Below are 70,772 nucleotides of genomic sequence, written 5' to 3' on the forward strand. Positions count from 1 at the left end.
CTACGTCCCGGCGTGACTCGATCCCGTACCTTACCCGACGTCACGCTACAATATATATTTGAAAATTCAGGCGACATTACGACTGGACACCCTGTATTTTTTTGCCCCTTGCCTCAGAGGATTATACTAATTGTAGGTTCAGACGCCAGAAACTCATTAGCCTGCAAGAATGCAGTTACCACGGTGTACTGGCCAGTCACCGTGGCGGAGTGGTTAGCACATTGCGCTACGACGCCAGGGGCCTGAGTTTGAATCCAGGCGTGTGCATGGATGTTTGTGAGTGTCCATTCATCAATTTCATCATATCATCACTCATCCCCATCTTCGCAAATTAGCCAAAAGTGGCACAAGAAGCGAAGTAAAATAAAGCAAGTCAATCAACCGAGGTGTACTCATTGCCTTCCCGATGGCGCAGTGGTAGCGTTGTTACCTTACCTTGTAATCAAGGGGTCCCGGGTTCGATACCCGGAGGAGGCACATAGTCGTTCGGATCCCACTTTAAACTGTAGGTCTAACCCGATTAGCCTTACTGTGCATAAAGTGGACTTAAAAACACCATTTCAACAATGTCCACAGTGTACTGTGTGGAAGAGACGATGACACTTCTCATAAGGTCACTCCTTACACCCTGTGCGTGTATGTGTGCGTGTGTGTGTGTGTGTGTGAGAGAGAGAGAGAGAGAGAGAGATGCTCATACTACTATTACTATAAATTAGTCTGAAAACTTTCATGTAGACTATTTGAAGGGTTAGCCCATCCGGTAAAGACGTCATTGATGTCCATGCCTGACCCAGGATTCGAACCAAGGGCCCCCCTGGCTATCCTTTCCACTCTCTCGCTTTGAATTACAGTGGCTTCATTAGATGACGACTTCCTGAAGTTAGAAAAGCACTGCACTGACCTTTCACCTTCATTATCCAGTCGATATGTATATACCTCTTTTATCTGGAACCTTGCGATACAGCAATGCGATGTGAAACACAAGCATGACTCAGAAGTGTCAGTGGAATGCTAATCATGTTTATGCTTTAACGACAAAACGCACTGCACTGCCTACGCACAAGTGAATCACCTTCACCATTGCACGGACACTGCTGGCAACGACGTATTTGGGTGGAAGGCGGTCTGGACCCCCAGAAAGACTTACTGATTAATAAAATAAAATAATGAAAATAATAATCGATAATCGATTGTACTGTAATCGATGGTCATTTCTTTCCTATGAACTTGGAAGGCTTTTATTTATTATTATTATTTTATTTGGATCATACTGCTTTGAAGGACAGGGCCAAAGAAGATTTATGCACACTACTTAATGATAAATGCATAAACTATTAATCAGGAACTTTAATTTTCATCAACCGGATCTAATATCCTTATTTTATTATTCGATAAATATTCAATTCTTGATCTATTTGACATTAATTTCCTTGTTTTTATACAAATTTTGGCGATCTTAAGTACACGCAAGCTGAATAATAATTATTTGACGTTCCTATCTATATTCTCATACCATTTTTTTGCGTATTCATTAGTGTTGCCCACGAGACGAGACTTTGGCCTGTCTCGTCTCGTGGAGTCTCGTGGAAATGCTGTCTCGTCTCGAAAATATTCGTTTGTCTTATGACACATGGTCAATCTCGTCTTGTCTCGAATTTTTAAAAGCCTGTCCTGTCTCGTCCCGTCGGCAACACTAGTATTCATGTAATAATAAGAATGCAATATTAATAAATTTACATATTTGAATTAATATTTAATTTAATTATAACTTAAACATTCATATTATTATTATTATTATTATTATTATTATTATTATTATTATTATTCAGATACTTGGTTCGGACACCCCCCGAAATATATTTTTAGATACTTGTCTGACAGCTGGGTTGTAAAATCCCATTGCAAGCTAATGGTATCGTTACAATCCAGAAGTTTCCTTGGCTGTATAACGGATAAGGCACGTTTCAATGTCCGAATCGAAGAAAATGCACAGAAGGAGGGGCAACAACAAGTTGACATGATTTATTCCGGGGGCGGTAGAATTCTCATGATGTTTCATGTACACAGCACCCCTGAAATTCTATAGGACCTAAGTGCCCAAATGAATCATAAATTCCTATAAATGCCCGACAGCGCAGTTTGTACCTGAAAAACGCCTTTCAAACCTTCGCGTAAGTTTAAATATAACTTCTTTTTTAAAAAAGGAACCACCCTTAATTTTCACCACATAGGTTTGAGACCCTTGAACCTTGAACAAATTCTTAGTGGCAAAAGAAGTAATGCAACAGCAAGGAGTATCAGCGTTTGTACAAATTTTCGCCATCTTCCAGCCTGCATCACGAAATTGGAAAAATGTGGAGTGACACTGACTGCATGAGGCCTTCTTTGTTGTTAAACTCTGACCTTCCCAGAGACAGTACTTAAAGGGACACAGGGCCGGCGCTAGTCATTTTGCCGCCCTGGGCGGTGACGGCAGATGCCGCTCCCTTTGGACCCCTCCCCCGTCATTACTCAGCAACGGGAAATTGAAAATCAATATATTCCTAAGTAAAACATCAAACTATAAAAAAAATTAGGCTTGTTACGCTATTTCATTACTAGTAAACACAAAAGGATATCTCGCTCGACCACAGTTAAGCTTTAAAAAATGTGACACTAATTTTATATTATTGTTTTATGAAAACTATCTATGGGTGATCTAAGGTCTGAATTCCTTCCTGAGTTGTCTCTGCATAAAGTGGCTATGGGGGTTCACCCAGCATCAACTTAATGGGTACCTGGGGGCAATCCTGGGAGGTAACGGCGGCCGGAGAGTGGTGCTGATCACATCACCTCCAAAGTGGCCGAGATCGAGAATGTGTGTAGCCCTATCCCTCACATCCCCTAAATGTGCTATATGCACAGGGAACTTTACCTTTGCATGTAATATTCTATTTCGTATAATGTTACCTTACATAAAATGGAAACAAGCGTGTTTCAGACATGATTGACGGAAGATAGTATTTTTATTAACCTTAATTAAAAAAAAACAACAACTTTGTTCGCCACTTGGCACGGTTGCCGACAAAGTAAATAAATTCGAAGTTCTACACTCACATTAGGGGCAAAATCATGACCCTTTATCAGTTTAAGGTCTCCTTAGGTGTAATTGTTTTATTATAGCCGAAAGCAATTTTAGTTCATCTTTTAATTCAGTTGCCTTCATGTGTTAACATTCCGGCAAGTTTTCTACACTTTTCAGACAAAATATCAGATGGCATGTCTTTATGCTTACTAATATCATAAAATAAGTCGAAAAATTCACTATGATGTATAAGCTGCTGAAATCTTTCTCTTAGAGCTAAAATAATCGTCTAGGACCTGGTAATAAAAATCAACTTTGTACCGTTTTAGTGGATCTTCAACAGTTTCATCATACTGATTTTCGATTTCGACCCTGTACAGTGTTTCCTATCTTTGAATCATCTATATCTAAATTCGAATCAACCGGGACTCACACGGCGCCGCCCCCCCGACGCCTCCACGAGTGGCCAAGAGGCGTCTAAAAAACTGAAATTGTTCATCACACCTGCTTTTCAAAGCACTGATATGTTTGCAGGAAATTATCTGACCGCATCTAATACATCGTAGATTCATGTTTTGAAGACATTTGCTCATTACATTACGTGGAGTAACAAGTCATACCAGATAACTAGTGAGCAAAGGAATGTAAAGCCACACAACTGGTTTGCAATGCAACGAGCCTCATGTGCGACCATTTGGACAGTTTATTGTCGCCACTTATTTGAAGGAGCGCATCATAGACCTCTCCCACTTGATATCTCGCTTTCCCACCTTATGGCACTCAGAGGTTTCAAAGTGAGACTACTGATATGTTTCGAAACGGTGGGTTGGCATATATTAACTTCCAAGTTATATAATATAATATTATAAGTTTCAAGTTTTCAATAGGCTTATTTTTTTCCTTCTCTTTAAATTTTGCCGCCCAGAAAATTTGCCGCTCTTGACGGTCGCGCGGTTCCCCCCCCCCCTTCCGCCGGCACTGAAGGGACAGTAGGTGGGTGTAGCATACCAAAGCTGCAGGCTGTTTTGTGACGGAATCTTGGCTAAAAAAAATATTCACGGTGTTAAAGCATGTAAGGGGATGGGCCGATATCAAGAAAATGCTCGATTGATTGGCTGTTTCGAGCACCTGCTGTCATATGTAGGGAAGGCAACCCCGCAAGTGACCAACCACCTCGCCTATTTCCCCGATTGACACAACAGTCTAGGACTCTAGGTCTAGGCGATCAGGGGGAGGGAGGACGTGCAAGTACCACTTTTGGTTGTCAAATATCTGTGATACTACGTGATGAATGGAAAAATGGTTTCTACAACCAAATGGCATTCTCTTTACCCCTCAAGTCAATTAACAAGTAAAATAAGAACAGAAGTCCGACAAGTTGAAATTTCCCGGTAATTTTAATATGCATGAAACAAGTGGGTTTACCTGCGGTGTACCAGGTAACATAAGAGGTGATCAATAAACAATGTGTATAATGGATATTGTGCAAACACAACTATTATCTAATAAATCTTATGCCTACCGGCCATCCTGTTTGATTTGATATATTTTACTTCGCGTTTCTGTCACTTTTGGCTAATTGCGAAGATGAGTATGATTGGTGATAAGATGAATGAGATGAAGGACAAATCACAAACATACATGGACATTGGACAGCACAGAAGTCCCATAGAGGATTATACTGGCCATGGGTTCAGACGCCAGAGCCTCGTTGCTCAATGGTGTACTACGTGGAAGTGAGGTTGACATTTGGCCGGCCGGCCTTTCTGTATCGTAATGCTTTTATACGGCAAAGGTCCTATATTTGAATATCGTGTGTAAGGCACGACTATATCAGTGTGTATCAGGTCCATACCCAGGATTATTTGGGGGGGGGTCCGGTAATATAGAACAAAGAGAAGATCCGAAATGCTATGGGTTTGATTGAATTAGATCATTTTACGTTGTTTTTTCTGCCAAGTTTGTCTAATCGCGACGATGAGGACGAGTCATTATATGATGAAAGTGATGAAGAAGCACACAAAGAACACCCATGCCCAGTCCGGGATTCGAATCAAGGACCAGGCATTGTAACCTGCCCTCTCTCAATCTCTAATCGCCGCCACTGCTACCCAATATTGCGGACTGCAGAGTTCTGCTATATCCACAACAAGCATATAAGGCCAAAGTTGAAAAACCGTCAATATTATTTTAGTATCTTTTTATAGGTTCACATTTAAATATTTCATAGTTCGAGGCGTGGGAGGGGGGTCACGGCCCCATCCCTGGGCACGGGCCTGGTGTGTATGCCATATCGTAAAATTAACTGATTCATCCTCGTCGTTGCGATTAACGCTAGGTACAAACGCAACGAAAAATATTCCAAATAGAGTAATTGTGATGGATCGGTTACATCTGGATATTTTTCTTACGTTGACTTCTTATTTCCCATCGAGAAGTTCAATATACTGAAATAGGATAAAATATAGTTTCGGTCAATCGAAGCTGACCGGGTCATGGATTTTAAAGTATTATCATTGGTCAAACGTTAAGCTAAACAGGGTTGCGATATAGCCGCGAGTTATTCGAACGTAATGCAATACAAGCAGTCCAGCAAAGCGACAGTTTAGGTGGATACCAATTATTAACCCACAAACACAATAATTGTTTCTTGTAGTTAGAAACGTAGAAAAATTCTAGTTTAAGTTAATTTTTAAATTCCATTTTAGATTAGACTGAGAGACTTTGCTTTTGCAGCCAGACAGTAATAAAGGGTGTGTCGCTACTAACTAGTCAAATTGACTCCCAACGTTGGCATGATATCAGTAAATTACTGTTCTATTTCTACAAATAAATATATAAATAACAAATAGTTTACGTTATTACAACTTTAACGTTATAAAATGGTTGGCTAGATTCGTCCTACTTATTCAAATCGCTTATATTCAACTGTACACCGTATGGTTTATGACTAACGTAGTATGTGACGTCATGGCTTGGGTTGAAGTTTGTCCCAGACGTAGGTTCGTGCAGTTCGTAAGTTTTTAGTGAGGTGAAAAGTACGAATTTATAGCTTTCCAGTTCAAATTAATACAGTCCGAGTGCACAATGGCGAGCGAGGAAACCAAAGTGACGCCAGGAGAAGAGGCAAAAGAGGATCAACAAAACGCTAAGCAACAAGAAGATGGGAAGCCAGAACAAGCACCAAGCGGGGGTGAAACCAGGCCGACAACCCAGCCAGCCCGACCTGCTGTGCATAAAACAAACTTTGAGAAGGACGTTGTGTATCTCTATCAATTCACCCGAACGCCCCTATTACCATCTCTTTCCCCATATTGTCTCAAAGTTGAAACGTGGTTGCGGCTTGCCGGTTTGAAGTATGAGGTAAGTAAAACTCATTTTTTTTTCTACATTCCATTTCTTGTTCTCCCCCACCCCTAGTCATCGCCATCATGTATGAATGGGGTGTTGGTCAGGTTTCATCCTCACGCCTGTAGCAGGAAGGCCGTGGGGAATGTGAAAGATTTAAACTCTGTGTACTTTCTGTACTTTAATGTGTGTGCAGATGTATTTCCTGCAGTCTTAATACCAGACCAGGTCTTGGGAAAATATTTTTTTCACTATGGTTGTCAGTGCTGTTTGGCGAAATAAAGATAATACGGGGAATAACAAATTTATTATATTGAACATTCCCATTTTATGCGTAGTACTTTTTCTTTATTAGATATTGCTAGATCACCTGAAGACAATTGCGGCTCGCATAGTTTCAGAGGCGAACACACGAGTTTGACAGGTATTGCTCGACTAACGTACCACGCGATTAAAGGTCTTTTTAGAGACAGGTATGTTTTCTCATACCTTTCAAAGTAGTAAGAAGTTCGGTCATATTAACAGAAATGTTAAGGTAATCTTTATTAACCTGGGTAATAAGTATACGCGCAACATACATTGCCCTTAATTGTGTACAACGTAGAAAATATTCTGTGTTGAAGTGTACATCGCCGATGACTCAAGTTTTGATATATCGTTGGGCGTAGTTTTTGAAGTTAGTGGCTTGTCCAATGAAGGGATTAGTGGGGTCATAGCCCCCCCCCCCTTTGCCTGAATATTACTAAAAATAGAACTCCACACGCAGGAAAAGATGGAAAAATGAGGGCTGATTACTAAAAGAAAGGGTACCTACACTTCCCCCCCTTATTGAAAATCCTGGCACAACACACGAGTAACAAACATATACTGCACTAGTTATTAAGGTATGACAAGATGACTCATATTTGACATACTTACTAATTGAGGCCTGCTAATGACGAATCTGAAGTTAAAAATTTGTCGGAAACTTCTAGAAATTGTAAAATAATTGTGAACCATTGACGCTAGCCCCACGAACCATTGACGTGTGGTTAGGTTAGTTTCGGTTAGGTTAAGGAAACAGTTAAAATTTTGTGTCGTGGTAGTATCAGGATCTAGAAATTGCAAAATAATTATGAACCATTGATGCTAGCCCCACGAACCATTGACGTGTGGTTAGGTTAGGCAAACATAGTTAAAATTTGATGTCGTTATATTTCCTTGTGAAACAAACAAAATCGCAAAAATCGAATGTTTCCATTCCAAAAACTAGCGCCTTATTTTTCGCTTATTTTGCAATTTCTAGACATTTCCGACAACTTTTAACTTCAGATTCATGATTAGGAGGTCTCAATTAGTGAGTATGCCAAATATGAAGAAAATCTGAGAGGGGTCCGGTCGTCTTAAGTCGTTCCGTTATTATTAAAAAAAAAAAAAAAAAAAAAAGCAATGGAAATGTCTGTAAATCTTGAAATATTAATAAAATATTTTTAGAACTAAATTTGAAAATTCAGGCGCAGGGTAAAATATTAAAGGCACAATGGCGACCTGGCACCCTTTTTTTTTAATGTTGAAAGTCATGCAAAGTAGAAAATTTGTGTGTAAAGGTTTGTAAAGAAGAAACATTTTTAAGTTTATATTACATGCATTTTTATTTCTGTCTGATAATGAGCTAAATTTGGTGCCAATTGCAGTTGAATGTAAAGGTTCAATCCAAGCTATTACTATTCTCCAATCCAAAATCTTCCCTGACAAATTCCCAGTATGTATGCATGTTCAATGCAAGCTTTTAACATATGTGGGCAATTCCATAAAGAGTGAAGCCACAATGCAGGGGTAGAGAAATACAGGTCACCCGGTCGCTATGGTGCCTACATTTTCAAATTTAGTTAAAAAAATAATCTTTTTAATATTTCGAGTTTGCCTATAGTAATTTCCATTATCTTTTTATTTTATTTTTAATAATGGATATGGTATGAGTTTTTTAATGTTTGTGCGTTTTCTATATCTTGTGTATCATTAAATGTGATAATAAACTTGCAATTATATACTGTTGTGCTGTTACTATCTGAATAGATTTGGGCTTATGTTAGAATATTTTTAATAGTTATTCATCCTGTTACCAGTTAAGCTGTCTTAATAAAGCCTGTTATCACATTTTGATTCACTGAATTTAGAATAAAGTACTATGTATCTACAGCATGTCGCTGCACGATCCCTCAAAGCATATATAGGTCATTAAGGCAGATATTTCTTCGTAATGTTTTTTCTGCATGAACTTTCGAAATGCATAATTTTTGTCTCAAATATGTAGAACCAGGCAGCACAGGCACAATTGTAACTAATTGATTAATCAGAGGTATGACATGTACACACACACATTAACACCTAAATGTACATGGGATACAGGAATGGGATTTTCGGGGGTTTGCACCCACCCTAGATATCCCCCTCTTATGTATGCACAATGCAGAGTTTGTCATCACTGAGATGGACTTAAGATTTCTTTCACAGACTGAACCTTAATTAAGGCTTTTGCTCAAGAATTAATTACTTTTAATCCAATCTTGTATTAATAAATTAAATGTTTTTAGGTCATACTTCATAGCTTTATCTTAGTGTGATTCATTGTTTTCTTTAAGCCCATACTTGAAAGAAAGTGTTGGCTTCTGAGGAAAAGGGGCTGACACCTACATTATTATTATTTTGTCTACCTCTGCCAAAATGTGAATTCTTAGATATATTTAAGTACTGTTCTGTAGGACTGACTTCATGATTTGATTTCTTTATTGGAAATATTTTGAAATCTGCTTCTTTTTGACTAACCCGGTATATCAAAATCAAAGCTATTGTTAAATCAAATTTTCGGATGAAAGCAGTAAAGAACTCAAAAGTCATAGTGGTAAATGCAAACTCACTTTAAAATAACTCCCGATCACAATTTTTTTCTATCGAACCGCTATTAAAGCGAAGGTTAATAATGGTAATTGCAAAATATTTTATAGTGTAGACCGCAGCTATATCCATTTTGCAGGTCCATCCCCCCCCCCCCCACCCGCTCCCCCGAAAAAAAGTCAGGGTATGCGAATGGATGTTAGCGTGGCAGGTTGAAAAGATACTAATCTAACAAGGTTAGTTTTCTCGCAAATATCACGTGACTTAATAGGTCAGTAGCAGAGATGATTTTTTGTACAGCAGCATTGGCTAATTTCTTCTCAAAATGAGTAAATTGAAAGCACATAGCAGCACTTGTGGACTATTTCTGGCTCGCATACCGAATGAAAAGTTCGATGGCGGAAAGCATACAACTTTCTGTGCTCATGTGGAACAGAATGTTGCGTAGGTTTCAACGAGAAACATTTTTCTTCCCGAAACTCAAAAATAAAACCTCCATAATTGTGTCGCGATGAGCGGTATAACTACGCAGAAACCGGCGTAGATATTCATGGGTCGTCTCGCTGGAATTCATCCTCCAAAGCGACCAAGGTTGCCTTGCGGATGCCGACCGTCCTTGAAAGATTTCCAACCAGGGAATTTGTTGCTTTCAAGTTCATAGGTGCAGCTGCTAAAGAAAGGCGGTCGCGTTGTAGCTGCTTTCGAACCGACGTCCGTGCGAAACCAGGTGGATGGATAATCGTGAAATGCAGAGGATATTCACATTCAGAAGTGTATTCCGGCAAACGGAAGGCTTATCTTTCCGGTGACGTGACGTAGTAACAAAGAGAGTTGTTGTCTAGTCCCTCCACGTTTCGTACGCGTGGAAAGAGCATCAATTAATGTCCAGGCGACTCCCGACCCTTGTCTGGGTGCTGTAAATTCGCAAGTAGCTAAAGCGTGCGTACAACATGCAAAGTTGTGCTTTCATACGGCACGTAAGATGAAATCACTGTTAATCAGCGTTCTGAGTGGAAAAAATGTAGCGTAGCGGTCTAAGAGAGTATGCCATATTCGAATAGTTGCAGCAATTTCTTATATTTTTCAAGTTACCAGCAGTACAATTTTGATTTAGAATTCAAATTTTGCAAATTCTGAACCAATGACAAACTGTTGGAGGACATTTTGTTTCCGTCGTTGTGAATGATTGATTTGGTTTGATTGATTGTGTGTTTAAGTCCACTTTGTGCACAGTAAGGCTAATCGGGACTGGACCTACAGTTTAAAGTGGGATCCGAACCACTATGCCTCCACCAGATATCGAACCCGGAACCCCTGCGTCATCGGGAGGTCCCGTTGTGAATGAAAACTCCCTCTTTCAGTTCTAACAATATTTAATTTTTAAAGGGAAAATCTTATATTTGAACCACGATCTTGTATTAATCACTAGATAAACAAATGGCCCTGTTTTTCCTAATCGACTAAATGCTGGAAGAACTCCGACGACTAGCATATAATGAATGAACGAAGGACATGGCAAACAATACGTTGATCGAGTTTCGAAAAAGGTCACTCGGGTGTTGGAGTAAACATTGAACACGTCTGCCGTACATAGTAGACTACCATGCAAGAAACCCGGGTTCGATCCCCGGCGGGGGAGAATCGGCATTTTTTTTTTCCATCTGTTCAAGCTGCTCCGGCGCTCACCAGCGTCGTATAAAGTGGGTACCTGGAGGAAACTTTGGGGGGTAAATGCGGCCGGGGGCGTGGTGCTGATCACATCACCCCCACCTTCGGCCGTGATCAAGAAAGTGTGGAAGAAAAGTATATTTCTGAGGTTTTCTACGTCAGCTGAACTCAACAGAAACATAAGATACTTTTATAGCAGTATAAGGGTTTCGATTGTTTTATCTTTTGTCAGTTATGTAAAGGCTGCATTACGTGTAAATCCAGCATTAAAACACCGGAGTTTGTGCTGTTCGTCTAGACTAAAATTAGTGATATCATGATTGACGTTTGTCATATGCGTCTATTAGGATTCACTGGTATTGCTCGGCAAATTGTCCATGACTATTTTTATTAATTTTTTTCTCTTACACAGTGTTTTTAAGCGATGAGTTTGTATGTATGTTGGTGCAGAAGAAGTTGTCAACAACTTGTTTTGAGTTTTTAATTCTTTACGCTCTTATTAGGTCAAATAAAGTCGTATTTTATCGCATAATTATTTCTCCGATTATGTGATTTAAAAAAATCTGGCGATATTACCGGTACTTAAAAATAATTTATAACTAGGTAGTCTGTCTTTTGTACAAGATTAGGAATCACGGACTATTCGGTCGTGAGTATACATTATTAATCTTCTGTCAGAGATTCTGAACCGCTATCATTGGTTTCTTTATCTGATGCGAAGATTACACGAGGAAAAGTTATAAAGTTATTTTGGTCTGAATTAACAGGCTGCGACTATTATGCGGTGAAATACGGTATTATCAGACTTAAATGTTGATTCGGGCAGTTGATGTGATTTTTTTAAAATCAAAACTTAAAAGTTATTAATTGGTAGTTAATCCCGAGCGTCTGGGCTCATTTGTCGTAGGTTAGGCTTTTTCATTTCGAAAGTGAATGAATGGACCATGTTGCGGCAAGTTTATGAAGTAATAAAGTCGCCGCAGTAGCCGCGGTGGTCTGGTTGGTAGGGCGTCTTTCATGCGGGAGACCTGGAATCGATTCCCGAAGTGGGTGACCTAAGGTGGGATTTTTTAGGCCTTGTCCTCGCATAAAGCGGCTCTGGTGCTCACCCAACCTCAAACAATGGATACGTGTGGGCTACCCAGGGGGAGTAATGCCGGCCGAAGCGTGGTGCTGATCACATCACGTTCAGAATAGCAGAGATCGAGAATATGGGTGCCCGCCCCTCATTCCATAAATGTGCCTTCATGGCACAGTACCGTATGTACGGGGAACTTTACCTTTTAACTTGTTAAAAGCATTGCGGTCATTGCCCATTACCGTCAAGGCACGTAAGTGTGTTCAGAGTTTAACTATCTTTGTCATTGTGGAGGTGATGTTATCGGCACCACGCTCCCATTTCCTGTACTTCCTTTTCTCCACAGGTACCCATTTTATTTGAGGCTGTGGGAATCCCAGAGCTCACTTATACAGGGTCATGGTCCGAAAATCCCTACCTTACACCACTCACCCTGGGAATCGAACCCGGATTTCCCGAATGGCAGTCGGGCGCCCTACCGACTGTATCATTGCGGCTCCCTGTTCTTTTGCACTCGCATGCTGTTCTAGGCTCTGTACTGTTAGGGATTATAGTCCCCTTTTAGCCCAGCAGTCCTAATAAAAGAACGTCATACGTAGGAAAATACGGCAGAATGCTGACCACTAAAAAGGCATTCATACCCTGGGCACGGCACTGCTTAAATTTGAAGAAACAGTTTGAATTTTGATCATAAACACAAGATTTAACACCTTCGGTTAGATTTTATAAATAAGTAAATGTCGTTGAAATGTTTTACCTTACTCAGCGGAGATCTTTCAGGAGATGCTGCGATTCGATCTATATTAGTGTCCTTTACAGAATAATAGCTATCAGATAAGTTTAAAGCGTAATATTGTTACTTAGAGGTGCGTCCTCTCGTCACAGAAAAGTAGTAACTTTCATAGTGGAAGAATCCAAAACAGGAAAGTATCAGAATCGGGAGTCTCTGTAAGGAGTCTGTGTTGGTTTTATGAAGTAGTGTTTAATGCCATCGCTTCGTACTCAAGGGATTGCCCATTCGGCGCATAATTTCGGATGGTATTTTAATTTGCAGGGTTTGAAGGCGAGAGATCCGGAGTGGGAAATCTCGAGGAATTTTTCCTCCATGTGTACATAAACGAGTCTGGGGCTTATGGCGTTACTGGACGACGAGGACATGTTCGAAAATTCCCGTTCTTTCGATAAATCACTGTTGAATTCGAAATTGTGAATAATCACTGTAGAATTCCTTAAAGGGCGTTCAAGTGAATATTCGTCTGGTTTGATTTTACAGAGATGTCTATGGATAAGTCCCACGGCGCTACGAAATGATCATAGAGATTCGCTAGATGAAAGCAGACGTCAGTGACGGAGTGGTTAGCACAGCGCGATACGGTGCCAGGGGTCTCGGGTTCGAATTCCTTCCTCAACTTCGCGATTAGTCACAAGTAGCAGAAAAACGAAGTGAAATAAACCAAATCAATCACTTGAAGAAAATACGAGCAGATATGCTTGTTCAGAATATGCAATATGATAGCAGTTTTTCGAAAGTAGAGGGATTTTGGAAAATTCTTTTTCCTGGCCGTTTAGTGCGACCTTAACCGACCAATGATAGAGAAGGCTTTTTTTTTTTTAACTTGTCAGGTTTATGGACTTAATTTCTGGAAACAATTTAATACAAATATGGCGAGAACAAACCGTGCTGCTATAAGTTCAAACGTGTCAATTAAGAAGCAACATCGGCAAATTTGCGGAGATGTCAACGCTGTAAAATACGCCTACCCCACTGCGATATTGCAGTTGCACACTTGCTTTCGAGGTTCATTTACCCCGAATGCACTCCACAGGCGTAGACCGCGCTCTCCCACCGGCTGGAACCGGCCTCGGTAACAAGCAAGCCAGCCACCCTCGCCGCGTCTGATGCAGTGGATCAATACGGCTGAACCTCGCTTGCACGTGACACCCGTCTCCCACGTAGTCTGGACACTGTGATGTCATCCCTACCAAAGACGGATAGTTGCCATGGTAACCGAAATCCGACCCAGCCTGCCCTTCGTTCTTTTCTACAATCAATAAAAGTTTTGTTTGGCGCGAAATTACAAGGTTGTGTCGATACTATTTCTCGTAGCAATCGCGTGGAAACACGCGAAGGTTGAAACCTAAGCTTTGACAGTTTTTTCTTCAAAAGGTGCGTTCTTGATTGAACTACTGCAGAGCTGTCGCTAGCTTGAAATTAAATGGATTTATTCCATATTATTTCAATTTCACATATCGTATTTATGGCTGGACTTCGCCCTCTAGACTTATGAGAATGGGGTTCAGTTTAGGAATGGGAAAATTTTCGGCCAATGCCCACATTGTTCGATGGCTCTTTATCTCACGTAACAGTTGCACAAGAGCGATATTTTGATAGATTGGACAAGTTCGCGCTTTCGCCGAAAGAATACAATGATTTGCATCTGCTTCTTGAGATTACATGCTTCGGAGCTCAAACAATGAAACCGTGTACAACACAAAATGTCATATATATTTATTTCTGCTTTCGACCAAACTTTTCTTGCTCTCATGCATAGGTGCCGCGGGGAAGAAGATGCGAAAGGGTTTTGCTGCACCTCTTAATATTCCTCTGCATCTGCCATGTTACGTTATGTATGGCTTACTAAAACTTTGTCGTCACATTGGTTACACCGCTGTCTTTGTAGAGAACAGACATTGATCGTAACCTGAAAGAGAACCGGCATTTGCTTCTCTCTATTGGGGGGGGGGGGGCGAGAGAGTACAATTATTAGTGGCTGTTGTCTTTCTTCCACCATTACTATTTTTTTATTGGTAAAAATTTATTTTTCCTTTTTAAGACACAGTATATGGTCATTGGTCTGCACAAGCAAGCTTTGTTCGTTTCAAATTACAAAACATGCGCTTGTAGTGGCCAAAACAAACAAAACTCAAACAGGTCACTAGTAGTCTTCAGTTTCATTGGCATATTTTCATAAAAGCCTATTAAATGTTCATTGGTATTTGATGTAATGGCTAAAGAATGCACGTTTTCTTTATTTTCAACATCACACCCACAAAATTTCATTCCACGCCCCATCAGCACACGCGCTGCTCTCCTATCATACCTACAAAAAAATATTCAGATTACATCTGATTGTTGCGGAACTTACCTCGTGTACAAACTTTTTGTTAACCTGTACCAATTAGTTTATGGTCAGACATGAAAACATAATGTGCAATCATTTCATAAAAGAAGGCAAATCTGCTACATTACTAAGTGCAGTCTGCTTCTTTCATGCATGGCGCCAGAACATTTTGACCGCTGGGCAGGAGCCAAATACAAGTGATAAATTAGGGTTGACATATATAAAGTTTGAGTTTCACACACAGATATTCCCTCTCCCGAATTCCTTTGTATTTCTTTCACCTTTTCTCATTGCTATTGAACGTCATATTTTTCCCTTCCACCATTTTTCTCTGCTTGTATTACCCCCGTCCCCCTCTCTCTGTGTTTTAAGACACATCTGCGTGCACGGTAATCCGTTCACTAAATCTTCTGATTAAAATTCTCTGTCCATTCGTGTCTAGAAAAAAAAGTAGCGAAAGTAACCAATATAGTCACCTGTTGTAAAGTCTCTTGGCTTATCATTCCTATCTTTCGATCCCACTTTAAACTGTAGGTCCAGTCCAGATTAACTTTACTGTGCATAAAGTGGACTTAAACCACCAACCCAATCAATTCTGTGTGAATCTTGATATGGCCTCCGTACTTCTCTCATTCATGTGTCCCTTCCCTGATGCCCTTCAATTGCTCAGTATGTACTTCGCTTTGTACAGTCATGGACACTTCTGGGTTGTAACGATTCCATTGAAAGTTAATGGATGCCATAGTCTCGTTAGTCGGCTAAATGCAGTCCAGGGCGTACTATGTGGAATACAGTCTGACATTGGGTTGGTAGATTAAGAGTATATTGTTAAATTCATGAGACAATTATTGAAAATATGGATCAAAATCAGTTTTCCATCCAAAATTTGCTTTCCCTCTGTAATCCGTTATCCTTCAAGAACCTGTTTTGCTTCTGTAATTCTTCTCCCTCCGAACTCCGGATAGTATATTTTCCGAATCTGGATTCTGGATTTTTTTGGCCATCCCTAGTTCAGTTGCACATTTACAGGGTGTCCAGTAAAATGTACACACTTTTTGATTGTAATGTCAGTGTTTATTAACACACTGTTCGTTTTGGCAATTTAAAAGAATCCACAGAAATAAAGAATTTTTAAAACCGATGACCTTTCTGGCAATGTGTAGCAGTGGAATTGAAAACTTCAACAATAATTTCGTTCAACATGGGGGTACATTATCGTTCTAGGACTACCTTCAATTAGTAGACTCGTGAAGGGGTTTGTATCGTTAAATGTACCCTCATAAAAAAAGAAGCTTATTCTCTTTCCTTTCCCATTTCCCATTCTTCCTTTCATTTTATTTTCCCTTCTTCGAGCTTCTTTCTTTATTTTTCCCTTCCACGAAAGGGGGAGAGAGAGAGAGAGAGCAGAAATGAGGAATGGAAAAAAGGGGGAAAGAGAAAAGAAATGAAGTCATTTTTTTGGGTAGAGAGAGGGGAAGAGATATGAGTAGACACTTTCCTCTTTCTTTTTCTGCCTCCCAGAAGAATAGAGATATCCTTACTCCCCTCTTTCTTTCACCCTGACACAGGCGCGTATCCAATGTGAAGGGTGCCCAGGGGGCTTGAGCCCCCCCCAAAAGTTTTCGGTTTACGCTAGATAAAATCAGTTTTTTGTTTCTTGTGTGTGTGAAATTAAATAATTTGAGAGAAATAATTATAGAGGCAAGACAGATTGTTCTATAACCCTGTTATTGATAATAGCACATATCCAAGGTGGGGATCAGGGTGGCGGGGTCGAACCCCCTCCCACAGCAGATGTTTCAGTTTATACTAGAATACTTGAATAATATGACTATAATTTAAGGAGAGAAATAATTATCGAGACAAGGCAGAGAATGTTCTATAATCCCTTTCATTAATAATGTTGCACGTAAACCTTTCTTGTGCTTTCGTTGTTGCAGCGAGTAAAGATTGTGTAAAGTGTCATCATTTGGAAGCTACACAACAAAGCTAGTGCCACGAGTAGGACGATTCGTTCTACAAATTATTTATTCTCTGGAAAGGGCTAGAGGGAACGTTCTTAAGTATGAGATGAAGTCGTACTACTGGCAAGATTAACGAAATGTTTTATCTGCAGAACATTCTAGAATATAATGAAGATATAAATACCCAGCTTCAATTTCCTGGTTAATCAGTACAACAGAATCTGTTAGTATTTCAAAGATGAAGAGGACTATTGACACAATTTCCCGTAAAGTATTAGTCTACTTCTAGTTCAGGTCCAAAGCTGAAGAAATTGACGACTGTGGAATTCTCGGAGCTAGTGCTAGTTCGGGACATGAGCCAAAGAGATTGAAGGTCTCTAAAGTGAATATTTCAGTAGTACTGAATTTTGGAACGGTTTATTAAAAATAATAATAAGCTCTGTAGATCAAAGTTTTGAGTGATGATTTATTTGTGCTCGGGTCAAATTTCATGTATCCAGTCAGAGACTTTCATGGGATAAAAAGGACTTTTATTTAAGCCAACTTGGTTCGACACACACTCAAACAATTAACTAAGACAAAGGGATAGCCGAAAATTTTATGAATGTCGAGAAGAGAAAGCAAGATGATGTTGCATATGTAGACATTTGTTTTAGCAGAAATTGTAGGCCCTACCAAGGCCTGAACCAGTGTCTGACATATCGTCCCATTGCTCTACTAGCATACCCAGGATTTCAAAAGGAGGGGGGGGGGTTACGTATACCTTTTTTGGTAGTAAGCCCTCATTTGGCCTTATTTTTCTGCCTTTGACTTTCCTTTCTTTTAGGAATACTGGTCCAAAGGGGGGTTATGGCCCTCACCAACACTCCCTTGGGCACACCACTGGAGATAAATGAGTGAGCATTTTATCATATTGGGAGACGAAACTTTAGATATGTTGTAAACGGAAAGATTTTTAATGTCCATTAATTGTTTTGCGATCCAGCTGTGTTCGAGAAACTTCCTTTATTTCATGCCGATATATGACAAGACTGCTGAAGGTGTGACAGAGACAGTTGAACTTGCGAGTGCTTATTCCGGAATATGAACAATTTGGTGGGTTTCGTCTTCGATAAGAGCTGCAGACATGGGAGGACAAGACACAGGAGTGGTGTTTAGGCTCGAATCAGAGAGAAATATTAGAGAACTGTCTGCATCCACTTTGCAGTCCACAGTTGGAATCTCGCGTTGTCTAGTGGATTGTCCATCCCGTGCTTGTGTAATAGCTAGGGCCCGGACTTTTACGATTTTATAGACATAATTTTAGGCTTTATAAAGAGATTATTTAGCCCTTTTTTCCCTACCCATATTTTTATTGAAATCAATCACAAATCTTTGCATTTACATGAGCATCAATACTGCAAACACATTTTCTTCACATATTACATGTTTACTAAAACCAGTTTTTAGAAAATGCAGAAAATAATAAAAATTTAAAACTTGTCATTAAGCTATTTCTTTTGTAATGCCAACTTTGCTTCCCTTTTCTTTCTCATGCTCTTTCCCTTCTCTCATTTCCATTCCCCCTTCTCTCTGTCTGTGTGTGTGTGTGAGAGAGAGAGAGAGAGGGGGAGAATACGTTTTCATATTGCCGTACATTAACAATGTGTTCACTCTGATGAAACAAAACAAGGTTTCAGCATTTTTTTTTTACATTTATTTAGCTGAAATGTTCAATTTAGCCTTTTTTAGGATCTTAACTCCTTTTAGCCGTTTGTAGGACCTGTAGGATTCATGTATTTCATTAAGAAATACCAAGTAAGGAAGAAATAGTTTAAAACCTGAGAATCCCGACCCTTGTAATAGCTTCGTAAAAACAATCAGACATAGATGTTTTGATGTCCAACACGTTCTGCCAAAAATTGCCACCTTAAAGGGTGGCTACGATTTAGGGGACAGTTACTCCCCATTTTTATGCCTCCACACTGTGTCCTTACAATGCTAAGCCTTGTCTACCAAGAGAAAGTATACTTTCCTTGCCCCCCCCTCTCCTTCCTGCATTTTGACACGAAAAGTCCACCACTGGCCTTAATCATACACTCACGAGGTCTCTCTAGACCCCTTAAAAATATGTTGTTCAGCCCCCCTCCCCCCAAAAGGAATTTCTGGATATGTGCCTGCCCTGGCATTTCCTGCGTGTGTGTGAGAGAGAGAGAGAGAGAGAAATGTTAAGATTAAAGAAAAAAAGGTAAAGAAAAACTAAAGATAGGTGAAGAAAAGGTCATGAAAAATCGAGAAATTTTGTTTTGTTATTTTGGTAAACACCCTGTATAATCTTCTGTTTGCCGAAAGTATTCTACATATACACACCCAGTCGTACTATATAAATATTTCAAAGCTCTGAATGAAATGACAGAAGATACTTGTAAAATATTTTATCCTATGGATATGTGTTACGTGGATATATTGTGTACACAAAGCACAAAATGACCACCTTTGACCTGCACATGGGACCTAAGTTTGTGGCCACTCATCAGTTGCATTACACCTGTATCGAGGGGGGGAAAATCTTCCACTGCCTTCACAAGATAGTGATTCAGACAGTGGCGAAGCGTAGAGTTCCTAGCAGGGTAGGTACAGAAGTGCAATAATTTCCATTAGTTGCTTAAATCTGTAAAAAGAAAGTGTGGGGGAGGGCTATGTCATGGAGAGTGGTTCAGTGTCTCTCCAGACCGCTTCTTTACTTGCCAGTGGCGTGACATTTTCAAAAGTGTTGTTACCGGCCATCAGTACGATAATTATGTCTTAGACGTTCTCCTCCCACCCACCAGATGTCATCCATCTAGATTTTTGTTCATTACTGTTTTTTTTATTTGTTTGTATTTTTTCAACCCCTGATTTATGCACACACCTCCAGAAAGAACTACCAATAATGAGACATCGCGAAAATCCAACGAATAGTGCTTGAGCCCTGTTGTCAATTCTTCATCACTTTTTCTAAATATATTTATTTATTTTGCAATTGAGGTGAAAAGGACTAGAAGAACCCCATAATTTTTGGGTCAGTCTGACGTTTGTGCCGTGAGCAGACTACAGAATTCTGCACTTTCAGCGACTGTCAGTTTGGTATGTTTATTGCTGCCAACTTAGTTTTTTTTTTAGCAAGACTTCCGCGCACCGAGGAAAACACAATTGTTATCTGTTGTCTAACTAAAGGAATGGTTGTAATTAATTCCAGTCTTGGCTTTCTAGATAAATGAATTTCTGACACCTGTATGTGCAAGTAAACATAATTTAAATTTTGAATATTTTCGTCTCATTTGTTCTGATCTAGGCTAATCGTGACGATGAGAATGTATGGAGAATGAATTAAAGATGATCAGGAAACATTGATATAACCACAATTAGGTCACCTGGCTTCGTAACGTGTTAGGATGACGACTACGGGGCTTTCAAGAAAAAACATAAGTAAAGGTGACCTCTCTCATTCAGTGTGTATACTTCGCATCCTAGTTTGTTCTACCCCTTGTGTTAGTAGACACCTTTACGTGATAATAGAACATAGGATCCTTGTTTGGGACCGGGCAACATGATAGGTTACTATGTAACATGTAGTTGCTTGAGAGAATAGAATTCCAATTTTAGGCGCAATTTAGCTCTTTTCTGGCAATCCAATGTGACAACACTGGCCTGTTCTGCCAGACCTGAAACAGACATGGCCCGCGCAATAACCCCATAACCCTCTTTGTCCTAAACCCAAAAAAGTCTTCCCTTGCATTGTACTCTCATTGACCGCCCTCTTCTCTTGTTATCCCTTCAGGCTAAACGAAACTGCCTACCTCTTCGCTTGTGTCGGCTGCATAAAAAAAATGTCTGCTTTGCTTGTAATATTTATTCAACGACAGTGTTAACGCATTAAATAACGTTTCAACAACTTTGAATTTTTTAAAATATTTTGCTCTCACTTGCCACTGCTACTTGCAAAGGAAAATATAGTTGAAAACATTTTAGAAATGATTGTTATAAGAAGGAAACATGAAAGACCAAAAGTGGGTCCAACCTTACTGATGATGACATCTTCACTCAATTAAGAACTCGATTGTTCTTGCATTTCAGTCCAGCACTTCTTGCATAAGTCTCATTGCTGCACACAACACGAATCAAAAACAAAGCTCTACCATCACGAACCTCACGCTCAGAGCCAAGCTCCCTTCTAGCGTCGTGAGCAGGAGGCAAGTTTTCACAGAGGGGAAACGAGCGAGGGAATCCCCGTTCACGATAAAAATAAATTATTCTATTCCCAGTGAAAGTAAAACTACTTTGTAAATATAAGGCGTAACTATCATTTTAATTTACGTAATTTGGTATGAAGACTTACTTTACAAATATAAGTTATTTTGACTTTCTGTTTATGCTACGGTGTTGGGTGAATCGACAAGACCATCAGCACTCTGACCAGAAAACGAAGTCAGAACTACAGTTATGCTACAGTACTCCGTAATTTTCAATTTCACTTACACTTGTCGATGAAAGGAAGGAAATCCTAAGTTTCGTACAAAATATGGAGAATGTACAATGAAAGAGAAGTCTCTCTGCACGAACACAGGCTAATGTTTATAAAAAATGCTGATACACCACAAATTTCCAACCCTGGCGGAAATGCAGTGTTGCTGATATTCTGTTCGTCCTAGTGCGTAACACAGCGAGGCTGGCCTCAGGAGCACGTTATAAGCATACGTACAGTACTCGTAAGATTAGGCTTCCCGCATATACAACCGTAGGATGGAATGTGAAGAGAAGAGACCCCAGCAAATGTGCCTCACTCCGTGGAAAGTTCGTATACTGGACAGGGTTAGAATTTTTTTTGAAATTATCATAAATGAAAATTCCAAACTTTTCTATTGCATTACATATGTTTTGATGAAATAAGTAAATACACCTTTAAAAGAGTAATGGCGTGGGTAGGCCCGGCCTCCTGGCCTCATAGGATGCCTCGCCATTGGATTCAGTGGCATTACTGCATTATATCGTCTTGCAAATCATGCCTTGAAGTACAGACAACAATTTCTAGTCCAGAGAGCTGAGGCCTGCACTGCCAGATGTTCCATTTGAAGGGGAAATAAAGTTGAACACATTTGTCTCAAGCCACTGCTGGGTTGTTTAAGCCATATGAGCTGGTGCACAATCCTGCTGAAAACTCGACTCCTGGCAATGGAATAATATTGCTTAGATCCTTGACTATTGTCTCCAGGACTCTCCTGGTACACTTGGGCTGATGTATTTACCCCTTTCGTGTAGAAAAGAAGCTCAATGATGCTATCATAATGCCCAATTTCCCACCACACCATGATTGAAGCAGAATGTGGTCCCTCTGGACCCTTATTGCTAACTTCTTGTGACATACAACGTGTCTTTCTGCAAGTTGAAAGCTGCCTCCATAATATTTCTTCTGTGCCAATGCTTAATGATCCAGTAGGCACTTTGCCTTTATTGCTGTCTGAGGCTAGATAGTGGTCTGTATGTTGTTTGTAAGCTTTCAGTCCTTGGCCAGTTTGCAACATACGAGACATGGACATCTTGTAACTGGTCAGTTCACAGACAATCACCCGCCTTTCACTTTTCCAGTCTCACTGAAATGCTGGATCAAATCTCCACAAGTATCGTACTATCAAGCATTTCAGTGACATTGCAAAAGTGAAAGACTGGCCCAGTCAGGGACAGCCACTCACTATATGGGCTGTGCAACTGAAAAAATCAGTGTACGGAAGCATCAGTGATGGTCTGTTTAGCAGCCTGTAAGGTGGGGAAGTCAGATGAAATTTTCAAGATTCACTAAAGAGCTTCAAATCTCCACAAGTATCATATCAAGCTCTTAGACAATCTTGAAAATTTCAGCTTACTTCCCCATCTTACAGGCTGCTAAACAGCCACGTGGTTTTCGTAACTTTTCCATTATGAAAGCTAAAGAAAATGTTCTATCACTTCTGTAGGTCAATTAGCAATGACTTTGAACACCATGTAATGAGTCACCTCCCAGTTTGTGACTGTTTGAATTTTTTTTTGTTATTTTGTGTGCTGTAAGAAAGTGTTAAAATTCCCAATAAAACCTTACTCCTTAATTAAGAGCATAAAGATATCATTTTATTCTTTAATTTGTTTTGTTGTTGGCTGATACTGATAAAGTCTACACAGCAAGTGCTCGTTGAATGTTGGATGAATAGTTCATTCACCTCCTTAATTAATTAAGATAACGGGGTGATTGTGGTGGGTTTTGCCTTTGAAAAGGAACTACCTATTTAGAAATTTACTTTGCAAAGCCATGACATTATTTACATGTTCTAATTCATAAAATAACAAGATGGCAGAATATTGCACTAAATTACAGTGTGTTTATAAATGTATCAGATCAGTAATATTACTGATAAAATAGATGCACCATAGGCTACTGTAAAATATATTTAGAATAGTAATGTACTGGGTATTGAGTACTATGGAAAAAATGTGCGGATTCTGGAAAACTGGGGGAAATCTCATGGAAAATACAGTTAAAGTTTGCATGGGAACCCTGGGAACTGTTCATCCTCTACACATCTTACCAAGTGTCGCTCACAAAACTGCTCTCTCCCATCTGGATCATCTTCATGGAGAGCATAGACTCGTCTAGGAACATAAACTCTTCCAATCCATTCCTTCAAAATGCGATGATTTTGAAGTTCCTACATCACGACCTGCTTGCCGCACAATGTTCATGAATTGTCGTTGCATTGTAATCAACTGTTCTTGCTTTGTGGATGCCTGCAGTCTTCCGAACGTTTCTTGTTGATATTCTGAACAGTTCCATCTGCTTCAATTTGAGTAACTGCAAGTCACATAGGTGGGGGACCTGTTTGAAACTCTCTCTCCTGTGTCTGCACTTCAACTGCATTTTCAAACTTCCAGTAGTACTTTAGGATAGGATGAATTTGCTTCAGTAAATAACCGAAGTCCAGTTTTGACATGTACTTACTGCTTTGGTCTAGCTATTACCACATCATGTGGAGTTAAGACAAGAATAGTGAAAGTTTAAAAAGGTGACAAAAGTCAGAGTAAAACAATGAGTACATGCCAAAACTGTACATCAGTTACTTAGTGAAATGATGGCATGTGGTGTAGATGTAAGTTATGCCTTATATAAATTTCCTTCATTCAAAGCTGTTTTACCAGCCCCCCATGGCAGAGTGGTTAGCACATCACTCTGCGACACCAGGGGCCCCAGGTTCAAATCCCAGCCTGGACATGAATGTTTGTGAGTGTCCATTCATCAATTTCATCATATCATCACTCATCCCCATCTTCGTTAATTAGCCAAAAGTGGCACAAAAAGTGAAGTAAAATAAAGCAAATCAATCAATCAATTCAAAGCTGTTTTGACTTCACTCATTATTTCAAACTAGTTCATCAGCTGTTAAAGTGTGTACATTTTTGGGAACACCCTGTATTTTAATTGTCGAAATGTGCTTGAACATTGTATAAATAACTTATGTATTCTAGTGTGTTTCTCATGTGGCAGATGCAAGCAACACATGTTCATTAAGCTAGATGCAGGCTTTTAAAATTAACACCAATAAGAGTTCCAAAGTGCCCATGGAAAATTCTAGCTTCCTCCCTACACTAGGCCACACAGATTGTGTCAGTCCTGTTTTCTTCTTCACTTGAAGACAAATTACCCTCAACTCTTGGGTTAACTTGAGCAGGACACATTGCTGTTACATAAGCTCCAATAATATGTACAATGAAAATAGTTCTGTGCAGTGCATCATAATATGAAAGCCCAAATGGAATTTTAGGCATGTGTACACAGCCATAGTAAATGTGGTGATCAGTACCATGGGCTGCCACCCTTGTACTTCCTTCTTCCAACAGGTGCCCATTAATAGGGTGGGAAATCCCAGGGGAGTTTCCTTGTTATAAAAGTAAACCATTTGCTCCTTAAGCATATCTTAACTCAGGGTGAGGATGCTTTATTAGGATGGACAAGCATGCCGAAAATCAATTACTGAAATAAAATTGTATGAAATTTTTAGATTGTCATTAATATGTGAGGGGTGGACCTCTGTGTCAGAGTGCTTAGCACATCATCCTATGAAACTAGGGGTTCCGGGTTCAAATCCCAGCCTGGTCATGGGTGATCTTTTTGAGTGTGGCTTCATCAATTTCATAATCATCACATGCTCATTGTTGCGATTAGTAAAAGTGGCAGAAAAGCTAAATAACAAAAAATCAAAATCATTTTTGAGGGGGAAAGTTACCCAGGCTAGCAGCATACCTTTTTTTTTTTTTTTTTTAAATTAAGTTCTGCGCACCAGCTCCAGTGCGAGCCTCAGCTACTGGACAGGTCACCAGTGGTGAAACCTCCCTTAGACATGAGGGGGAGCTGCAAATAAGGGGAAACCCAAATAAGCAATACCGGACCGAGGCTATGAGTGGGTGTCCATTGGCATGAACATACTCAGCAAATACCACAGATAGCCATCCACAGCCTTGTGTCATGGTGAATAAACACCACCATAAAAGTGTTTGTCCCCACTGCCTTGTGGGCCTAGAGGGATCCAGAAAGGCTAAGGGAGTTGGAACCCTGACATAAAACAAGATTTACCTGAGAACCCACAGGTGGCAGCCTCACCACTCAGTTGTAGGCTGTGACAGGCCCAATTAGCCGATATTATATAAAAAACACTATTTGTCCCATTTTATAAATTTCCAGAGTTAGCTTGAAAACCATCTATATTTGAGAGACAGTTTAAGCTAGAAATTCTTAAAGAAATGTGTAGCTTTACTGTACAGTAACCCGCCAACTTATGTAATACGCGACTTATATAAATTCGCAATTATGTAATAAATCTCTAAAATTACAACTACTAGTGCATGTGAACGTATTTGTGGTTTTTTCGTCTATGACATCCATTGTAGTGTGCAACGACATAATATTAACTAGATTCTGCATTCACAGCAAATGTAACAAATAGTAACACGCAGTGCCAGGTTACCGGTAAACTCAGATCAGCGGAGGGCAATTTCAGTTTTTTATATTCTTTTATGTAGTTTATATCAGAGTAAATACTGCTGCATGATATTTTATTGATAAAATAATACTGTGTAAATAATATATGCATATATACATACATATAATAATAATAAATATTGCAGTTTCTTACAAAGTTACACATAAGAAATTTACAAATTTGACTTAACATAAAATTAAAGTTGCGTAAAGATTTACGGAACACATTACTTACGTAACTTGGGGTGTTACTGTACTTGGATGCATGGCTTTCTTTGCCTGTAATGTAATAAAAATATGTGCTCCTGAGAGAAAGGAGAGAACAGCTGAATTATGTATTTTAACGACTAAATATTTTTGGACTGTAAATGTATTGTAGGTTTTTGTGATATGAGAGACTTACCCTGTTTCATCTTTTCAGAATGTTGATCACAAAATTAAGTTCCGTTCAAAGAAAGGACAGCTGCCTTTTGTAGAGCTGAATGGGGAGGAGGTAGCAGACAGTGCCATCATCATTAAGGAGCTTGCACAACGATTTGACAAGGACCTCGACGCTGCACTCTCAAATGAGCAGAAGCTGGTTTCACATGCTATGATCTCGATGATTGAGAACCATTTAGTATGGTAAGTAGCCAATATAACATTTCTTGGATGTTGTTTTAAGCATCAGAATAGTTTTGAGATTTTTCGATGTTCAAAGCAAGGTCACCAGTAAAAGTCTTGAGTTAGATTGAGAGAATATTTCCAGAGGTGTTTACATCTAATATGTCATTTAATTTCAAGTGTGTGTATAGTTGTGCTCACTATGCGAATTTAGGATTTTGCTTTGTGGGGGATGCCACTAAATGACGTATTTGTAATTTCACTTCGGAGGGTAAATTTTGGGGGGCATGGAAATTTGTATGTTACCAGCCAGTAAAATAAACTAAGGGGGTTCAAAACATCCCTGGTAGGGATAGAAAATTATTATTTTGCCGGGGATAAAATTCTTTGTGGGGGGATCCCTGACATACCCCCCCCCCCCCCCCCGTTAATTCACACACTGGTTGTGGTGATTTGTAGTGACTGGTATGGCTGAAGTTAATTTAGCCTGATACATAGCATCCTACAATGGAGCTGTCTTATTATTGAATATTAATTAAAATGAAATTTATAAACAAGGGTTTTAAATCGTTGTGTGTGTGTTCATAGTTATTGTCAGGAATTTATTTTCAAAAATCCTCTTCATAAAAAGGAAAGATAAAATTGTTATTTTCCTTTAATAAACAATACATTGTCCAAGTTTTATAAATGTTAGTTAAGTAGGTAGCTATAAACTGTACACAGTTGCCAATTAAGGCTTTTGTTCTACGCAAGTACAGTATATTTATACACATGCACGATAGTTACAGATTCTTTAATGAATTGCAGGCTTTGGTTAAAGTTTGATTTCTTAAGATAATTGGATATTTAAGTGTGAAAATAACAGGAAATTGTATTCAGTTTTCTAACTTGCTTCATCAACATCATTGTTTATGTAATTGTACCAATCTGAATTGTAATTTTAGAAGTTGAATAAATTTTCTTGTCTGTCAGTTTTCTTCTATCTTATTTTTCATTAGATATTTCATTGTTCAGCATGACAGCCTTTTCGTTCTTGTTGGTTTACAGTCTTGTTGTGATATTAGGATATTTAATTTTACACTGCAAATAATATAACCTCTAGCAATTAGTGTTAGCAGATATTGTAATGGATATAAATGCAGGGTTTGCAATTAAGTGTATTATTAAATCAAATTTTATGTACGAGGGTCACTATTTATATTTTGAGCCTTGGCAACACTGATTGAAGTTAGGGGCGATTTGACGTTTGCACGGAATCGTCTGTCATTATTGACCATAACGTACTTCAAATGTTTTGTCAATAGATTCATTTGTGTTGTTTATGTTGCCTTGGAGATTGCGCGACAACAATAAAATGGAATTAACTCGTGAACATTTTCGTGCGATGATTTTTTACGATTTTCGACGTGGATTATCAAGACAAGAGTGCATCGATCAACTTACTTCCACATTTGGCGATGAAGCCCCATCCTTTGCCACTGTGAAACGCTGGTATAACGAATTTAATCGTGGCCGCCATTCGCTCACCGACGAGATTCGCGAAGGTCGTCCAAAATCAGTTGTTGTTCAAGAAAACATTGATGCTGTGCAAAACCTAATACTGCAAGATCGTCATGTGACATACTGTGAGATTGAGGCAACCATAGGCATTAGTTCCACCAGCATATATAAAATATTACATGATCATTTAGCTGTGAGAAAGGTATGTTCTCGTTGGATCCCACACAATTTGACAAAAACTCAAAGACGCTCGCGTCAATTGGTGCAAACAAATGCTCAATAAATACAATTGTGGTGCTTCAAAAGACGTATATAAGATTGTAACAGGTGACGAATCGTGGATATATGCAGTAAACAGCAGTCGACTGTATGGGTGAACCCAATCCAACAAAAGTTGTTCGCGCTCGAAGCACATCGAAACAAATGGTCGCCTGTTTTTTCGGGAAAACTGGTCATGTGGCAACTGTGCCTTTAGAGGAACGTAGAACGGTCAACTGTGAATGGTACACAACAATTTGTTTGCCAGAGGTCTTTGGTCAAATACGGAAAACAAACAAACACCGTCGGATCATTCTTCATCAAGACGATGCCAGCTGTCACACATCTCGTCTAACAACCGACTTTATGAACAGTCAAAAAATCGAATTGATGGGTCATCCGCCGTACAGTCCTGATTTGGCACCCAATGACTTCTTCTTGTTCCCGAATGTCAAGAATAAATTGTGTGGACAACGATTTTCGTCGGCGGAAGACGCCGTTGATGCGTTCAAAAACCATATTATGGAGGTGTCTCAAGAAGATTAGAAAAACTGCTTTGACAAATGGTTCGAACGAATGCAAAAGTGTATTGACCATAAAGGAGAATACTTCGATAAACAATAAAGCAGTTTTCAATGCCAAATTCCTGTTTTTTCATTGTTAGGCTCAAAATATAAATAGTGACCCTCGTAGTACACTGGATATGGAGGGAGTTGGAATATTGCAGTACAATGTTTTTCTTTTAAGCAAGTGAAATAATGGCAAATTCTTTGTTCCTAGGGTTGTAGCATGGTGGAGAACAAAATATCCAGATAATGTTATCAAGGGGTACAAAATGAACCTGCAACATGTTCTAGGATCGAAACTTCCCAACATTTTCCTGAACTTTGCATTCAAGTTTACATATGGGCGCAAGGTAAGTGGAGAAAACTATAGAATTGGTGTTTGGATTATTTTTCATGCATTCTGTTTCTTCTCTTCCCTGTGCTTCACTGTGTGCTTATGATTAGATCACAACCAAGCTGTAATCAGTGATTGAATTAAAGATCGTCAAAAAATTGATAAACTCTCCTATTGTAAGTTTCCCAGAAACTTACTTTCATTTGATAACTGGTTCAAAGCTTTTTCACTTGTTAGTTACATATGCAATGCCATAAATTAATTCCTTATTAATGTTGCTAAAGTCTCCATTAATTTATCCTATGTTGCAACAAAAACAGCAAAATTCAAACTTGCTACTGTTCCATCACACAACTTCTGTTGATTATTAAAACTGAGTGCAGAATTTTAAAATTCATTATTTCAGAATGAAATAAATGTACCTTAGTTTAATAAGTGTGATTAATTTTTTCCAGGGTGCCAAGAAAGTGAAAGCTCAAGGCATAGGTGTCCATAAACCAGAAGAAATAATGGAGTTTGGACAGAATGATTTGAAAGTGCTCTCTGAAATGCTTGCTGACAAACCTTTCTTCTTTGGAGATGATCCTACAAATGTGAGTATCCAAATTGATTAAAAAATAAACTACTGGTTTGTCACTTATTTTGATTTCCCACGCAGGAAATTGACAATTTTAAAGTACCCACAATATTATAAATTATTTTGAAATTTTGGCCAATACCAATAAAGGACAGATATAAAATTTAGTGATACTGATAAGCGATATTCTACAGATCCGATACAAAATTCCAAATGGTCCTTGTTGAAGACCTGAAAGGATTATTGACCTCCTTCATAAATAATTGTTTTGAGGTGACTGCAGTGCAAAAGAAGTTTTATATTTAGACATTTACATTTTTTAAAAGTAGGGTATGGAAATTATCCAGAAAAATTATACGAAAATAACATAATTCTGCACTAAATTATATGATATTTATAGATATATCAGATCGGTAAAATAATCAGTAATTTTACCAATAAACAATACACTGATGTGCCTATATTGGTCATCCCTATAAATTACATGCTTTAAAATGGTCAATTTCCATTTAAAAAATGATATATTTGTGGTTTGAACAAATGTGCAATAGAAATAATACAACAAGAATGTTTCTGCAAATTATTGCCAAAAACCAATTGTAATTAGAATTTGTAAAGTACAATGATGTTTTACATGTGGGCAGGAAGGAATTGCTAATAGCTGTTGCCTTATAAACAATGGGTCTTTGTGAAACTATTAGCCAAAGAATAGAAGAAGTGGTTCAGATATTTTAAACCAGGGGTGCCCAAACCATTTAATATGAAGAGCCAGTGAGAGTCTCACATGTCAGAATGTGAGAAACAACCCCAAAATGTGGTGGGTTTTAAATGTATACTGTAAAGAGTTCTGGAGTCTGATTGGCATATTTCCACCCCTTCTCAGTGGTAAAGTGCAGGGAGTCATGTATGTCCAATTTAGTGGGGTTTTTTTATTAATAAATTTATATTACTCTAATTAGGACTCTTTCAAAGTGTGTAGATGTGTTAAAAAGAAATTCTGACACTGAATCTGCACCTCTGGTTCTTGCATGGCAAATTGGATTTGGGCCATATTATGTTTTCCTTACACTAAATGGAATGCCTCAAAATTACGTAAAGCAGTTTATGCACATTTTGGCAAGCTTGATGTGGCCTGAGCGTCAAGAGTGAAAATCAGTTAAGTCAACACTTGTTATAGTCCAGGTGAAATTCAATTTCAAATCAAAACCTTACTGGACATGTAAATGAAAATGTACAAAGACACATGATAAATGGAATTGATAAATGGAGGTGTCAGAAGTATAAAATGAAAGCAAGCATGTTGTCTTCGCTTAATGACAAAAAATTGACTTGCCTGTTCTTTTCTCCTGACCCTATCAGTTTCTGCAACTGTGATTCTAAAGCCTACGTAATTGAGATTTGTGTGCATGTCCTATTCTGTTTTTGATTTTATGTATTAATATTAAAACAATTTCAACATTTTCAGTTGGATGTGGTTGCCTTTGCCAATTTGGCCCAGATATACTTCATTGACAAAGAAACTCAATATGCTCTTCGTGACTTCATGCAAGAGAACTGTGCCAATTTGGTTGGACATGTAAACAGGATGAAGGAAAGGTGAGCCAACAGCAACAAAAGTCCTGCAACCAAATACCGTATTTACTCATGTATAATGTGCACTGTTTTTACCAAAATTCTGTATTCAAAAGCTGTGGTGCTCATCATGCATGGAATAATTTGGACCGCCAACAAGGAGCCACGCATGTTTTCAATGTGTGTTATCGTGCATATATCAATAGGTGCAAATATAAATTACAAAGTTGGATTTTTTAAGCAATAGTAATTTAAAAAAGCACGTATAAAAGTTTAAAGACTGTTTCCCATGATTTTTAACTTTGTAATTTTGCTATACTTCACATTCTGTCAGAATTCGAGCATGCATCTCCTATCACACTGCATGTCAGTGGTATTTGTTATAGGAGAGATACTAGAAATAGCTAGCTGAGCGCTGCAAATTTATGACTTAATTTACATCTTGCTTTCTTCTACTACAGAATAAACAAGCAGGTGATCTGGGCAAGGAATTTTTCCAGTCATTTCCCTGTTGCCCACCCAGCCTCATATCAATGGGTACCTGGGGCTAAGGGTGACCGGGCATGATGCTGGTCACATCATCCCAACTATGGCAAAGATCAAGAATATGTGGAGCTCTACCTCCACGTCACCCCATAACCCTTCATGGCATGAGTGCACATGCAAGGGGGTACCTTCACCTTACCATAATGAAGTGAAGCCTTGGGATGCTACAGTGGAAGGAGAGGGGGGAGGTGATGTGGGTTGGTGACTCATTTTATACACAGGGGGGGAGGGGTGTGGGTTGGTGACTCATTTTATACACAAGATGCTATTATCCTCTTGGTCCACATAGCAACAGATCACTCATTGAATATCTTTGATGTCATTTTCTCGTAATCTGCATAGCAACAGCTTTACAACCTACAACTAATAAAGCAATTTCTTGAACCTGAATTGTATTGCACATTATATTAGAGATATAATTTTTGCTTTACCCAATCAAAAACCAGGGTGTGCATTATACATGCGTAAATACAGTATCTATTATTGTGTTTCATTATAACTGTTTTCTGTTTTATCTGCTATCTGTAGAGTGTGAAGAGAGAGTAGTTTTGTTTTTAATCTTGCATGAAATTTTGGGTCATAAGTGCATATATTATTTTACATAGTTTGGTGATTTTTTATTTTTACATTGCAAAATTTTTGAAGAAGCAAATAATATTAAGGTGCATAAAATGGTCATGAAAGAGCCAAATACAGAAAAGAAAATTAAAAAGTCTTCATGAATAAAATGGAAATGAAATGCTGGGTGTAACTGAAGGGAATGGGACTATTGTGTTTACCTTCATTATTATCACATGACCAGGGTGCGAAAGTACCAATTGTAATCTCTCATGATGCAAATTTGTCTGCTTGAAACAGTCAAAATTCATGTTTATACTATGCATATAACATTAAAAAATTCAATCATGTCCTTCCAACCCTAAACAAGAAGACAATGCTAAATATGAACTGTCGTTGCAGACTTCATTTCTGCTGGTTTTTACAGAATCTTTTGCATAAAGAAATCAAGAAACTAAAAATCTGAAGGGAAATTCAGAACTATGAAACCAAGGGAACAGTGAAACATGAGCTCTTCACTGACAATTTTCAAATTGTCTTAAATCTTCAGCAGCAAAAATATGGAATGAACTCCCCTACACGAAGTCCCTCCCCAATCCTAACAAATTTAAGAGTGATTGAGAGAATCTGCTGTTAGATGAGCAATATCTCTGTTCAAGCTCCCATAAGTAGCACTACACAATACAGTTTACACAGCATACGAGCCTCTCCAATCCTTGACAAATATTCAACTACAGTGAAAACTTGATTTTACGTTTTTCTGGGGACTAAGCAGAAAAAACTTAAAATGCGGGAAAATGTAAAATTCAGGAATGTAAAATCGGGGTTCCACTGTACTATGTTGTAATATTTACTTATGCATTGTCCTATCTCACCTCACAAAACTAGCATAATTATGTAAATCTATCTCACTATCCTTGCTTGAATCTCCTGCTCAGAAATGTTCAGTATGTGTGTCTTATATTTTGTATCTTCAAAACCCAGAAGTGTCCATGACTGTACCTTTTTTTATTTGGTTTATGTACAGGAGTTACATGTAGGTTAGGTGGGAGAACAGTCAGTCTGAACCTCGTCTGACCAATAAGGAAAATTTGTATTTAATTCCTAATAAGTAGATTTTAACACATGTGTATGTCTAGGGCTGAGCAGATACCGATGCTAATGTATCGGTATTGGCAGATACCAGTGATGTTGGTTGGAATTCATCAACCAATACCAGCAGATACTTTTCTGGCATATTAGTATTGCATGGGGCCCTCAAAAATGCCATGTGACATTTTTGTGTAGTCTAATTATTTTGGAAAGTATACAAAATTCAAATTTCATTTTTATTTTGCACCAATTTTGCACAAAAACTATATTTTGTAATTACATAACATCCATTTTAATATTCTGATGTAATTCTTGAATATTCTAAAGCAAATTTCTTGGTAAATTGATGCATATAATTGGAGAAGAATGTTTACACACCAATATTGGTCAATATTTTGAACAAATTTCAATTATTGCAATTTTCAAGTATCTGTATCAGTAGGAATCTCCGCTGCTGTTCTCCATGTACGTAAATGATATATCTGGAAACTTTCAATCGACAAATTACCATCTGTACGCTGATGACGTCCAATGTTATTTGTCGTTCCCTAAAACAAGCATCAATATGGCCATCAAAGCCCTAAACGATGATATTATGAACATCTGCAAGTGGTCTCAGGCAAACGGTCTGCGAGTAAATGCTGAGAAAACGAAATGTATTTTAATTGGCTCACGTCACCTCATTTCCACAACAGAGAAGTCCTCCATCCCTGACATTCTTGTCGAAGGAAACCCCATTTCGTTGTCGCTTTCGGTCAAAGACCTGGGAGTCGTTGTGGACGAAAACCTCACTTGGAGTGACCATGTGAAGGCTATATGTAAAAAATCCTACGCAGCATTACACTCGCTGTACTGCCTTAAAAATATTTTACCACAAGAAGTAAAAATAACACTCGTGGAGTCCTTAGTTCTGTCTCATATAGACTACTGTGACTTGACATATATTGACCTCAACGGTGAACTAGCAAGACGTCTACAGCGAATACAAAATGCATGTGCGCGCTACATTTATAATATCAAATTTTTTGACCACCTGACCCCGGCTTTCAAGGACCTAGGCTGGTTCGACCTTTCCACTCGCCGCCGCTTTCACGCTCTTACAGCGCTCTACAAAATAGTAAACTCACGAGAGCCGTCCTACCTACTTTCTCGATTTCAACCCCTAAGTTCAGCACACACCTTTGCCACCCGTTCGAGAGACAACTCTCTGCTGGCCATTCCCTCCCACAAGACAACATTTTATGGAAATTCCTTAACGGTCACTGCTACCAAAGCGTGGAACGACCTCCCCAACGACATAAGAAACTCTTCTTCTCTTCTCCAATTCAAATCAAAATTAACAAATCATCTTCTGGAGTCAACTTACCAGAACTGAAAACAGGGAAATAAAATTAAACCTTCGTGTAAACTGGTAGGACCAACACCCACCGACTTTTTTCTGTAATTTGACTATGTTTGTTGCGTGTGTGTTTATGTTTTATGTGCATTTTTTTTACTTAGTGTGTATGTATTTTTGTCTTTATTTTTTATGTTTTTTGCGTCTTTCTCTTTTCTTTTTTCTTGTTTTTCTTTTTTTTGGTATCTCAATGTTCTTAGTTTTTTATAGATTTCATTTCTTGGTATCTTAAATATTTAGTTTTTTATATATTTAACATACAGTTAGCTATAAAAATCAATTTATAAAATGTAATGTAGAGATGGTTAAGTGGAAGAAAAGGCTTGTGCCTTAACTTCGCCATCCAAAACAAGGAATAAATAAATAAATAAATAAGATGATGATCAGAATCGGTATCGGCTCAGCCCTAGAAAATATGCTATGTTTAGTGTAATATGTTTTACATGAATTTTGAATCTTAATTGTGCATTTTTTTAGGTGCTTCCCTGACTGGGAAGAAATGTGCAAGTCGCTGGACCTGAATAGCCACTTGCCTAAACCTGCACCAGAAGAAAAAGAAAAGGAGAAGGAAGGTGAAGGCAAAGAGAAAGATGAGGAGAAGAGGGATGAGAAGGAAGGAGATAAGGAAATCGACAAGGAGATTGAAAAAGAGAAGGTAAATTTCATTAGCTTAAATACATATTCATGTTGAGGGGAATAAACGACGTGGTTGATAATATACGACGTAAGCGAGTTACTAAAGATCTATCCGCGAACGTACTTGTAAATGCCACCATCCACTTGGGAACTCTATGCTTTACTGTTAGGTTGACTTCCAGTTCCTGTTGTTGTTTCCTTGACTACCGCTAGGGGTGCTGGTGTAGCCATATCGTCTGCTTCGTGCAATGGGTTTGAGCTGTTGTAATAGTGGGAGCCAAACATGATGAGCCTGACCTTTGTCAATATTCAGCTCATGCGGAAAGTGCATAATTGCATGCATCTCTTTGATTTTGGTGTCAATTAGGGTGTGATGTGTGCCTAACTGAAACTTTTTAGATCCTGTGTTTATTGAACTTGAGGTGCCTTGCTAGTCCGGTAGTGGGTTGGGATTTCTTTGCATCCGCTAAGTGCTGTTGTATACGTTCGTTGACAGATCTGATGGATCTGTATACACCTGGGTTGTCTAGTGAGGAAAGGAATGATCTCTTGTGTTTGCTTAGGGCACTGGCTATTTTGTTCATTGGTTTGTGTGCGAGTTTTATGTCATATTGTTTCAAGGTCTTGGCTAGGTAGTTGGATGTAGTCTGGTGGTAAGGGAAGGCAATCCATTTATCACTGCTGGCTGGGTGGAGTAGGTTAGGTTGTCGTATTTGCATTTCTGCTATGCTGCATCATGTAGAGAGTTGATGTACTGTGTATCCATAGTTGATACCAGATTTTTGGCTCTTTGTTAGTCAGCCTTCATCGCCCCATTAAAGTGATAATTCTCCTGCTGTTTGTTTTTACATGTCGAGTCTCTTCAAGTGTAATATTGAAAAAAATATATGAATACACTGAATATGTTATCCATGTATGTTTGTACACATATTTGGAAAATTAACAAATTGCTCTATAAATTAGCAAATTCCATGACCCATTAAGAGCATGTAAGAAGGGTTTCCATCTTTAGACACGAAGTTATCTCCTCCACGACAGCTGCAGAGCACTGTTACCGATTTCTCTTTTGGAGCCTGATATGGCTCTTAACTGCACTCGTTTGACTGTGAACTGGGAACCCCTGCCCCACTAAGGTGCAATCACTGGCTCCAACCCACATAGACCAACTTTTGTCATGAAGACACATTTTGCACGTGATATTGTTATATTGGCTGCATTGCCCCACCCACTCTTACCTCTCCAGCTACTATTTTAAAGCACCATGGCTGATCTGAAGATGACATGATATTATTAACCTAGAATCCTTTATTTTCGATTTCATATGACCATCGGTGGATGATCGAGATGGGTGATGCTGCCAGATCTAGATGAAACGTAAGAATAAATTGTCTTGAAGTTATGGTAATAGCACCCCTTCAACACCTAAAATTACCCTAGGAGGCACTTTATGGAGCTTTAGAAAATACAGCTTCTTGAAAGTCAGGTTTAGATCCATTTAAGGTGAAATTTAGCTCTTTTATGTGCGTCAGGTTTGGTAATACTCCAGACAGAGGTGTGCACCAGAATTGCCATAGGAGGCAAGGAGAAATACATAATGCTTGCGGTTCTCTAGGGAATATCAAACATCCAATGGTGTAGAAAAGCACATGATATTTAGTATCTCATGAATGTGTGTTATATATATTTTTTACACAAAGCACTAATTGTTAAAAATTACCAATTTGGTTCATACACAGGCCCTTAGTGTCTGTAGCCACTCATCAATTGCATTACACACTGTATTGAAAGAAATGTCATTGCCTTCAGAAGAGTGCTTCAGACTGGCAATACTGGGGTGTCTTTTCTTGCAAGCCATGTCTTGAAGCACAAACCACAATATTTGCTCCAGAGGGTTGAAAACTGGAGTGCCAAATGACCAATCTGAGAGGGAATTGAAGTTGGGCACATTTGTCTCTAGCCACTTGTGGGTTTTCAAGCCCTATGAGCTGGTGCAGAATCCTGCTGAAAGCTCCACTCTTGACCATGAAAGAGGGTTTTGCCGAGATCCTTGACCTTTCTCACACTTGGCCTCTCAGAAATGGAGCCTAGTGCTGCCATCGTAACACCTCCCAGTCCACCATGATTGAAGCAGGATGGTTGTTTCTTTGGATCCTTCACACTAGCTTCACATGACAGTTGCTATAAAAATGTGGACCTGTATAACTTGTCCCATACACCTCATTAATTTGAAAGTTGAAAAGGTCTCCTCAGCATTAAATATTTTTAGTCCGTGAACAGAATTGTTCTGTCACAATTTTCTGCCTAACACTACGTGCTTTGCTTTTATTGCCTTCTGCTGCTTTAACTCATTTGAGAGAAATTGTACAATGAGACACACTGACAACTCACGAGTCATGGACATTTTCGGGCAATCACTAATAGTTTCTGTACATGACTTAATGCACGTGCGAGCAGCCTCTGTGGCATAGTGGTTAGCACAGTGCGCTACAATATCAGGGGTCCCGGAATTAAATACCAGCCTGGGATTGGATGTTTGAGTGTGTCCCTTCATCAATTTCATCATACCATCACTCATTGTCACCTTTGCGATAAGCCAAAAGTGGCAGAAAAGTTAAGTAAAATAAACTAAATCAATCAATGAATTTATTGTAGGAAGAATTGTAGTCACTTTGGAGTGAAACTCATGATCATGGATGAGATAATTTAGTCATTAAGTTTTAACTGAGTGTGGTTATTAGTGAATTTTGTAGGAGACTCATGTCAAAAAAAAGGGCTGATATTTTTTAAAAAAGAGGAAATTTATTGTGATTGATAAACAAATACATACCTTGGCTATTTTTCGACGTAGTCACCATTAACCTCCAGACATTTCTGATAGCATGGCACAAGCTTCCGTATACCCTCTGCATAAAAATCTGCTGCCTGAGAGTGCAGCCAGTCCAGAACTTATGTCTTGAGCAAGTCACTGTCATTGAAACTCTTCGATGCAAGCCACTTTTTCAGGTGAAGAAAAAGAAAGAAATTGCAGGGGGCAAGGTCGGGGTTGTAAGGGGGATGATTGAATAGTTCCCATCCAAATCTTTGAATTGTCTCAACAGTACAAGCAGCTGTGTGTGGGCAGGTGTTGTCATGGATCAGAAAAATTCGAGCGTAGCATTCCTCTCTGTCTATTGTGGATGGCACGTCACAGATTATTCAGTGTTTCGCAATACACCTCTGCTGTAATTGTTCGTCCTGGTTCCAAGAATTCCACAAAAATCACACCCTTTTGGTCCCAAAAACTGTTGTGAAAACATGATTTTGTGAACTGATGGTGTTTGTTTGAATTTCTTCGCTTTAGGAGAACCAGAGAGTGAATTTCTTCGCTTTAGGAGAACCAGAGTGCCGCCATTGCATTGACTGCTCCTTCAACTCCCCAGTGACGTAAGATATCCACGTTTCATCCCCTGTCACTATGTGCGAAAAGAGGTCATCACCATCCTCCCCCCAGCGGGTCAAAAAATCACGTGCAGCTGTCCTCCTTTGCTCTTTGAGCATCTGTCAGCATTTTGGGTAACCACCTCGCACACAATTTGTGATACCCCAGGTTGTCAGGGTTATGGGTTCTTTTCTTTGGAATGTAAATCGGACAGCAGAGATATATGCCAATGGATATAAGGATGAGAATATATATTGTGAAACCTTCACAATTACAAAGATTATATGCTTAAATTCTCAATATAAAATTTTCTTCTAAAAAAGAGGTTAACTTCTTCTTTCTTCTATGGAGTGGTTAACTTCTTCTTTAGGAAGGTTAACTTCTTTTATTCTGTAGAGCAGTTAACTACTTCTTCTTTTCTTCTATGGAGTGGTTATCTACTTCTTTGGGAAAGGTAACTTCTTCTTTCTTCTGTAGTGTTTAACTTCTTTCTTCTGTAGTGTTTAACTTCTTTCTTCTGTAGTGTTTAACTTCTTTCTTCTGTAGTGTTTAACTTCTTCTTTCTTCTGTAGTGTTTAACTTCTTTCTTCTGTAGTGTTTAACTTCTTTCTTCTGTAGTGTTTAACTTCTTCTTTCTTCTGTAGTGTTTAACTTCTTCTTTCTTCTGTAGTGTTTAACTTCTTCTTTCTTCTGTAGTGTTTAACTTCTTCTTTCTTCTGTAGAAGGATCAACTACTTCTTCTATTCTTCTGTAGAAGGATCAACTACTTCTTCTATTCTTCTGTAGAAGGATCAACTACTTCTTCTATTCTTCTGTAGAAGGATCAACTACTTCTTCTATTCTTCTGTAGAAGGATCAACTACTTCTTCTATTCTTCTGTAGAAGGATCAACTACTACTTCTATTCTTCTGTAGAAGGATCAACTACTTCTTCAATTCTTCTGTAGAAGGATCAACTACTTCTATTTTTTCGTGGAAAGATTAACTTCTTTTCTTTGGCATGAAGCCCAAATACACCTTATCAAGATTCAATGTATTTTGGGGCGACAAATCTTGATATAGCGCCACCAAGATAATGAGCAGGGGACAACCAAGGATTGCTAATATAGCAGTGCTACCTTTGGTCCCGTGCGACCAAAGTCAATAGCGCAACCACAGTGCTTTGAGCAACAATTATTGATATAGCACCACAAAGGGGAACAACCAAATATCTAACGAGACATTTCCTTCTCGCCAGAGAGAAAAGACACTGATTCAAATTGGCATCTTGACTTCCCTTAATTTCCTATATGTACAGTTCATGAGTATTATGTTAATCATTATATTTCCTTTATTACTTTGTTTCTCATTCTGTATTTACAATGATTTAATCTTCACTCATTATCTTTCACTTGTTTTGTCTAATTTCAATCACTTTCTAGCTCCTCTTATTTCATTAGTAAATTTATTTTCTGCCTTTCAGTCGCGCTGCCATCTATTGCTGTTTCCGTCAAGTGTTTTTCCCTATGTTTATCATTGAGTTCGGCCGTTCAGGCACGTAACAGGTGGCAGAGTGGTCTACAATGCCAGGAGTCCCAGGTTTGAATCCTGGCCTGGGCATGGATGTTTGTGAGTGTCCATTCATCAGATCATCACTCATCCTAATCTTCGCAATTAGCCAAAAGTTACACAAGTGAAATAAAATAAAGCAAATCAATCGACTAAGGGTCCAGGGTTTTATTCCACACTAGGGCTTGGCTCTTGCAAATCAATCGACTAAGGGTCCAGGGTTTTATTCCACACTAGGGCTTGGCTCTTGTTTGTGAGTGTCCATTCATCATATCATCACTCATCATTTTTGCAATCAACCTATGGTGGCAGAAAAGTGAAGAAAAATAAATCGATCATTTAATGAATTGCAAACTTTTGATGTGATTTTTTTTGTATTCTAAAGCTACAGTTTAATGTGCAGATGGCACTTCATCATCCCTGTTGTATGAAGCCAACATTATTTTATCCAATGTTTTTAAGATCTGGGCTCTTCCACTGTCTGTGAGGAAGCATTTACTTTATTCTTACTTTTTAACATGTTGTATTAGTCTTGTACAGGTCCATTTATAACCTTGCACTTTTAATTTTTCCCAAGGGGATTTTTAAACCCCTTGTTTTAAATTTACAAGTAAGAATTTTAGATAAGGAGATAATTCCGTGTAAAAATGGAAGGGTGCAAAATGGCCTAATGGTCAGATGCACCCAACACTTTTAATTCAATCTATCAATCATTAAGGTAGAATCCGAACCACAATTATTGCCTCCACTGGGTATCGAAACCTTGATTACAAGACATTACTACTGTTACCAGCTCGAAACTAGACAAAACTAGACACAACCACTGAAGATGCTATAGTTGCTCTTGGTTAATTAACAATGATGAATAAATTAAATTGACAAAGGGTCACTCGTAGAACTATATTACATATGAAAATTTAGCAAAAGGAAGTCTGAATAAGCAAAAATAAAAAAAAAGCTGTAAAAGGCTTTTTAAGTTTATGCAAAATAGGTCTTTATGGACACTATAAACATGAGTTATTTTAACTGTTTTGCATGGTGAAAGGTGTGACTTTCTAAAGAGACAAAAATGTCAACCTCCTTTCCACGTAGAACACCATGGACTTCATTGTGCAGAGTGGTCTCTTTAGTTCAGACTCACAGCCAGTATGTACACTCTGTAGGGTACGTGTTTTCATCCATGTGTGTTTATTCCTTAATTTCATCTTATCATCATTCATCCTCATCTTCGCGAAGCCAAGTAAAATTAATGAAATTAATGAATCAGTTAAGGTGTAGAGTGACAGTTTTGTACCAGGTGTGCATTTACTTTAATATTGTCAGAATAGGCACTGCTACTGAAAATAACATACTACATGAGTGTATGAACTTCTCCCCATGTTGCCAGTGGAAGCACTTTTTCTATAAAGTTTATTATTAAGCTAAATACGATGAATGAGTATTTTCAGAATTCTATGTATTCCTCATGGACAAACAACTTCAACTTCGTCACTTCTAATCAAATGGAGGTTTCGACATTTCCCAACACAAACATAATCTTCAATCTGTCCTCTTTCCATTTGTGTTTTTTCTACATCATTGGAAGTTTAATATTCCCAAGAGAGCAAGAAAAATTGTACTTCCATAAACATAATGCTAGTTTTCTCCCCCTTGTACAACCATACATTGCACAGTGGTTCAGATCTCAGTTTAAACTGTAGGTCCAGTCCTGATTAGCTTATCTGTGCATAAAGTGCACTTAAAACATCAATTCCTTTTCTCCAGTTGGCCACTGGGAAAAGTCAGTGGGGGATTAGTAGTTCCCGGTCCTTGCATCTGTCTGGAGATGGAAACTGTTCCTTGTGCCCTTAAGTCTAGTTAATTTCACTTGTGCATGAATGGTGATTGTTACTGTGAATAGTGATTTTCAAGGGTGGAATTTTAATTGAATGTTATTTTTCATAGGCTGACTGTGAAGAGAAGGAAGGCGAGAAGGACGTTGAGGAGAACAAACAAAAGGAAGAGAAAGAAAAGTGAAGTTACGAAGAAGTGTAGAAACTCAAGACTTTGTCAACCCATCTGCTCCACTCAATGTGACCGTGTGCATGTTTGTGTGAACTGCTGCTTTACTCACCGCATATTCTGGGGTCATCGGATTGCCCAACCATTTTGGTCAACCTGATGCAGTCATTATTATATCTAAGTTCAAAACAAACCTGGCATTTTATAAAAGTTTTAAAAAATAACAAATTATGAAAAGCATTGTGTAGCTTTTACAAGAACCTTTTTTTATATACACTTGTATTATTAAGGAGATTGTATTAGGCAGGTTTTGTCTTTTTAAATATTTTGTTCTCTTTTTTCTAAAAAAGAAAGTGTTATGAAGGTATTCCAACTGTTCATTCCAATATATGCCTTCTTAATGTTTTTTAGGTATATATTTTTTACACTTGTGTAGGTAGCATATTTAGCTGTAGCAAGCAGGATGATGTAGTTGAATAAGATCGATCTGAATGGTTGAAATTCACTGGATTTCATCCGTATTGTGATGTGAATTTGGCTCAAAGATCTGTGACCCTCCCCACCCCCCAAAGAAACACAAAATATTTCACAGTTATCTTGGCCAAACTGGGTGGAGTGTCTGACTCACAGTGAACCTTTCATAAAGGTTAGTGAAAGCAGTAAACAAAACACAAGTATTAATGTATATTTTTTTTTCACTTAACTATATGAATTATAATGTCCTAAAACATGCATTTACCAAAGGAACTTAGAAATAGTGTTTGTTATGGTCTTGAATTTTTCACAATTTTTGCATTTATTGTATTTTTTTAAAGCTTCTTTTGCTATTGCGTACTTTATGTATTCCATGACGTGCATGTTTAGTATTGTGCACTGATTATATAATTATTATAATGAATAGAGCATTGTGTGATGAATTCATTGTAATTGTCTGAGTGTAGAAGTGTTTGTGTGAGAGTTTGTGTGAGTGCATCATGAGAGAGAGAAAAAAACTCGTTGAGATAATGAAATAGGTATTGAAGAGTTGCAAAACGGAAAAATAGGCAAACAGAACATTCACCGAAAGGGACCAGTACAAAGATTATCTGGATCTACTACAAAAAGGATACATTTTTTACTTTTTTTATTATTCAAAAGGTATTTTCATGGCCCTGGCCCTCTCTTGCACACTGCCATTAGCTGAATTGTCCAGTCAAGAAAAAAACTAGAATTATCAGAGATGGTTTAGGCCAGGACCAGTGAAAAAAGTTTGGAAAAAAAAATACGCTAGTTTAAGAAAAGTTTTACTCAACAGCCCCCCAAAAATATTAGTGCTGCATTAGAGACTGCTATGGCGCTATGTTGCAGAAACTCAAATAGCTGTGAGTCAGATCACTCCAAACTTGTTTCTATAGTCACAGTGTAGAGTTAGTTAATTAGTTATTGTATACCAAGATTTTATTAAAGATTTACATGTCTGAAAGAAGAGATAAAATGAATTTAAAAGGTTGATTCATGGTGAATGTTACGGCAGTGAATTATAAGGGTGCTTGCTCTATTGCGTAGCCCGTGTATAAGTTAAGAGTGCATATCATTGATTTTTTTGTCTTGCTGTGCAGCTAGTAACAGTGGGTTGAATCTGAGTGGGCCACCAGTTGCTTGTTCTGTTAGTCGCATGGCTCAACAGTTGACAGATCATGGTCCATGTTCGTAATACTCAAGATATACTCAAATATTGGCTTTGTGCTTCATACGTTGTAATTAAAAACAAATTACCAAATAAAAGGGCAAAAAAATTAATATGTAGTATCTTTAATTAAAAATTGATTTCCTTATAAAGGGTGTCCCAAAAGTAACGCAGGATTTAATTTAAGGAAAAATCATTTCATATATTTATTAGTTGGCAAAGTTATTACATTATATGAAAGAGTGAACATTCCCATTAAATGTGGAAGAGAATATCTGACAAAATGTCCTCCACGATGCATTTGACACTCAAATTCTTTTTACAATATTCTGAATCACTTTTTCGCATAACTGTGGCTCAATGCCGTCGATAGCTCATTGAATTTCTGCTTTCAATTCAGGAATTGTTATCTTCGTAGAATAAACTTTGGACTTAATGAGTCCCCAGAAGAGAAAGATCGCACAGTTGTTTCATTTGGGGTGCTTCTCCTATCAAAAATGTTAGGTAATTTGCCCATAGTTTCCGTACTTGTAACGAATTTTAACGATAGTCACTCGCTCCTTCCTCATGTAGCGCTCCATATTGACTAACCACAATGTTTTTCCTACAACATGTGACCTCTCAGAACGCTGCCAACCCTGCAGGGAAAAAATGGCGTACAATTAAAATCCTGCGTTACTTTTGGGACACCCATTAATAAGACGTACGAGAGTTACTAAAATTATTTCCACGAAAATAATTTTAGTAACAACCACATTTTTATTCCCCCTATCATGAATTGATTTCCTTGTTCAGAATTTGATATGCGGAAAAATACCTTTGGTTGTGCAGAATTGTTAACTATTCATACAACTAACTTTGGCCCCATTGCTCTACCCACTTTGTGAAGATTGTGATGGAGATGAGGTCAGACTTTGTTTGTCTTGAATTATACAGGGTAATTGCATACCAGTGTTATTTATTCTTGAAATTTCATCCTAGTTTCCATAACTTTTTCAAGTTTACAGTAAGAGATTATATGCACAAGTACAAAAAAAATCAACCTTGCATTAGCGTAGTGTCATTAGCTACATAAAGCTCTTTGTGTGTGGGGTATCCTTGGTAATGTAGGGCTGAACAAAATTCTGGAGAACCAGGAAGAGATGTCTACACAACAGTAAAAAAAATGTATGTCAGTGCTCTTGCTTATGGCAAAACTTACCAATACCAATTCTAGTTTTTGGACTTTTAACCACTGTTATTTTTTAGAGAGATTTACCCACGTTACGGAGGCTGAATCTGCCTCCATCTTCAGGGTAGCGTGTAGTCTGTTAAATCATATGGTGTCTATAATTGGTTGCCTTGGAGGATTATTCTTGGTGGCCTAGGCTCCACCTTGTCTGTCTGTCACAAGGACCTCTATATACAAAAAGTTGCCAGGTAGGATTATCAGTGGCCCAGATTCCACTTCGTCAGATGACCACGTCAAGGTCACAATCAAGGCTTCGTGTGGCACCATTAGGTTTCCACCTTGATCTTCGGGGACTGGACTGCCCAGTGCAACCATTTATATGATCTAACAGACTACACGCTACTCTGAAGACGGAGGCAGATTCAGCCTCCGAAACGTAGGTAAATCTCTCTCAAAAATAACTGTGGTTAAAAGTCCAAAAACTAGAATGAATAAATCACCAGTGATTAGCTACAGAGAAGAATTACCAATACCAATGCTTGAAAATTGTGATATAAACATGTTAAGAATACAGTGGAACTCAAATTTTACATTTTTCTGCATAATACATTCAATCTTGTATGGTTATGGTGGTCTCAACATAGCAAAATTTTATTAAATTTTCCTAGATTTTACGTTTTCCCACATTTTAAGTTTTTCAGCTTAGTCCCCTGAAACATCGAAGTTCCACTGTATTTTAAGGTTATAATTTGGCACTAAAATGAGGCATTCTTAAAACTTTAGTCTTATAAAATGTCTGAGGCAATGCTACCAGAGGTTCTGATTTTCCAGAAACAGTCTTTTGGTACTTGCTGCATGTGGAAAAGATAATCTCTTATAGGGGTGTGTTGGATTCCGAAAAGTCTGGACAGAGATTGGGAAAAAATTCCCATCCCGATCCAGACTTCCAAGAAATAAATTCCCGACTTTTCAGGATCCTGAGCAGTTGGTCATTTTTAAAAGTTGTCAATTCTTGACATTGTCTGCATTGTTAGTTTTTATTCCAGAAATGCAAGGGCAATCACTTAAGGTGAAATTGACATGTAGAATTCAAGAATTCCAGAGCTTTGGGAAATTTCAAACATTTCCCGTACCAAAAATTTCGTAACTTATTCGGAAAATTGCAAATTTTTCCCGATCCAAATGTCAGGATTTAAAAAATTTCCCATCCCGACCAAAAAAATTGTTCCACGCACCCTTATGCATCCTCCCACTGGACCTTGGTATGTGGAGAATTTGTGGTGCTGTGGTTGATCTCCAGTTGCACCATTGAAATGACTGATCCCCTCTCGGCAGTCCATGATGTCACGGCTGCACATACTACAATGGTCTGTTGTGTGTGTATGGTTTATTGCTGCAATCTGTGATGACTGTGTCCTGCGAGACACTTATAAGCTGCTTTGTGGTTTTCGTGTCATTGTGACTAGCAACATGTATCCATTAGCACGAGGAGTTATTTGTATTCCAAACACATTGTTTCTCTATTGGTACAATAGATAGCAGTGCAGGCAAGTACTCACTAACCATTCTCCTTATGGGCAGCTGAGATTTACCATAGCCTGCTACGATCCTTACAGCCTCTGCATTTTGGTCTTCGCAAATACAATTTTCTGTGCTGGCTGAAATTCCACATTTCTCCAGTAGAGGCGCTTGACCCAGACTGATCCAGAGGGGACTCTGCATGTCCACCTGTGAGCATTTACGCTGTTATTGAATAGATATTTAATTGTTGTGTATGTTCGAAGTTACGCTTACTATTGTTCTCTATTAATACAAATTAGAACAAGAACAGACACAAATATAAGCTATTTAGAAACGGTAGCTTAACTTCCAAAGTAACTCTACAAAATGCATGCTCTTATTATGAATGTATAGTCCTATTTACCCGAGATTTATTCCAAAAAAAAAAGCTTCGAATATGTATATCCAACTTTTCTGCTGGAAGTTGGTTATCTAAGAATGACCTGTGTTTTCACAGCATGCTGGGAAAACATTTATAAAGTTTTTACGTCTCATATTCTGCTATTATTGTGTACTCTTTTATTTTAAAAGTAAGGAAATTCTTTCTCGTGAATTTCGAATACGTTAATTAAGGAAGGAGGAGCCACGGTGGTCAGGGCTCCAAGACTACCATGTGGGGGGCAAGCTTCAATTCCCTGTGTGGTCATCTTGGATGTTCCATCAGTGTTCCAGGTCTCGCCCAGGTTCACATCAGTGGGTACCTAAGGAAATCCCTGGGTGAGTAAATGCAGTTGGAGTGTAGAGCTGATCACATCACTTCCACTGTCCGAGATTGAGAATGTGTGAAGCCCTAACTGCATACGATAAGGTACCTTCATTGGAATGAAACTTTTTCCAGAGGGAGGGGACAATTCTATTCCATCAGGACAAACTACGATTCAATAAGCAATGCTTTATTTTCAATTATTTGGAAAGGAAATAACATCATTTATTTTACTTTTCACGTAAATAAAAACGATTAACTAAATTATATTTTTTACGAGAATCTGTTTTCAGGAGGAATACCCCTCCTTGTTCCCTGCTGGATACACAAATGTGTCATAAGCATTTAGTATATATAAAAGTTATTTTTGTTTTGTTATTCAGAGCATGAAACAATAACTTCTTTACATTTTAATTTCATTTAATTTAATAAATAAATTCATTTATTTTTGGCTTTCTCATGAGCATCTCTGCAGAAATCGGTACAACTACCCTCCTTTGTTTATGTTGCTTGATTTGTAACAAAAACAGTTGCAGAAATCATGTCTTGCTCCAAATGCAACACACAAATATCTACCCCATCCTGTAGTTCGGTATTTATATGGACCTAATTTGTAAAAGTGACAAACGAATGATGCACATCGCCCAGTTTTATTGGCGTTTTGTGGGCAATATAAAAAATCATCGAAAATGCTATGCCTCTCCTCCTACCCAGTGTGTGTGTTTGAAGCTAAACCTACAAGAAAATATAGAGCCTATTACCGGCTTTGAGCAGTGGGTTGTTCTCTTTCACGAATAATGACCATTCTGAAGACATAAGTGAACTTTTATGCAAATTCTTTATTCCAATTGTTTTGAAATGCATTGCTTTCTCAATGACAGAAATGTTTGAAAGATCTAAATACTTAAATCACAAGCCTCTCAATAGTAAAGTTCACCTGGTTTAGAAGTGACTTGGTAGCAGCAGACAGTCGAGCATCAGTGCCATTTGGTGAGCAGCGGCAGAAATTGTAAGTTCTTGGAATAACATGCAAACAGGTCTAGTGCCGAGACTGTAAGGATCGTAGCGGGCTATGGATTTACCTACAAATAGTGGCATCTACCAACAGAACAGCTGACTGTGCATGCAATGTATTACTCCATTCACGCCAATTTAATGTTTGTTTACATTCTGTGAAATTTTATTCAGCTGAAAATAATTTTGGATTATCCAGAATATCTAGTGTTAAACATGAACTATACACCAAGAAATATTAAATATGGCACAATAAACTAATATAGCACCACATTGTAAAAATATAGTGGGTGTTGTGGGTTTCAATAATGTTTATCACATTGAATCATCTGCAGGGGTACAAAAATACATGGTGCAAAGTCACTATGGCAGCTGGAAATTTTCAAAAGGTATTTATTTTTAATAATATAATATTCGCTTATGGAAATTTCCATCACTTTTTTTAAAAAAATAATCAGTACAGTTTTTAATGTTTGTGTATTATCTGTTTCAAGTGTATCATTAAATCAGAATAATAAACATGCCTTTAAAAATTTTGCACTGGTGCTATCAGATTTTTAAATCTGCATCAATATGGTGCAGTTGACCATATGATATATTCATTGTGTGTGTGTGTGTGTGTGTGTATATATATATATATATATATATATATATATATATATATATATATATGTGTGTAGATTTGGTGCGTAATGGGTTAAAACAAGGAGATGCATTATCTCCATTGCTCTTTAATTTTGCCTTAGAATATGCTGTTAGGAAGGTAAGAGAAACTAAAGAAGGACTAAAATTAAATGGTGTGACTCAGTTGTTAGCATATGCAGATGATGTAGACTTACTGGGGGATGATGTGAATACAATTAAGAATAATGCTAAAATATTTTTCAAAACTGCTAAACAGATAGGTTTGGAAGTTAACAAAGAGAAAACTAAATATATGCTTACAGGCCGAAACCAAGTGTTAGGTAATAATCAAAATCTAATTATTGATAACAACTCGTTTGAACCAGTTTCCAAATTCAAATACTTAGGAGTAATATTAACAAATGAAAATTCTATTAAAGAGGAAATAAAAAGTAGGCTTAATTCAGGAAATGCATGTTACTTCTCTCTTCATAAACTTTTGTCTTCTCGTTTAATATCTAAGAAACTAAAAGTTAAAATATACAAAACAGTAATTTTGCCTGTAGTATTATATGGGTGTGAAACTTGGTCCCTTACATTGAAAGAGGAACATAAATTGAGAGTATTTGAAAATAAGATCCTTAGGAAAATATTTGGACCTAAAAGGGATGAGGAGACAGGTGAGTGGAGAAGGTTACATAATTTAGAACTACATAATTTGTACTCATGTCCAGATATTATTAGAATAATTAAATCAAGAAGACTTAGGTGGGCAGGCCATGTGGCACGAATGGGAGAGGAAAGAGGAGTTTACAGGATTCTTGTTGGGAAACCAGATGGTAAGAGACCTGTAGAAAGACCAAGACGAAGATGGAGGGACAACGTTGAGATGGACCTAAAGGAAATCGGTAGGGATGGGAAAGAGTATATAGATCTTGCTCAAGATAGGGACAGATGGAAGGCCTGTGTTGCTGCAGCCATGAACCTTCGGGTTTAAGAAGGCTAGAGAGTTAGTTAGATTTGGTGCGTATTACTCACAATTCCAGAATATAGAAAATACGTTAAAAACTGTACTTACTTATGCGAGTATGTTGTTCTTATTTTCCTTTCTTTAGAAACTACGTTTCGGGGACTAACTATTCCCTTCTTCAGGTTCGTATAAAAAACTAGGTACTTAACATGGCACCAGGTCGAAATGTAATAAAAGGATAGTGGGCAAGGGTTGGTGTGGATACAAAAACAGGATTGAAAAACGGGTACACAAATAAAGAAATGGATAGGATAGCGGGAAGAGCACAGAAAATCATCATGAAAGAAACCAAAAGAGAGGAAGGGGATCAAAAAGAGAAAGAAAAAGATATCGAAAAAATGGAAAATGTAAAGTACATTGGTATCCCTTACCATCAAAATGTATCCGAAAAGATCGGAAAAATAACAAGAGATTTTGAGTTTGCGAGATGAAAGCCCCAAAGAATGTGGAAAAATACTTGACAGATTATAAGAAAGGAAAAACGACGAAGGAAATACCGGAAAGACAGAAAGGAGTATATCGAATAGAATGTCAATGTGGGAAGGAATATACAGACTGGTCGAAATATGGGTAAAAGATGGAGCGAACGTGACAAAGATATAAAAGAAAAAGTTCGCAAAACAGGTCTCTCGGAACACATTTTGGAAAGCGGACATAGAATTGTAAAAAAGCAAATCATTTGAAAGGAAAAGAGAAAGTTAGGAAGAAATGTGCATGAAACAGCGAATATTTGTAGAGGGGAGGAATAATAATCTTAACAGGGATGAAGGACATTTAGAAGAAGGGTGGATCAATTTCCTCAAAAAATGGGATACAATCCGGATATTGAACCCCATATCGGTTTCCACGTCACTCCGGAAGTTACCCAAGCTGCTCGAGAATAGGGATGGACAGATCCGGTTGGTTCCGGATCCGTTTGGCCATCCCACATGAGCGCTTCTTTGGAAAGTAAGAATGTGTTTATAACATATTGTTACCTGCTAATATATATATATATATATATATATATATATATTACTGTAAGTGTATTAATTACAAATAGCGCACACACGCTATCTATCTATCTATATATATATATATATATATATATATATATATATATATATATATATATATATATATATATATATATTAGCAGGTAACATGTTATAAACACATTCTTACTTTCCAAAGAAGCGCTCATTTGAGATGGCCAAACGAATCCGGATCTGGCCATCCCTAGTGTACACTTCTCATAATTTCTACTTCGGCGAAACTGGGCTCACAAACATGACTTGTTTCTCGTATGACAGATTCACCACTTGTAAACACATGTCCCTTGCAGTTGTTCTTCTCCTTAAGGCAAACCTGTAATAGTAACAATAATAAACTTCTGTTTGGTTTGAGTTGGTGATTTAAGTCCACTTTATGCACAGATAGGCTAATCGGGACTGGACCTACAGTTTAAAGTGGAATCCGAACCACTACGTGCCTCCACCGGGTATCGAACCCGGGACCCCTTGATTACAAGGCGACGACGCTACCACTGCGCCATCGGGGAGGCCTAAACTTCTGTTATAGATTGCTGCTTACACGGAGTGAACATTTCACTATATCCTATATAAAATTAATTCATGTAGATATTTTTTTCTTTCTTTTGACTTTTCATACCATGACGGCAGGAACTTTACTGTGTTTGAATTTGTACTAAGTAATGAAAATAGTAATAATACAAGTAAGGACGTGGACGTAAACGTTACACGATTCTTGCGATTTCGCATTTAGAAGAAAGACTACCGTTCTTGAGCAATACATACAGTATGTAACATTCTTATTCGTACACACGGATTTTCCAAGAAAATGCTTTAATATCTGAAAGGAAATACACTCTTTTGAAATTGTTTCTTTACAATTCAATAACTAGTATCATTACGAACATAAAATCTTACCCAAATTCTGTATAACCAATGACAATAATAAATTAAATGAAACTGAAAGAGAAACATGCCATTTTTTTATACAACTTTTCTATTCGTACACTTAATAATATAAAAGAAAAAAGTGTATTCAGTTCAAATTGACTGACAGTTCTAATACTTTGATGCCTATCCTTTGGCTTTAATTACTGCTTGACACCTGTTCTTCATAGAATTAACCAGTTTCCGACATGTTTGAGAGCTTCTTTTATTCCACACGGCTTGCACAACAGTTTACAACTCTTGTTTGGACTTGACGCCTGCTTTATGGACTCGCCTCTTCAAAGTTGCCCATAAAATGCTCAATGGGATTTAAGTCTTGACTTTGAGCTGGTGTTTGTAGTAGTTTGGGCACATTCCATATTAGCCAATTCATGTTAACTCGCAGTAGCGAAGCGTAGTCTTACGAAGGAGGCAAGCAATGTTTCAGTACAACAAAACATGTAGTACAACGACATGCCGAGGGGAAAGATTCAAGGTTTATAGCCTCATTTACCCAATCGCTGGATTTGTCAAAATATCGTAATAAAGTGACTGTACTAAAAATAAACCATATGATCCGCAAACGTCACATTTACTTTTTAAAAAAAATCCAGGTAACGTTATTCATATGATATTAAACGTTTTCCATATGCGAACTTTCCGCATACGACTAAAGGGAGACGGAATTTCTTACTTACTTATTAGTACCTTTATTTGTTCATTATTATTTAATATGGTCAAACGGTGACCAAACCGATTTAGATAAAAAAAAAAATGGGAATCATTTGTTTATTTTACGCTGCATGATGTAATTTAGTATTTTTGGGCACCCTAAAAACCGCATTGGAGTAACTTAAACACTAAATAAAAAGTTAAACACAAACAATAAAAAATTCATTTCAAAGCAAAGAAACACATGCATAGACGATGTACTCACCACAATAAATTTCAAACTCTTGGTCCATTGGATGCCACCCTTTGGAAATGTCGCACAAAGCCCCTTGGGCTAACTTGTTTTTAAGTCCGGTAAATGCGGTGTTGGTATCTCTCTCGAGCTAAACGAAGCAATTTTCAATTGCTCAATAATACACCCGCACTTCACATCAACCGTTCCTAAATACGCGTTCATTCCGATAAATTCACAGCACAAAACACGAAGCAACAAACACTCACACTATCCCACGCGCTTTCCACAACTGCAAGCATCCACACAAGATCACTTTGAAAATCTCCGAAACAACAGAAAGTGATACCAACCTATTTCCTTAATTTTTTTTATCCGTCACAAAAGATATATCAGTTTGGAGATAAAAATTACGCGGAGGAATCAGAATCATTTCAGCAGAACGAGTATGTACATTAATATTTAAGTAATAAAGTGTCATTCAATGGCGTGCCCGGGGCGAAGGGGGGGGGTGGATGGTAGACATAACCCCCTTTTGGCCCAGTATATCTAAGAAAAAACGTCAAAGGAAGGAAAAGATGACAAAATGGGGACCGTAAAAAGACCCTGGGAACACCACTTGCGTCATAATAATAGAACTTAAAACATATTCGGGCCTCCCCGATGGCGCAGTGGTAGTGTCGTCGCCTTGTAATCAAGGGGTTCCGGGTTCGATACCCGGTGGAGGCACAAGTGTTTCAGATCCCATTTTAAACTGTAGGTCCAGTCCCGATTAGCCTTACTGTGCATAAAGTGGACTTAAAACAACAAATCAATCAATCAATCATTAAAACATATTCTTGTGCTCATAATATGCAGAATGTATACGATTTACTTCTATGCCATGTATAAATATCAGTAGATAGTTCTTTCTCAGATAGCTTTATTTTCACCCCAAGTTTTATTCAAAAGCAGTCAATTTATTGATTGTAAAATTTGTGAAAGAGCTCACTTGAATTACTGCGTAAATAATTTGGCAGTTGCAAACACTGGTAGCGGTCAACACTTCTGGCGTAATTTGAGCTGGACCGACCAGGAAGCAGGGTGCAGGACCAAGGTCCGTCCAATCTTCCCTCCCTCCCTGAGAAAACTCTTTACGGGGGTTCAGAAATTCCACTGCCCCAACTCCCAATGTCAACTTTTTTTACGCGTTTTACATTTCGCGAAATCTAAAATAATTTGTAATATAATATGATATATATGGAATTTAGAACAGTGATAATAACTTCTTTTAGTTATTTTATGACTAACAATTATTATTATATTTGCGATCTTGTTTACGTGTTCATGAAGACAAATATTCGTTACTAGTTTTTGCTGGCAACGTACCCATAGATGAATCCTTCTGCTTTCGGTTGAACTCGGCTATTTTCGGGAATCACGCAAGCTCGGAAAGCACAGCTTTTTGTAGAAGCTTTGTGGACGGGTTCCACCAGAATTTCACGCTTCGCCATGTGACTCCTTCGGAGGCCTTATTTTCCCGCAGAACGGCTGCAAGCATTGAGGCTGGTGCTTGCTACAGAGCTGCTGGGGGAGTTTGCGGCCGCATTTTTTCGCGAAATCGAGTGCGATGGAAACTAAATACGGTTAGAACATTAAGTACATTAAATGATATTCGAATTATGCAAGCAGTACTTGCATTGCTTGTACTATATCTTCGCCACTGTTAACTCGCGCCTTATGCTTACTGTCATTGTCTTGTTGGAATCTGTTGATAGGCGGCATGTCCATTTTTTGGGCACTCTGCTTTACATTGTTCTTCAATATGTCCAAATAGGCATATGCTTCCATGATACCATCAATAAACTGGATGGTACCAACACCTTTGGACGCCATACAGCCCCAAATCAATAATGACCCACCACCGTGTTTAACTGTTGGAACTGTGTTAATGTCATCATTGTCTTAATTTGATTTTCTCCAGGCCCTATTTATCCCATCTGACCAGTATATATTAATCTTGGACTCGTTTGACCATATGACACTATTCCAAAATTCCTGGTCCTTGTGGATGTGCTCTATTGCGAATGAAAGTCTATTCCTGCGATTCACCTTATTTACATACGGCCTCTTTCGTGGTATTCTGCCATTATATCCATGCTTCCACAAGGCACGTCGGACAGTTTGATCCGACATCATCTTGCCAGTAACATTTTCTACTAACGGTCGTAACTGTGGAACACTTAGTTGGGGGTTTTCTCGCACTCTTTTTAAAATAAAGTGTTCACCACGTTTATTCAACCGTCTCTCTTTTGGTTTTCTCCGCACATTCTGTGCTGAACCTTCCTCTCTAAATTTGTTTACTATGTATTGAACTGTGGAGTGTGATTTATTGACTGTTTGTCCAATTTTCCTTAACGAATAACCTCTAAGGGCCAAATTTATAATAACATCCTTCAGATCGGAACTAAAATAAGTTCCTTCACCTTGCCCATTCCGAACACGCTGATAGATAGACGACAGGCCTACAACAATACCTAGGCCAGCATTCAGCTTGACGGGAGCGCGCCTGCATGTTCAAACTTGTTACGAAGTTGCAAACTGCACGAAATCGCCCGAATAGCGGTGGCGCTGTATGCGAGGAAGATTGAAACTCTTGAACGAATAACAATGTTCCATGAAACAGCGTGTTTTTCTCTTTTCACACAAATTATACGCTCTGTTTATACACTTTGAACATACATTTTTATTGACATTTGTTGGTGAAACCTTCATTAACATTAATTTCCAGTTACATACGAAAATGATTATATTTACTAGTAGATATGACATTTTTTCCTCGGAAATTCTATGTGTACGAATATATTCCTTACCCAGTTGACTGCATTCTTATTCAATCGCAACCGACGAATTCACCACAGTCACAGAATCAACTGAAAATATTTTGCAGAGTTCCGCTTTTATAGACTGCTTGTTTTCGAAATTTCCCACCAACGACCTTGACCATGACCAATTAGCTGTGCAGATGTTTACCAAGGTCTTGACCCTTCACCTGTGGGAGAAAATCGCCGCAAATGACACGCACGAAAATCTGATAACGTAAAATACTCGCAAGTGCCACGCAAGTACCTCTCAAACACATACGAAAATTTTAAATCGCCGCAAAAGCCACCACCGCAAGTGCCACGACACCGATGAAAAAGAATATCGTAGGTGTAGTTGCTTTGAATCTGTTTAGTCTCTGAAGCACGGGAAATGAAGGAGGGGCAAGGAACATTCGTACCACGGAAATTGGAATTCTTTTGATATACTCGTAGATTTTCGATTAGTCCGGACACACTCTATACACGGCCTTGATTCGTACCCATCAATAGAATAAAACAGTGATATGAAATGAGTTTTTTCTTTCTCCGATTGAACATTCATGAAGGCTTCCCCCCACACCTAGTCGGGGGATCTGCACACGCTTATTCAACAAAGAAAGGCGCAAGTTGCAGGTAAGTGAAAATGGAATACAGTGGAATCATGATAAATATGCACGTGCATTACGTTGATTTTTAAAACGGGAGCCCAAGGTTGCCCATCCCCCCCTACAAGGCCAATGGCACATCCCACCCAAAATCATATCATGCGTCCCCCAAATCATATCATATCTCAGTTCATTTCGCGCCCTAAAACCATATCGTAATCACAACAAAGTATTTAATTACCACAGCGTGTCTACTGAAAGTTGCTTTTTCTTAACTTTACTGAACACTATACTTGATCTGCCCCTCCTCCCTAAACAGGGGTGCCCTATTCATCCCCCCAAAATAGTTTGGATGCATACGTAATAATTGATGGTTATTTGAATTAAATACCATGTTAAACTGTCCATATTTTTTAAATTGTTCTATTTTCGAAAAAACTTAAAGCTAGCACATGGATTGGTTAAATGTACAGTCACGAACACTTCTGGGTTGTAACGACCCTATTGAAGAAGCAGTGAAGCAAGCCATCCATGTCTGACCACCAAGCGCCTTGTGACTAGACAACCCAACCAGCATTGCTATTCTGCGGCTTGTATACCAGTCACGGGTATACATCTCTGTAAATTGAGTAGTGATGCCAAAGAGAAATACGAGATGAAGATTGTCGATCGTAATGTCTCGTGTTCTCGACCTGGAATAATACTCGGTCCACGTTACGTTCCATTATTTAATGTTGTTTGGGAACGAACCTGACGAACTGGGTTTATATTTTCACTCCTTGCATTACAGTAAATTCCACATTTTGCAATTATATTTGCTTTGAACGAAAATAATACCCAGAAAAACATCGAACACACGTGCACACCACTCTTCTCACACACATGCACGTGAAAACACACACACAAAGCTAAGTTTTAACTTCCAAGTGAATGTCCAAATAACAGTAAATGAAGAAGCACGATGTGCGAAACATGGGACTTTTCACAGAAAGAATGCGTCTATTTTTGACATACGTGGTTTCTATTAATAGCAATGAAACAATTATGAGAGAAATTAAGATGCATTTTCGTCTTCAGGTGTTGAAGAAGGAAACAGACTGACTGGAAAAAAGAAAACATGGTGTTATTGATGGAGTGTTGGTTAGCGTACAGAGCTTTCACCAGTGAGATCTAGGTTCGATCCCCACCAAGGACAGTTTTTTTTATTCATTTCTATTAGTGAAGAAGTACGTACTATTGTTTTCTAGGCATTTTGACGAAAGGATACACATCAAATTTGTTCGTTTAATCTGTATTTTCATTCTTCTAACAAGTTCTCTATCACAAGGGGATATAGAGATTCTCTATCTAGGCGATAGATATCTTCTCAATGGTTCCTTAGCTACGATTCTACAGTCCCTTCCACCCACTTGTCTTATTTATTTACTTTATTCATCTCAACTCACGAAATACCATGAATCTAACGAAACCACACAGATATAGTTAGAGTCGTTTACACGTTCAGAAGAGACAACGGCGCTTATGGAGAAACCGCACAGTGTTGCCAATACAGCGCTAGCTCATGTCGCCGGGAAATGATGACCTTCCTTCACAATGAGGGTGTTACATATTTTGTATATATAATGATAATTATATGTAATTATTACCATTAATATTATACTGTGAACGTTACAGTTACCATTTTTACTATGATCCATTGCGATCACTACACACGCGAGTGTAATGCACGAATATGACACTTCAGAAATCACTTAAAAAAGTAAAAATCACTGAGAGCTCACACAACTGAAAACACTTTTTCGGGACCAAACAAACCAAAGCAGATCTCTCACTCAAGTAAGGGGACCCTGGCACATGGGTTAAATTCAAGTTGCAACCCAAACAAACAAATGAGTTATGGCCCACGTGAACTGATAAGACGTGAATGACTCAAGCAAGGCATGTCATATTTCTATCTTGAAGCCCCATATTTTGTCACGTGTTGGAAAGCCTTTCAAAGGTTAATATGGTGTCTATGAATTTATGTGTACGTTGGAAACTGAAAGATGATCTTCATTTCAGCATTAATGTCGACAGTAATGTAAACGAAAACAACGTGTATTTGCGACAGCACTAATGTTGCTCACAACAGCAGCATTGGAAATAATTGTCAATTATTAAACTTAAGTAATTTCAATTCTATTATAACAAACTGCATGAAGTTCATATTTTTACTGAATGGAAATAAAATAACAACTGGAAAACTTGGTGGTGATTAGCCGGAATGCTGCGGTGAGTCAGCTCAAGATGGCCAGACAACGTCTCCTTACTTCGCGCGCGGTTCGGGTTAAAAAGAAACTCCAAATGCATGGAAGTAATATTTCTGGGAACCTTTGAGTGTTTATAAAAAATAATTTAATTATTTTCTCCACAACTTTGTCGCTGGAAGTTTTTACTTGGAATTACAGAACAAAAAATGGCCAGCGACGACATTTTCTACTGCACGAATATAAAAAATCTCCACATACTTTATTTGAATATTTTTTAATGCAAATATGCTTTAAAGTATTGATAAATTCTGAGTACCACCGTCACCTATGACAATTAAAAAACAGTGTCAATTTTTTTCATAATGAAAGCTTCAATTTTACGGCATGTTTCAACGTTAGGAATGAAAACAATGTAAAAATTGTGTTTTCACAGAAAATTTGCGTTTTTAATTTATCTAAAATTATGTAAGCAAGTTACCAGTTTTTTGTGTTCACCATCGTATTCTCTACAAAATTTCCTACAAAACTGCAGGTACCGATTTTACTTAAGCTAAATTTGTAAATCCAGAAATTTGACAACAGCGCGCTCGTATTTCCCATAAGAAAAGCATTGCCCATAAGAGCCCATTGTGTCTTCTGAACGTGAAAACGACTTTAGAACAAGAAACACACCTCGCGTCGAAGGTTCCAGACTCGAGTTCTGGCTTTCTTGCGAGGTTTATTATTCCTGTGTGTGTGTTTATCATCTGTGTCTAAAAAATATTCCTCATGATTGCCGTGATTAACCTAGGGAGAGACCAAAGCGACTGAAATAACAAAAGTACAGAAAATGCAAGACACATCTGCCTAGGCATGTTATACCTTGGGAATTAGCAATCTGAAAATTAACTTGCGTTTCAGTCGGCTACTTGCGAAAGAGTTTCGTGTTGTCTCGTTTGGAGTGTTAGTTATCGTGTCGGACTAGCATGCGCGCAACCCGAGTTCGAGCCCAGCGGAAGGGAAGTTCTTTTTTTTTTTGTCTAATTTCATTCAATCTTATTTATAAAACTGAGGTTTCTGCAAAACCTTTTGAATTGCATGTCACTTCGTATGTTGGTAATCTGAAAGCAGCAAAGATGAAAATTTGATGTTCCGAAGCGACGATGTATTTGTGTATGTGTTGAAAAAACGCAGTTATTAATTAGTGAAAAGCATGCAGCCACGTGATCATTGAGAACGCTTCCTAGTTGTCATTGCTGATATGGCAGTAGCTACAGTCTGTCAACGCACACCAACTTTCACGTTCCCCGTAAAATGATTACCTTACCTCGTTTCAAAATCATGAGTGCTGTCTAAAGCAATACTTTGATACTTGCGTTTGCATGTTCGAATCTAAAGTGATACCAATTTTTCTTTCCCAGCAAATGGCATTGAAACCATTAATAACTGTTTGCAATGTGATATTGATATCATATATGGAAAGAATAAAAATGGAGAATTTTGCTTAAAACAACTTATAAATATATTAAATTATGTGGATACCTGATCTGAAACGTACGATGCACGATCAGAGAGCCTGAATGTTGCATTGAAAACTGCAGAGAACAATGACTGACTTATGAACAGTGAAAGGTTTTTACATGCTCCTATGGGATTTTATTTTTAACAATAAATAAACAAGGCAGTAGGACACAGGTTGGTATGATGAACTAAATTGTAAACTAAAAGTTTTAATTGAAGAAACAAAACACGTTCACGGTTAAAAATAGTGCATTTAATTTCAGGCACATTACACTAACTGAAAGAGTAATTTCAAAATTAATAATATTTGGATAACCGGCAAATCCAAACTTCATGTTAACCACGTAATGCACTTGATAATCACAGAAACATATTTTTTCTTGAGCATGCCCTTTATTTTGTGTCTTGGTTGTTGAAATAATACGTTGAAACGAACAGTAGTATGTTTTAGAGTGTGTTTAGAATCTCTTGTGTACTGCATGGGAATACTGAAGTCATTTTTAGTTTCCTAATCAAATAACAATTATTCAGTGTAATCTTTAAAAAGGAAAGCCTTTGTTTCTTTGCAGCTGTTCATGACAGAAATTCAATTGCAAGGCAAGTTACCAAATTAGCAATAGTTCTCTTACATATTTGTGGTATGTGCTCGTCTGCCTTATACCGGATGAGGAAGGAAGCAGATATAAAAGATAGAAAATTACTGTTCTTGGGTAGCTCGTCCTGCTTTTGTCAGAAAACCTGATCAGCATACTGAACCAAGCCATCACATGAGATACGACTTCAATAATATAATCCGTTTCTGTGGTCAAATAACTAAATAAAAAGGCAATAAAATTGTCAGTTTGAGGAGACGGAGAAATAATTTCCTTTTATCTTACATTATACTCTGTCTATATGCGTAGTGTGGTTTGTCTGTCCCAAAGCTGAAGGCAAACCTCTGTCTGTTGTAACGCGTGGCATGTTTTGATCCAGCTTACAAATCACGTAAAATACCTTCGTTCACTTCAGTGTGCTGGTTCTGCAGGCACAAGGTCATGTCGACTGATAAGCACTGATACCACGTGACTCCGGGGCCAACTGTCAGCCCCGCAGAGAAGCTTCGGTAACTTTTGCGAGGTTCCTTCTAGTCATTGACAGAGCGCATGCTCCGTAATTATGTGCAGAAAACCCATGTTATCTGTGTATAAAATTTACGTATGTTTGGATTGTGTGCTCAAATGTTGAAGTAAACATAACTCCGTGACACACAACAAAAATTACAAGAGCTTCAAAGATTAGAAACTTAGCAAGCGTTACTCACAAAACGATTATATTGTCCGATTGACAGAAGACCAGGTGATGGGGTGGTAGCGTGTTAATTTGTCACGCAGGAGATACTGGGTTCGATTCCCTTTTGATTGCCTCCAATTTTTTTTTAACTGGAGCGACTACATATATTTCAATTTATTTATTGCGAACATTCTTATTTGCTGTGCGAATTGTTGAATTTTTAATTGAATTTTGTTTTCCAAACGATTACAATAATTTCTTGTGAATAGTATTATAATTATTATTAATGGTTTCAATGTCATTTGCTGGGGAAAAAATTTTGGTATTACTTTAGATTCGAACATGCAAACGCAAGTATCAAAGTATTGCTTTAGACAGCACTCATGATTTTGAAACGAGGAAAGGTAATCATTTTACGGGGAACGTGAAAGTTGGTGTGCGTTGACAGACTGTAGCTACTGCCATATCAGCAATGACAACTAGGAAGCGTTCTCAATGATCACGTGGCTGCATGCTTTTCACTAATTAATAACTGCGTTTTTTCAACACATACACAAATACATCGTCGCTTCGGAACATCAAATTTTCATCTTTGCTGCTTTCTGATTACCAACATACGAAGTGACATGCAATTCAAAAGGTTTTGCAGAAACCTCAGTTTTATAAATAAGATTGAATGAAATTAGACAAAAAAAAAAAGAACTTCCTTTCCGCTGGGCTCGAACTCGGGTTGCGCGCATGCTAGTTCGATACGATAACCAACACTCCAAACGAGACAACACGAAACTCTTTCGCAAGTAGCCGACTGAAACGCAAGTTAATTTTCAGATTGCTAATTCCCAAGGTATAACATGCCTAGGCAGATGTGTCTTGCATTTTCTGTACTTTTGTTATTTCAGTCGCTTTGGTCTCTCCCTAGGTTAATCACGGCAATCATGAGGAATATTTTTTAGACACAGATGATAAACACACACACAGGAATAATAAACCTCGCAAGAAAGCCAGAACTCGAGTCTGGAACCTTCGACGCGAGGTGTGTTTCTTGTTCTAACTATATCTGTGTGGTTTCGTTAGATTCATGGTATTTCGTGAGTTGAGATGAATAAAGTAAATAAATAAGACAAGTGGGTGGAAGGGACTGTAGAATCGTAGCTAAGGAACCATTGAGAAGATATCTATCGCCTAGATAGAGAATCTCTATATCCCCTTGTGATAGAGAACTTGTTAGAAGAATGAAAATACAGATTAAACGAACAAATTTGATGTGTATCCTTTCGTCAAAATGCCTAGAAAACAATAGTACGTACTTCTTCACTAATAGAAATGAATAAAAAAACTGTCCTTGGTGGGGATCGAACCTAGATCTCACTGGTGAAAGCTCTGTACGCTAACCTTTTTTTTTTTTTTTTTTTTATTATTGTCTCATTCTGATATACAAGTTATGGAATTACATTGTTGTTGACATAAGTGTATTACTGCTATTACAATTTGAATTTCTATCTGCTTAACCTTTACATTTTTGTTTGACCTAAATTAAGTATAAAGCACTAATAAGAAATTTGCATACCATTTCTTCCTTGCTTGGAGAGGAATTTTTTCGTATTGTTCTTGCAAGAAGATACTGAATTGTTTCTGAAAACTGCTCACGTCATTGTAAAATATATATAATAAGTATGCAGTTATCAACCATTGTACTGCTGGTTGTTTTGTTGGTGGAAAAAAAATTGAAATCAGGGAAAACTATATCTGTATCCGTAAACTTTGTTAATGAGGTGCGGCATATACGACTGAGCATTGTTCTCAATTTGCTCCATGCCGTGGAGGAGTTACGACACTTCGTTATCCTGTGGGCTAAAGAGTCTGCCACGTTGCATGATATACAGTTAGGAGAATCACTGATTCGATATTGGTATGTCCTATCTCTTGTCACTATAAGACGATGAACCACTTTGTACCATATTGATTGGCCAGCTTTTGAAAGGTGTTTGGCGGAGACATTTTCCCATATTTGTGGTCAATTATGTGAATTGAAATCCCTGCCTATTCGTGGTACTGTGTTCTTTGAACTATTGATTTCACTATATAACTTTTTAACAGATGGTGTTATTGTCTCATGTCGTAATAACTGGTAGCATACCTGTAAAGCGATGTCCTTATAAAACAAAAACCTTTTGGGGATACTTTGGATATCGATGGGAGCTTCTAATGGAATGTTTCGTATTATCGTCTGTATACATGCTTGGGTCGTTGACTCGTGCAGTGAGAAAGCTGTTTGAAGGCCAGTCTGTACAAACAATGCTCTTGCCTGTGTGTTCGCGTGTATTAGTGCCAACCCACCTGTCTTCTCTGATAATGTGACCTCATTTATTGCCACCCGGAAAATTGTATCGTGCCACATAAAGCAGCCAACAGCTTTGTTGACCTTGGCTAAGTGCTGTGTTTTGAAGGGCAGGATTTTTGCTACATACCAAAGTTTAGAGAGAGCAAAAATATTGATAAATCTTACTCGTGCTTTTAAACTCAGAGAGCGCAGCTTGTTCGCTCTGAGGACATAGATTGCCCTCTCGCACGTGAGTTTGCTATTGGCTTCGATCGTTTCATCGATATTTGCATAAAAGTTTATACCTAAAACTTTTATTTTCTTGTCTACAGGGATCTCCGTATTGTTTGTGAAAGGATTCTCCTTGCCAAGGGGCATCAGGAATGACTTGCGATTGTTTAGTTTTGCTCCTGATGCGAGCTCAAAAGTATGTATTTGGCTTTTAACACCGTGCAGATCCCTTTCATCCTTGAGAAAAATCGTGACGTCATCCATGAAACTGCCAACTTGTATTGTGGTGGAAGCCATAGAAATGCCCTGTAAATGATGCTGGATACTAAACAAAAAGGGGGCTATTCTAAGGACGTACAATGTGCTACTCAAGGGACTACCTTGTAGTACACCTCGTCGCATTTTAAACTTGTTGTCAAGAAACCATTTATTTTGAGTTTTAGCAGCATATGATTATATAATGTTTTGATCCAATTAATAAAAGTGTCTCCGAAGCCATATGCTTCTAAGACTTTGTACAGATATTCGTGGCTCACTCTGTCATATGCTTGGGAAAAGTCTAAAGATAGAATTGCCTCCGATGCATACACCTACTTTTAAGTTTGATGTCACTACTCAATATTGAAATTGGCCTAAAATCTGTGACGAACTTTGGATTTGCCTTTTTGGGAACTAACACTATAACTCCCGTGCTACTGGTCTTCCCTATTGTCCCTGTTGTCAACACTTCGTTGACCCATTTCGTTAATTCGTCTCCTATTAGATCCCAGAAACATTGATAGAATTCTGATGGTAATCCATCTTCGGCTGTAGTTTTATTCCTCGGAGCTTTGAATACTGCATCATGAACCTCCTTTTTACTAAACGGTTGTGTGAGCTCAGTTCTTTCATTTTCCGTCAGTGATGCTGGGAGGTAGTTCAAAAAATTACATTGCGTTTCCGTTGGTTTAAAAGCTTGACCAAGAAGATTTTTATAGTATTGCAAAAACCTGTCGTGTATACTATGAGGGCTGGTGACAACTTAACCGGAATCTAAAGTTAATTTATGAATGACATGACTCCTGGCGTGTTTATGTTCTTGCATAATGTGACTTAGTGTGGCTTGCTCGTCAGGGTCTATAGGAAGAATCTTGCTCTTTATTATTGCTGCAGATTTTCGTTTCCTATGTATAGAAAGTAATTGCGCTTTTATTTCATTTCGCTTTTATTTCATTTGCATAGGGACGATCGAAATTACCTTGCAGTGCTAAACGATGGAGATCATTAAAGACTGCATACAAAAAATTATATTTGTTTCTTTGATTTCTACTGACCTCTGCACTGAAAAATTTACTCACCTGACGAAATTTAGGCTTAACTCGAGTTTCCCACCACTCGATTAGGGTCTTTTGCACTGGCCGAGAGGCCTTGAGTTCGTTTCACGTTTCCCTGATTAGCTGAACATAACTACCATTGTGTAATAATGTGCTATTTAAAAGCCAGTATCCGCTACCTTGTCGGGGTTTGATCAAATCTAAATTTATTTTGAGAATTGGAACACTATGGTCACTAAAGCATACTGGAAAATTTTGAACACTAATTATATATTCCTGAAATCTTGGTGCGACATAAAACCTATCGATCCTTGACGCACTATTGGAGGTGATATGTGTGTAACCTGGACTTTCGCCGTTGGCGTGTATCCAAGCGTCAAGCAGTTGTAACCCCTGCGTTAATTCATAGAGTGCACGTGAGAAGTTGTATCCTGGATTTTGATCTTGTGAACGAATTACGCAGTTAAAATCTCCCACTAGTATAGTGTCTAGTGTGTGGGATGTCAACTCGGGCCCTACAACTGTTGAAAAAAAATCTTCTCTTTCCCGTCTGTTTTGGCTTCCTGACGGAGCATACACATTACAGAGAAACACTGAGCCTAATTTGGCACTTATTTGTCTGCCCGTGGGATGGGGCACTACATTACGTAAATCCAAGTGGGCCTACATGCTATGGCAGTCCCTTGTGCAAAGGGAGTATAATTGTTGTATACTTTAAACATGCTCAGTACAGAAAAATCGTCTATGGCGACCTCTTGTAAGAGGGCCACATCAATAGACGATTTAATGAGAAAGTCATTGAGAGCAATTTTTTTGGTCTTACTTTGCATTTGATTCAAATTAATAGATGCCAAGGTAAATGTTTGCATGATTATAACTGTCCACAAAAGAAAACTAAACTTACTTACATTCTTCAACATTACTGATCTCTAATTTCTGCTTATAATGCATTAACAATGCTTTCCACTAAATAAATCTGGGGAAAGTTTGTTACTCGTCGAAGGTTTCTCTTTAGTTACATTTGCTGAATTACTTGTTAAACTAACCTTTGAAACATCTTGGTTTGGGGTACCAGGTTCTACTCTAAATTCGTTATGAACTATTGTGGAACTTACGCATTCATTATTTTTCTTCTTCTTTCTACGATGCACCATGGACTCTTCCGCCACTGACCGTAACCTTGATACAGATCTTGACCGTGATTTCCTAGGAGAGGTAACGACGGGGAATTCTGCCTCCGCGAACAAAGCACTTGGGGGTGGGGGCGGGGGTATGTGATGCATCTCCTCTGAAGTGGTCAATGTTGGCTGCTCCATCTCTTTCCTTCCTGTTGGTGCATTCGTCACACTAACTTCGTGTCTGGTTCCTGTCTCCTCGTCGGTGATTCTGGGGCTATCCGTGTTCCCTCCGTTGTTATCTCCTGACGCAGGGACTTCCGCACCTGATGGAGCTGAATCTCTTGGTTTAGTCCGTACGGGTAGCACAGTTGGTACATATACCATCGGGACATTCTCAGCGGGTATATTAACCGGCCCCCTGCGGGGCTGGTTCCCAGAGGATCGACGCTTAGGACACTGAGCCACTACGTGACCCTCTTCGGAACACGCGATGCAGGTACGAACCTGCCCAGGGTATGTTACCCAATAGGAGTCTCCATTCATGATTACATATGAGGGTATGGGTTTACGTAGTATCATTTTGATCAAGACACGTCCAGTTCGAGTAGGGTACATGTGATCTGCAGAGTATGACTCGTCTTCGATTTTCAACACTTCCCCATAAGACCTCATGACACGACTTATCACTTCTGCACTTAATTCAATTGGGACTACATGGATTCTGACAATTACATGTCGCTGGTGGGCCCATTCTACTTCAACTTTATGATCACCATCTACGTCACTATAAATTACCTCAGCACCAAAATCATTTAGTAACCGTTTTCCTACCACTTTTGTCGCAAATTTCACGTACAATAACTTACGAAAGTAATCTATTTCAAAACTGAACACTTGGTTCGTAGGCACTTGGTAGACATCATGAAACCATCGATGAAAATCCAATGACGTAGGTCGCGTTTTGACATCACTGAAAACAAATTTCAAGGTGTTTTCTCTTTGTGTATTCATCGTGAACTATTTCATCGTATCTTCACTGGCTCACGGTAATTGTAGCCAAAACCTCGCTTGCACTCCAAAGGAAAAACAAAAACTAACACAACACTAGCAAACCGTATACGGCCCTAGCTAACTCGGACAGTTCGATCACTAAGCCTTCTCACGCGAAGAGCGGAGCTCGCTACGAACTGATTCCTGCACGAGTTGCAGGCAGACTTAACACTCCATCAATAACACCATGTTTTCTTTTTTCCAGTCAGTCTGTTTCCTTCCTCAACACCTGAAGACGAAAATGCATCTTAATTTCTCTCATAATTGTTTCATTGCTGTTAATAGAAACCACGTATGTCAAAAATAGACGCATTCTTTCTGTGAAAAGTCCCATGTTTCGCACATCGTGCTTCTTCATTTACTGTTATTTGGACATTCACTTGGAAGTTAAAACTTAGCTTTGTGTGTTTGTTTTCACGTGCATGTGTGTGAGAAGAGTGGTGTGCACGTGTGTTCGATGTTTTTCTGGGTATTATTTTCGTTCAAAGCAAATATAATTGCAAAATATGGAATTTACTGTAATGCAAGGAGTGAAAATATAAACCCAGTTCGTCAGGTTCGTTCCCAAACAACATTAAATAATGGAAAGTAACGTGGACCGAGTATTATTCCATGTCGAGAACACGAGACATTACGATCGACAATCTTCATCTCGTATTTCTCTTTGGCATCACTACTCAATTTACAGAGATGTATACCCGTGACTGGTATACAAGCCGCAGAATAGCAATGTTGGTTGGGTTGTCTAGTCACAAGGCGCTTGGTGGTCAGACATGGATGACTTGCTTCACTGCTTCTTCAATAGGGTCGTTACAACCCAGAAGTGTCCGTGACTGTACGTACCTAGGTAGCAAATTAAATTATGTAAATATGCATATAAATAGTGTTTGTGAATGGGCTTATAAAACCCATGATTTGAATATTTAACACAAATTGTTACACAACTTAAGATAAAGAGAGAAAATCCAACCTTATCAAACCAAATAACATGCTCCAGCCGTTGGACCGATTCAATTATTGTTCCACGAGACACATTACAGACCAGAAATTCTTAAGCTCAGGGCGATTATATAATACGATTACTCTTTCAAAGAAAACACCCCTTCCATTTTCTTGGGGGTAAATATAATTATTTTAGTAACCCATAACAAAAATTACGTGGATTTTTTCTTCAGTGCAAATTCAACTTGATAAAGTAAATTTTTCCTGTAACAAGAAGTTAGAAATGCGGAATCGATATATTTTTGTTCCAAATAATGCATCTGGTTTAGACTAAGCAGTATATTAACATTAAGCATTATATTTTAAGAAGTAATATTATCGATAATATAGTTCATGTCTTGTAATGCATCTATAGTATAAAACTTCACATTCACCCCAATAAAGCGCCAAACACGCACTTTTAGAACAGATTAATGCGAGCGAAGCGAGCAAGAAAATTTTTACATCCTGCAAAGAAATGTTAATATAGAGGATCTTATTTGACACGTTCGGGGTTGAAAACGTGTGGATACCATATTGCCAAATACAGTCTCCAAAATTTAATGTTCGAACTCTCTCTCCACTACAGAAATCTCTTGACAATCTAAGATTTAACACTTTATCAAGATCTTCCTATCTCCCTCTTTAAATTTTATACTCCATCTTACCACCAAAATTTCCATGCAAATTTTAGACTTACTGTTGCTATTGAAGAGTGGATCTTGTCTCCTTCAAAAAAATTAATTCTCAGTCTCCACAGCAGAATTTTCGCAACATTCTATGACAACAGTAATACGCAAGAATTGACTAACCCCCTCAATTTAATGCTCAATCCCCCTCTAAATAAAATACCCGCCATTCCAAGACCTAGAGTTGGATACTGTCCCCCCACAACGTTTAATTCAGAATCTCCCCTCCAAAACCCACGTATCAATTAAGATCTAATATGTGAGAGTTTGATATTTCTCCCCCACCCCATCTTCGATAATACCCTTAAACACTTTCTTTTCTTCATCTAATGGATTAAATATGGTGCATTTAAGGTGTAAAGTTTTTATAAATGTTGAATTTTATATTATTTGAAGGGGGAACCCCTCCCCCCCAAATCTCGATGGCGCAGTCTGCGCCAAAATCCTCCCTTGTGGACACCCCTGCAATAGCCTATCAGAAAGTCAAGGGATGCTTGTGCACCCCTTCATTTTCTTCCGCACCCCTTTTTTTCAACATCTATGTTCAAGGGAAAACACTGACTCTTAAAGGGGTTCTAAAGCCATGTTAAAGCATAGGCCCAAATTTCAATGGATGAGCGTACAACTAATATAGATTCGGTAAGGAAGAAATTTTCCGATATAAAAGATTGTTTTATTCACTAGAACATGTGAACCTTATAATTTTGTTACGATTAATGATATTTAAGTAAATAACAGAAAATAAAAGGTCTCCGTCATTGTTATCGAAAATTACCACAAAATTGCCTTTAGTACGGCCTTAAAATGATAGAATATATTGCAATGGTTCGAAAAGTGTGTTTTTACAGGCAAGGAGAATTTTCTTTTCTTTTTTACTGCATAGTTCAATAAGACTGCAACATGTTTCTGAATATTCACTTTCTACAGATGTCATCATGGACGTTCAAGAGGGGGTAAGAGGGGTTACGGCCCTCCCTGGACAATGATTGTATATTTAAAATTATATATTTCACACATAATTTCATTTCGCAGTAATTTACGTATAAGGGCGTTGGAGTTTGCCCTGCCCCTCCACTCCCTGTGGAAAAAAAACATCCTCCGGTCGTCCATGCACGTCATTGGCAATTAATTGGTCTTCCTTGAACAAGCTGTTCCTTTCAAATTCCCAAACATGTCGTTGTTGTGCTAAACTCAAGCGAAAATGAAGCAAATCTCTAGTATTCTTCATTTTTATTGGTATATTATCGTAGATGT

General features: G+C 38.2%; 1 protein-coding gene across 1 annotated transcript; it reads left to right on the forward strand.

Moving 5' to 3' along the window:
* The first annotated feature begins 6,044 nt into the window (after positions 1-6,044).
* On the forward strand, positions 6,045-44,520 carry fax (failed axon connections). The gene is made up of 7 exons (XM_083110084.1): positions 6,045-6,427; positions 26,559-26,761; positions 29,279-29,414; positions 29,854-29,991; positions 31,441-31,571; positions 35,617-35,794; positions 42,685-44,520. Exons 1-7 carry the CDS (start codon positions 6,152-6,154, stop codon positions 42,754-42,756), a joined length of 1,134 nt encoding a protein of 377 aa, XP_082966210.1. The 5' UTR covers positions 6,045-6,151; the 3' UTR covers positions 42,757-44,520.
* Positions 44,521-70,772: the final 26,252 nt, after the last annotated feature.

This window comes from Lepisma saccharinum, chromosome 23 (genome assembly GCF_977018435.1).
Source record: "Lepisma saccharinum chromosome 23, izLepSacc3.1, whole genome shotgun sequence".
Taxonomy (NCBI): Eukaryota; Metazoa; Arthropoda; class Insecta; order Zygentoma; family Lepismatidae; genus Lepisma; species Lepisma saccharinum.

Excerpts from the sequence above, each read along its gene's own strand:
- fax (XM_083110084.1), top strand. The coding sequence starts at position 6,152 with ATGGCGAGCGAGGAAACCAAAGTGACGCCAGGAGAAGAGGCAAAAGAG. Across the intron at positions 26,762-29,278 it reads ATTGAGAACCATTTAGTATG|GGTTGTAGCATGGTGGAGAA; the intron begins GTAAGTAGCCAA and ends CTTTGTTCCTAG. Across the intron at positions 31,572-35,616 it reads GTAAACAGGATGAAGGAAAG|GTGCTTCCCTGACTGGGAAG; the intron begins GTGAGCCAACAG and ends GCATTTTTTTAG.